This window comes from Pagrus pagrus, assembly GCF_965226575.1.
Source record: "Pagrus pagrus genome assembly, chromosome: 24".
Lineage (NCBI taxonomy): Eukaryota > Metazoa > Chordata > Actinopteri > Spariformes > Sparidae > Pagrus > Pagrus pagrus.
In genome coordinates, this window is record NC_140206.1 from 6,515,577 (window position 1) to 6,587,665 (window position 72,089).

Consider the following 72,089-nt stretch of genomic DNA (forward strand, 5'->3'; position numbering starts at 1 on the left):
ACCGGATAAGTTTACTCTGACTCTTGCAAACTTATGTTTTAGTGTAATTTAACTGTTAAAAACACAGCATTTCTCAGTTTATTCAGTATAAATCCCTTAAATCCTTTTGAAAATGTGGTGAGTACAATCGCTCTGTGCAACAAATGCATATTAAATCGACCCTCCGTCAAAACTTATCACTCATTACTGTTGAACAAATGCATAATAAAGAGCTCATCTGCGGTTCTTACTTAGATTTCGTGACCGGGGGCAAAACACAAAGGGCGGCGATGTAGCTAAGGATAAAAAAACGTGTGAAAGATGAGGAGGAAACATAAAAACGTGGGAGCCGAGCGATGTCAGGAGAGGTGGATTAAAATGGAACGGCCCCGGGCTTCACTCCTTTTCTGTCTGCTTAAAGGACAAAGTGAGAGTAAGCCCTCGCGTGTGTGTGTATGTGTGTGTGTGTGTATGTGTGTGTGTGTGTGTGTGTGTGTGAGCACAAATGAGGGTGTATTATCTGTCCTCATGTGTGTCAGTCGACAGAACCCCTGGTATTCTTGAAAGGCTCTTATTGACGGACCTAATGCCCTTATTGGACACGAGACACGTGGCCGACACGCTCCCTCGGTGCATGTGCGTCCGAGCAAATGCCAAAAGTGTGTGCGCGTCCGTAAGCGTGAATTCATGTGTGCGTGAGCCCCCTGCATCTGCCCTGCGTGGGCCCGTATCGATTCCCTCACCAGACGTCTCCTCTCTCTGCTGGTTGAGTTTTACCATCGCAGGGCGTCCGGTCGCTGCCCTCAGGACGTCTGATAACACCGAACGGGGAGAGAAAAAAATGATTCGACGAATAAAAGTTTAAAAAGCTTTGATGGACGCGGGAGCTGTGAAACTTTTATAACGTCAAATAATCTCTGAAATCTACATAAGTGCCTTTGATTGCGTCTTTGTAGTGGTCTCCTGCTAAAAAATCTTTAACCGGCGAGTCATTTTTTCAGCTTTGGTGTCTGACGATGTGACATTGTTTTAATGACTTCACACGCCTACTGAGCAAAAGCTTATCAGGTAGCATTAATCGAAAAGCACTGACTGCAACAAAAGATGCCAGGTGTCCTCGAAACATCATTTTCAATAAATTAATTTCTGTTTTTCTTTAAAGAACAGAGAAGTGAGTGAATAAATCCACTTCTGACAGCGACTATCCTTCATTAAAGGAAATCAGCAAGAGCAAGGGGGGCGCATAAAGCTCTTACAGGTATACAAGTATTACAAGTATACTCTAACCGTTTGTGCTAATTTAAAGTAAATTTAAATGTTCTTAAGAAGCGTTTGCCCATTCACTAACGCTTTACATTAAGAAATCCTTGTAATACGCGTTAGCTGATGGGTAAATATGCATTTATAAGTCCAAATAAGGTGCTTATATATCTTAATGAGACCATGTAAGCTCACGCTCATCATAAACACATGTGTTGTTAGATTATGAGACATTTGTCTCTATCTACAGTTTATAGACTGCTACATAACGTTAAATTGTTTATAGTAGCATTACAAACACATTCACTGAGTTTAACTAACTTACCTGTAATGTCATTGTTAAGCCTTTAATAAGCTATTTTGTTGCTTTATTAGATTTATTCTGCATTTATTAGTGTTTACCTAAGGGAAGGTTCAAGTTATGTGTTATATGTATACACTAACATTACCAACAACCTGCTTTTTTTCAATGTAATGAACAATATTTATATTTACATAAACACACACCATAGCCTCTTGTGAATGACTGTACTTCACCACCTAGCCACCGGGGGGTACGGCAGAATATCGCACAAACTACAGTATATGCCCGTTTTGCGCTCGTTAGCCGTTTCATGAACCGATTTGGAGGAAGACGCTAATTGTAAAACTAAATGTATTCAACACAAAGTACTAGCATGGACGAGCTACTATACCACTAAGAAAAGGCCGCTGCTAGCGCTGGTCGCTGACGTTCGTCTTTTCAGAGACCCCGACAAATCTCTGATTTCAACTTGAACCTTGCAAGACGTGACACGCAGGTAGGGCTCCAGTTGAACCTGAATTCAACCTAGTCTTACAAATGTTAATGAGCATCTTTATAAAGGCCCAATACGCCTTGTTTCATGGCCCTCATTACCAGCCACCGTCCTGTCACTGACCCTGCATCGTCTGTTGGTGAATCTTCTTCTCCGCTGGCCCAAAACGAAGCATAAACAAACACTCGGCTGCATGTAAGTACGTGAACCTTCCCACTCGGTGTTTTGACGAGGCATTATCACTTACCTGAAGCACCTCAATGCGCCACTGCTGCTGCGTTCACAGCTTATGCGATGTGGAGAAATTCGCCTCTATCACCTTCTTTTTATCCACGCCGTTTTATTGTCTCGTCTCACTCCGGCTCCCTCTCCTCGGCTCTTTCACCGCCTCCTTTTATTCCTCTCTCCCCTCCTCACCTCTCTTCCCTTCCCCTTTGTGCGATGAAAAAGTGCAGTCTTGGCGTTTCGGTCTCATATCAAATGCTTGTATGCGTAAAGGGAGACGGAGACAAAGATGCCAGCCAGTGTTGCACTCAGTGTGTGCGTGTGCGTGTGCCAGGAGTACATCGCATTGAAGCACCAGCGAACATCTGGCCTATGTGCCGATGATTGGTTGGGGAAGTTCCTCAGGATATAACACTTGAAAATGTCTTGGCATGTTCGCGACAACAGCAGTGCAGTTTGCGCGGCGAGCGTGTGTGTGTGTGTGTGGTGGAGAGTGATTATATTTGTGGTGCGTGTCGGTGAGGGATGGTTGTATTAAATGTGTGAGAAAACTATTATGTGCGAGTGAGTTTAAGATGATTGTAATCTTCTTTTTTTTTGTGTGTCTGTGCGCGAGTGGTGATTGCGCCGCGCTTGTGTGCGAAGCTGTATTCTTGTGTGTGTATGTGTTGGGAGCTTTTACTTCCCACCATTAGCTCTAAACCCCTTTTTGAGCAGGCGGCTGATTCTTCCCTTGATTACTATTTAGACTTCCACTCGTTTACCGAGCGCCGTTCCTCCTTTGTTTTATCTCTCCGTTTATACCTTCTGCTCGCTCGTTATTACTCTTTCTCTTGGATGATTTTATTTACTTTGCCCGTGGTTCCTAACGGTGCTCCTTAGGTTCAACGAGAGGCCAGTAGAAGTTTTCACAATTTCTCCTCCTTCACTCTTCTCCCAACACGCTCTCATAGGCCGCACATGAACGCCTCCCGAACGCCGCCTGATCGTCTGTGTTTCCGCGGCGGCCCTCGTCGAGCGACGTCCGCCCGGCGGTGGCGGCGGGCCGTGGAAGATGCGGCAGGGTTGTTAAAAGTGTTGTTAAGAGAGCGGCTGGCAGCTGTTCCTGACAGGTTGGGGATGGAAGGACAGATGGTGTTTGATTAGCGAACAGACCGCTGATGGAAGGAGGGATGGAGGGGAGGAACGAGGGAGGAGGAAATGGATACCAGTTAGGAGGGAGGGGGGAAAGAAGGCGGAAGGAATCTTTGAGGATTGTTAAATCACGATAAAGCATCACTTTTTTGACTAACTGATGGGCCTTTTTTTTAAGAAATGAGGGGTTGATGAAGGAGGCGACTGAGGAGAAAGACGCAGGATCGATACGAGGATAGAAAAAAGGAGCAAGACCTGACGGAGAAGGGAGAGGGATTGAGAGCATGCTGGGAGGAGGAAGTTAAAAACGCTGTCGGGGCAGCTGCTCCAAACAACAATTATCCTCGTTCACCTGGGTGCCATCTTAAAGAACTGATGCAAATAAACCTGCAGCGCTGGCTGATTAAAGTCTGTTCGACAAGTGAACAGTGATCGTTGCAGCCAGCGATGGTCCGATTCAATCAGCCGTTTATTTGAGTGATGTCTAAAAGTTGATGCGTTCAAACGAGTCATAATCGGAGCCGGATTTAGCTCTCGGGTCAGTCCGAGGTCAGACGGCGCACTGAGGTTTCTTCTGAAGCAGCTTGAAGTATGAATGAAAACTATTTATCAGACGGTGATGACAGAAGTAATGAAGTCTGTCTGTGTGCAGCAGACAAAGGAAAACACTCTGCGGCATCTTTGTCTTCTGTGACAGCAATGTTTAAAGTTAAAAAGATGCAAGATGTTGTTCTCCGTTCTCATGATTCATTTTCAGAGTTCACCAGACAAACAATTAGTTCGATTATGGTTTAATCTGGCCTATATTTTCTCAATAATCAACCAATATTTGAGGCTATAAAATGTCAGGAAATGGTGAAAAACGCCATTAAAATGTTTGTTTCGTCCGACCCCCAGTCCAAAACCCAAAGTATCTCACTAAAGACAAAAGGAAAGTGATAGATCCTCACTTTTAAGACGCTGGAATAGAGAATATTTGGTTTATAAAGTGACCAAATCAATTTAGTAGCTATCGCAGTGCTTTCAACACAGCTGTTCTATCAGCTCAGCTGTAGAAAAACTTTAATTTAAGCTTAAAATTTGTATCTTTAACTGGAAATGAACACTGAAATGAGGTTGAGCCAAAAGAGCAGCTGTCGGAAAAAAAACCTTCACATCTATAAAAATTAATTTAAAAATGAGTCTAACGAAAAGGTGGTTGATCAGTTTACACCCTCCGAACAACCAGCAACAATTTAACTGAGAAACGTCCACAGTTGTGTCAAATGTATTATCTTTATTACCCTCAAAACACGACATTGAGATAAATCCCACTTTCCGTAGCTTTCTCACAACTGATCATTGTTTCGTTCGGTCAAGACAGAAACTTCTGACTTAACTATGACTGAATATACGACTCTCACGCTGAGAAATGCTCAATCTCAAGTGTTTTCATGATGATGGAAAACAAATATCTGTATTTGTCTCTAATAAAACCCTTTAAAAACAATGTGAGGTGCAGTCGGAGTGTCATCAGACACAAACGTCCAGCCCTGACTGTCAACAATCATCAGTAATAATGTGGTTAGGATTAGGGATCAACCGGGGTTAACCCCTTACCCTGGTTGATCAAATGGGGGTAGTCTCTTTTAAACCTATTCTAATTTAGCTTATTTAGTTTATCATTGTTTTAATGCTTTGTTTCTTTATGTTTTCCTGTGTGTCTTTAAATGTAATTGTGTGGTTTCTTGATTGTCTGTCCAACTTTCTGGCATCCCCCCCCCCCCGGAAAATGTCTTTTTTTTTGTTTATTTGAGGTTGTGTATCTGCTGGTGGGTGAATACCAAGCTTTTTTCTCGTGTCTGAAATCCCCTTTTGTTGACAGGATATCGATGAGGATGGATGAGTGATACGTCCTTCGTGCTGTCCAGGTTCTTGTTTTCTTACTTGATTACCTGTAAAGGTATCGATAGACTCCTTGCGGTCATCCACAGTGTAATTGCGTCGCTTTGTCCTGTGTTCATTGGGGAAAAAAAGTCTAAAAGTGTCCGAAAAGTATTAAATCTTTTGGTCAAAGTTCGTCAGAAGTGAAGAATCTGATCTGGAAGCTGGGAACCGCCACGTCGAGTCTCAAAATCTCACAACAAACACAACTTAATACTTAATTTCTGCTTTCTGCAGAGTGAAGATGTGAACCAACGAGCTAAACACTGAATTATATCCTGAAAACATAGTCGCTGCGATTACTTCGGTGAATTTGGGCTGATTTTCTGATTATTCTCGAGCAGTATGGCAGCAGATATTGTAAAGTGACACACACACACACACACACACACACCGACAGTCCTCTTTGGCAGCAGTCGACGCAGAGAAGACAGTTACAGCTATTAGAATTATGTTGAGGAGACATTTTCCTCCATAATAAACTCTCTCCCTACTCCATTATAATGGCAGCCATTACCCAAGATGCATCCCTGTCATGCCATCTCTGCGGACAGTAAGTGTGTGTGTGTGTGTGTGTGTGTGTGTGTGTGTGTGTTTGTGCGAAATGACGGGCTGATTGAGAATGAAACAATCAGCAGGCCAACACAAACACAGCTGTTTTATTGTTGCGCTGCTCAGATGTGCTTTCACGGGCAGACGGTGTGTGTGTCAGTGTGTGTGTGTGTGTGTGTGTGTGTGTGTGTGTGTGTGTGTGTGTGATCATATAGAGCAGAGAGTGACCCCACCTCCTGTTCAGCCCCTCCTGTTCTAATGAAAAGCTCTGGCAGTATAAACCAATGCACAGGACACCCGTCATCTCGCTCCGTCTGTATTTTTGTTGTTGTTCTTGAAGCTGAAATCTGCAACAGTTTCACTTAATGTCTCGCTATTATATTAACCCGAGTGCCGCCTGACAAAAACACTGAGCAGACACAACTTAAACTAGCTGACCAGATGATGTGCAGAATGTTAATTTATGCTTTTCTTCAAATAACTCGCTGATAAATTTGCTGGAAACATTTTTAGACTCGCCGCCGAGGGTCTAATACTCCCTGAAGTACTTTAAAAAGGCACCCCAGCCATTTAGTATTGCTCTTGTGAGAGACGGATCATAAAACCAGTTGTTCTTCTTGTTATATATTGAAACGTACCGTATCACGTTCACATACAATCTTGTTACCTGACTTTCCTATCAGGAGGTGGAGGGGATGGTGCTGGAGGTACAGCTCGAGTCTGCGTTTCAACATTTGTAAGTGTCACACCGCTGGATATTTTTCAGGAAAGCTCAGGACAACTTCTCGTAATGTTTGTGTCGACCCAAACCGGACGCTTTTCGTGGGAAGCCGGGCCTCCTCCGGCCACGTTTGTGTTTGAGCCAAACCCTGATGTTTTCCTGACCAGAACCAAGTGGATTCTGTGCCCGACCTCTTTGTGCGAAAATGTTCTTAGCAAGCATTTGTTCTGGCGATTGCTGCACTTCTGCACTAAACTATTATGGCGAACATGGCAAACGCTAGCTAAACATCAGGAGATTAGCTTTCAGCATGCTTAGCATTTAGCCTCACGGAGCTGATAGCGTGGCTGTGGACTTTGTGTTGTTTTTTTCATGCTTTTATTTTGCGATTAACTTCCTTGTTTTTATTTTGATTTGACTTCTTTACAGACAAACTGCAGACCTATAAACACTTTACTGTGCTATCATCTTACCTGGAGTTCTGTCGGTATATGTGATACTGCATACAAATACTACACCTGTCAGAAGTTTGTGTACTCGTGTGTTTTCCCCCCCCCCCCGTCATATTTTCTATGTATGGACGAGAGAGAGTTCGGGGAGAAACAGGACGGCCACTTTATCAGGCACTGGCACTTTATCCCACGCTGGTGATGGTGGTTGGCACCGCGTGATGCCAGTTAGCGTTTGGCGCCAGCATACAGAGGGCATGTCGTGTGTGTGTGTGTGTGTGTGTGTGTGTGTGTGTGAGCGTCGGGGAGGTAAGTGGTGTGGGAGGAGGACAGAAATAATACCTACGAGGAAGGAAGCGAAGAGGAGGAGAGCGATGAAGGGGTGAGAGAGGACGAGCAGAGGAGGGACAGAGGAGCGAGAAGGATGGCAGGGCAACGAGGGCAGACGGGCCTTGTGCCTTTTGTGCGTGTGTGTGTGTGTGCGTGTGTGTGTGTGAGTCTGTACCTATGTCTTTTTGTGTGTGTCCCTGCGTCTTTGTACTGGCTAATCTAGGCGTCAGCAGCTTTTTGAGGCTTTTGTGCTGACAATAATCACACGGCGCTCCTCTTTTCAATTCATCAGCAACAACAACAAGGGATCACATGTCCCCTATACACAATCCAGAGAGCGAGGGAGAGAGTGGATGGATGGAGGGGCGGGGGGGTGTTTGCATGGTCGGAGTTAAAGTGGCCATCATGTTGCCTAGTTACTGCTCCGGGATGATGGCGACTTGGTGCGTGTGGGCAGGCGACGCTCGGTCAACGCCCTCCGAACCGCAAAGTACAACCACGCTCTTTTTTTTTTTTTTCAAAGAATAATTTATTTCATGTTGCAGTGTGATGGATAAACAATGAGTAAACCACTGGTCAAATCTGTAGCAAGCATTAATAATCATCATCATCAGAATAACATTAATAGGAATAATTATTTCAATTATAAATAATAACAATATCAGAGTGATCAGAGTAATTATTACATCTATACAAGCTACAAATATCAGCATTGTTGTCGTATGTCGTCTTTTTTTTTCTGCTGTTAAAACCTTAAACACTTCACACATGACCCGGCCGGTGCAGCCGCCCCCCTCGGCCGCCCGGAGCAAACGAGACAAAACGGCGGAGGTTCGGTTCACTTCAGGTTTGAGAGCGGCTGATTGTACCACCGTGTGTTTTCAAACAGAGTTGTATCCTCGGTGCGAGTCCGAGAGCACCGTGATGAATGATTCTTGTGTTTACATTGTGTGGGGACGACGTGCTGCCTGCAGAGTGAGCTCCGTGTGGCTTTGCAGTTAGCGATGATTCAATTCAATTTTCTATTTCAAACAACATCACTGTTGGATCACGAGTCTTGATTTGTAAAGATCAACAGTTTCAGTGCTTGTTTTCTGCTGTATCCACACACATCGCTGTCTTTTACTACAGTCATTCTGATGTTTTCTGTCATAAGATGTCGTCATATCAGTCTTTTTTATATTTTAATAAAAAAACATGTTCATTTTAAGTCCTCAGTGTTGTCAATTTTTTCACCTTTGTATTGAAAATGATATTTTTCAAGGTATTTCCTGTATCGTGACAACACTGATCACTACATTATTGGTTTCATGTATCACGTGCGATATAATCGACATGTATTCACGAGCCATATCGTCTTTTGCTCGGACGTGCACCAGATAAAAAATACTGCAAGAGTCACAAATCATTCGATAATTCAAACTGAATGCTCATTTCTGTTGATTTTTGATTTCGGGGTTGAATTTCTGACACGACTTACACACAGTAAATCCACTTTATAGCAACAGAGCTACATTTAGAAAATATCATAAATAAACCGAGAGTAGTTAAACATGATATCAGATTATAAAGTTGCTGATTTTTCTGCCAAAAAACGCCCTCGCGTAGTTTCTCTACCTGAAAGCACTGATACGGATGTTTGTCACAAATCCTACAGGAAAAATTTAGTAGATCCTCATGAAAAATGTATAAATATGACTATAGATGTGAGCATCGGATGTGTCGGTCAGGCTGTAGTCCTTTAGTTGACAGTTTGGCAGATCAGTCTGATTCACAAGGGCTTAAAAAAACAATTTTCCTAATATTGCAAAAGTGTGTGACCGTCAATGTGAAAAATGAAATAGCAAAGTGTTTCGTCTTCGATGCTCCGGGTGCCTGAATGCAACATGAACCAAGAGGGGCGGCCAGGGGAGGGTTGGGGCGGGGGAGAGCCACACAGTCAAAAAAACACCCAGTACGTCTCAGTACAGTAAGAAGAGGGGGGAGTAAAAAGAGGAGGGGAGAAAAGGAGGGAAATAAACAACAACTAAGTTTGTTTTACGCCCAGTTCGTCTGGGCTCGGGTGAGGATCTGGGAATGCTACTGTGCTTTCCTATTCAAGAGGTGTGTGTGTGTGTGTGTGTAAGTGTGCGTGCTTGTGTATCTATGTGAGTGACTGAGGGTTCATACGTAGAAGAGAGGCTGTAAGCTTTTACAAAGGAGAAAAAATACAGAAACATCACTTTTTTTTTCTTAAAAATGTCCATGTAACTTAAAAACATCCACAATAAAAAGATTTTTATATATTATCTTCTTTACTTTTAGTTCGCCCCGGACCCCCCGAGTCACGGTCTGAAGGTTGATCCGTCATCTTCCTCGTCTCGAGAGGGGATGAAGAGCGAGCTTGGACGAGGCGGCGGAGGGCAGCGAGGAGGAGCTTCTTCTGTAAGTGCAACGTTCAATTTCCACTGTTTTTTTTTGCTTTTAATTTATAAAAGCCTCGACGTAATTTGTTTAATTTGAGCGTCGGCTGACTCGCGAGCCCTCGTAGAAGTCGTTGAAGAGGAAAATCTTTTTTCTTTATAAAACGTTTCGAGGGCGGTTACGTCTTTTGAAAAGATGGACCAAAAACAACCACCAAAAAAAAAAACCTCTCCGGAAGTAGAATCACTTCAAGTCTCTGCATCGCGTCATGAACGTCAAACGTTTTGAAGACCTCGACCTAGTCTAACTGCGCCTCTGGAGGGCTCGGAGGTTCGTCTTCCTTGCTGTGTTTCCTCCCCCGTTTCAGTCAGTCATGGAGGAGTTCTTGTAGACAGTTGGGGGATTTGAAGACGTCAGGAACCTCGCTGTCCAGCTTGCAGATCACCTTGTAGATGGCCTTCTTCCAGGACGGGTCTGCGTCCTTTCCGGCCACGATGGCGTTGAAGAACTCGCGGAGGGTCACCTGGGCCACCTCCAGGAATCGATCGGGAACCTGCCGGAGATAAAAGGAAGTGGGAGAGAAAAGGGAAATCATGAGTGATATACGTGCCTCGATTGTTTGAACTGAAGAGGAACTTTCCTTCGATCACCTTCCCCTTTCTTGTGCTAAAGTTCAAGTCACGATCGAGTAGTTATGACTATAAAAAGCTAAAAATACAGAACTGCTTTACTTCTGTGTGACGTATTCGCATCTTGTAAGTAGAAAGTACATTGTGTGGGCCAACGTATGTGGACATCTGAGCGCTACAACCACCATACGTGATTGTTGTGCATCTCAATCCAGAAACATCCAAAGTTAGCATGGTTTGTTTGTGTACTTCTGCTTGAAATTGTAACCGATTTCCTTTCATAGTAAATTGTTTTATGTTGACGCAGCCAGATTATATACTGCCAAGTCTACTGACTGACAGGAGACGATGAAACTTTTGTTTTATCCTTTAGTTTGTTGCTTCTCTTTAAAATGCTATCACCAAACTTTGTTGTTTCGTTGTGTATAGCACAATAACCTCCGCTCAATCAATTTGAGTACATATGTGCATATAAATATATAATTTGCCACTGATGTAAGTTGATGAAACAGCTTGAAAATGCACATTTAAAATGCTTAAAGTGCCATTTACCTTATCATGTATTTTACAATTTGAGCGCCGATGAGAATCTCATTAAACTGAAGTAATAATTAGACAAACTGACCTGTTATCTTAAAGTTATTGCAGAATTTCAAAGCACAAAATTAAAATATTTACTTCATTAAGTTACCTGAAATGCTTTGGAAACATATAGAGTAGAACATAGAATAATATATCAACATTTTTAATGAATGTCTGTAAAATGCACCTGTGGAAATGTTCGTCCGTATGTGCAAAAACCTCAATAACTTGCGAAGATGTGCAGTCGACACGTGAGAACGGCCGACCGCGTGTGACATTTAGACTTTAATTTTAGAAAAGTGACTGAAAACGATGCAGAATTAGCTGCGCGTGTGTTTCAGGTGTCTATATGTTACTATTCCCGTAGCGAGTCCTTCCTCAGCGCTCCACTTCCTTAAATCTGCTTCCCCTTTCTCAACAGCTCTCAGCTGTGCGTGAGTGTGTGTTTGCTGTCAGAGTTCATACGCGCACACGCTCGCACGCCATGACACGCTCAGTCCTTGACAATGGCAGGTGAACAGTTGTCTGCGATCCGTCACCGTGTGTGTGTGTGTGTGTGTGTGTGTGTGTGTGTGGCAGAGTTTAAACAAGAGTGAAGGGATTGCAGCGATCCAATTGTCCTTTCCACATGCAGGCATAAATATACTGTCATCACAAGGCTTAGTGTGTGTGTGTGTGTGTGTGTGTGTGTGTGCGCACTCATAGCAGTGTTTGACAGTGGAACAATGGCACACACACACATGCACACACACACACGTGCGCACAAACACACACACATTTTTCATTCTTTCTTCTGCCCTTTCTCCCGGGGGCAAGATCATTCAAAGACACTAAACAACCTCTCTCCTCTTTCTCTTTTTTTTCTTCTTCTTTGTCTCTTTTTCTTGCATACAGATGCACCGACACACACGCACTTAATAACGCGCACGCACACACACACACACAGGAGACTGACTCTTCCAGACGAGGTACATGCACCTATACACCCCTAACAAACACACACCCCCACGCAGAGGACGACAGAGCGCCGTCTGGGTGTAACCCCGTCACGCGTGGCAGGACATGCCAAGGTTAGCCGCCACCAGAACGGATGAATCACCCCACACACACACACACACACACGCAGACACACACACACACACACACACACACACACACACCCTAAATGATTCCCTCGACTCTCATATACTCCGTCTACCCTCACCTACCCTCTCTCTCTTTTTAGCTGGCCCCTTGAGACCACAGTTATTTCAATGAGGCCCTCTGTCACTGTCTTGCTATAGACACTACTGTACACACACACACACACACAGACACACACACTCTTCCTCGTAGACACCCTCAGGAAAGATTAAACTTTACAGGTGATGTCTACAACGATGCAGACATGGTAGATTTTACACATTCGTGCACTTTGAAGGAAAAGTTCTGGTCTTATTTTTGTAGTTTCAGTCAGATCCAGTCACACTGACCTCACCGAAGTACTTGCTTGGATGTGGCAACACGACAAAATCGTTATAACAAAGTCAAACAAGGGAAGAAATAAGTGGTGAGACGATCAGGGGTACAGATACTTTGTTACTGTACTTTTTTTAGGTATTCAGGTTTTTTTAACGCCTTACATTTTAACAGAAATATCTGTACTTTCTCCTCCTCACATCTTCAAAACAGGCTTGTTAGTTCAGTTTGAATGCATTATCGCTTATTTTTATTTTGCGTCATTGCACATCAACATCACGAGACGGATTTCAGTCTATCGGCGCACATCGCTCGAGGCATACGAAGACTGAACCAGGTAAAAGGCGTAACAGAAAGTCGTGCAGCGACGTGGATGAATCTGAGCGGAGTTAGAGTTTCATAGTATCAAAATGATTACATGTTATAAAACACAGGATGTATATGTATTTATTTAGACATTAAGGATGATCGTTCTGATCGTTTCTGTCACTTGGGGTGAACAGAAGGAGAACAAAGACAGAGGAACCAACTTAGTGAGGAATGCGCTTTATTTATGACTCTTAATGGGTTCAAGACGTGAGGATGAGGACGCAAAGTCCTTGATGGGACATGGCATGTCCTCTCAGGTCTGCTCCTCGTCTTTCTTGACATCCTTCCTCCATAAGGTCAGAGGTCATCGGGTCTGTGTGTCTCTCTTTCTTTGTATATTCCTGCGCTCGGTCAGCTACACCACCCATGGCCTTGTTAAGTGTTGAAGCTGTTAGAAGTCGTTGGCTCCAAGAAACATTACTTTGTACTTTGAGTACACTTCAGACGAAATATCTGTACGTCTACGTGAGTGAAGAATGTTTGTACTTTTGCTTCGTCTGCCTGATTGTACCGAACTGCAATTATCCAATTTAGGAAAGAAAAGAAAAAGGGGGAAAAAAGCAAAACCCAAAATATTTCTGTTACTATAAAAGGCTAAACCTTCTGGTGCTACCTCTGCGAGCAAACGGAGAAAAAAGCCCCAAAGTCAAGCTGCTGTTTTTAATAGTTGCTGTGAAACGGCCCGCTGGGACAAATAAAAGTTGAAACCTGAGCTTGATCTTGAAGATGAATGTGCCTTTGAGGCGTCCTCTCCCTGCTGGATTACATCCCTTCATCCTGGAGCTGTTCAGAAAGACTCTTCTGAATATTTCTTTCCTTACTGATGTGAATATTGTTGATGTTTGAAGCTCAAATTGATCTTATCCTAGTCAGTTTCAACGTGGAAAATGCGTCTACACAGCCCGATTGATTATTCCTCCGCACATCTGCTCGCTCATTCGTCCTCTCTCGTGCTCGTTCGTCCGTTGTTTGATATCTCAATCGGAGACGGGAGCGAGTCGGTGACCTTGACCTCAGAGGGCCCTCGCTGGTTCAGCAAGATGATTGGTCGGCGTGCGTCATCGCCGCTCAAAGTGCTGAAACGCGACTACGACGGGGTGAGAAAGGGATGCCGCTGATTCACGGAGAGGTAGGAATACATGACACGTACACGAAGCGGGGAGGATGTTGTGCGTCTCGTTGGGTATCGGCTCAGCCGGACAAACACACACGCAGACACACACTTGGGTCCAGATGCCCAGATTTGTCTGGCCATCGTAAATCAGTCCAATAAAGAGATCTAAATTAGGCCATCATCAATACAGATGGGCCTGTTTCCCCTATGTGTGTGTGTGTGTGTGTGTGTGTGTGATTTCTCTGGCTTGGATCTTGATACTGCGTCTAGTTGCCAGGAGAGCGAGCGAGGAACGGGGTGGGAAGAGTGTGGAAGAGAAAGAGAAGATAAAGAGGAAGAAAAGACACTTGGTTCCCAGTAAACATAATTCGCATGATTGCTCCGGTTTGGTGGGTAAATATTGGATGAGGGGAGGCTCAATTACTCTCACACACACACACACACACACACACACACACACACACAGACGCACACACACACACACACACACACACACACACACACACACACACACACAGAAGGACAAGAGCCCGTAAATCTCTAAATCGCTGCCCAACAAAGAGGCCTGCTGGGACGCCCTCCCTCCCTCGTTCCTCCTCTTTCCTCTCATCCTCTCGCTCGCTCCTTCATCCTCCTCTGCTCGCCCCTCGGAGCTTCTTGGAAATACGAGGAATCACAAGCTCGCCGCAAACTCATCACAGGCGAGCTCATCGCGCTTATTTTAAGATACCTGATGTAAAAAAGTTCCCCCGACGTGCTGCTTTCAAAGACATGAGCATCCACTACGTCTGCTTTGCTTTTTCCTGATGCGTTCGCTGCCTCTCCTCAGACATTTTCCATTTTTGGTGCGTGCTATTGTTATTTGCATTTGCAAATAGATCGATCTTTGCCTTTTGGTTTCATCGTCTGGATCCCTGTCTCGCCGTCTCGTTTGCATCGCAGCAACGTTTTGTTATGGGTGGAAAGTTATGACCCATTTTTATCTTAGTACATGAAGGAAACATGCAAAAACATGCATCTGAAAACAGGAAGCTGCTCGAGTTAATTTCACAGCTCTGTCGTGATTGAACAGGATCTGCTGTTTCCAGTTGCAGCAGCGGCGAGCGCCACTTGCGCGAAGACCTGAAGTGCAGAAACTGCAGCACGGCAATAAGCACTTAGCAACAGTGACGTCCCGCTTTGCTAATTTAGTCATTTTTTACCGTGCTGCAGACCACGAGCACAAAAGGGCAGTGTTGCACTAAGACTTATTTTTAGAATAAAGGCGAGCCTTTTAGAAGTAGGTTACTTCTTTATGGATACGCTGCTCCATTTTAACACATACAAAAGGAAAAGCAAGTGTCACACTCATGTGGAGCAGCAACACGGACGGCATCAACGCCCGGAAACACACAGCGGATACGTAGAAATGATTGCAAAGCACCCTCTGATGAGATGTTCCAGATCATCCACTTTAAAACTAAGGCCTGCTCCTCAGACCCAGACACAGACACTCACACTGACGGAGAGGTCTTTGAATATGTGTGTGTTTGGTTTTTACATAATCTCTAATGTGATATTGATGCTGGCAGTGTTGGTAAAAGTATCCAAAAGTCATTCAAAATTTGGAGAGCAGGCGGGGCCTTTCTGTGCCGAGTTTGCATGTTTCTCCCCGTTCCTGCGTGGGTTGGTTTTCTCCGGGTGCACCGGTTTCCTCCCACAATCCAAAGACATGCAAAACTCGACTTGAGCGTCTACTCTAAAGTGTCCGTAGGTGTGATTGTGAGCGTGAACGGTTGTTTGTCCCTTTATGTCAGCCCTGTGATGAACTATCCAGGGTGCACCCCGCCATCGCCCAGTGTCGGCTGGGATCGGCTCCAGCACCCCCAAGACCCTGAGGAGGATAAGCGGCTTCAGATAATGGATGGGTGTTAAAATATTACTGTGAATATTAAGATTGAGCAAGAGTCTTACAGTTTCTAATATTAAATGCACTTAAGTATCGAATGTAATTTTCTTGAAATAAATGTACTTAAGTCCCAAAAGTAACTTATATTTACAGGTATGTATGTACTGTATATTCATGGGTTTGTGCATGTTTGACACTACTGCTGCTGCCGTTTCATCCTACTTCCTCTCCTCTCCTCCTCTCCTCTCCTCTCCTCTCCTCTCCTCTCCTCTCCTCCTCTCTCCTCTCCTCTCCTCTCCTCCTCTCCTCCTCTCCTCTCCTCTCCTCCTCTCCTCTCCTCCTCTCCTCTCCTCTCCTCTCCTCCTCTCCTCTCCTCTCCTCTCCTCTCCTCCTCTCTCCTGAAGAATTAATGACTGTTTCTCTTCATGCTGTCACCATGAGACCAATTGAGACGTCTGGTGTTTGTGTGTCCTCAGCTGACTCTACTCATTCACCTCCCCATACGTCTTTCCACCTGCCTCCCCACCTATCTCTCTCTGTTACACACACACACACACACACACACACACACACACACACACACACTGGGCTCTTAAGACATCACTGTGCAAACACCATATGTTTGATTCTCAAGGTATGCAAACAGGAGGAGACTGTATTTGCGTGTGTCCACCGCCTCCCTTTAGCGTAGCAGGCTATGACGATGTTTACTCAAGTGTGTGTGTGTGTGTGTGTGTGTGTGTGTGTGTGTGTGTACACGTGTGAGCTCACGTTTCCACGCATCACTTGATCATTGATCATTTCTCAGCTCGCTCGTCCCTTTCAGATCTTTCTTTTTGTGGTCTCGACGCAAGGTGCTACTCTTTTCAATTTCAGATGACCCTCGCACACACACACACACACACACACACACACACCCTCCCACACACACACACACACACACACACAAACCTCGACACTCTCCATTTTGTTGCCATTCACTCGCGCTGTGGCCTTGAGGTCCACTGTGCCGTTGGTCAGCGGAGTATTTTTCTATCATCGAGACAATACTGGAACTCTTTCATGTGCTGCTCCTTCTGTGGACTGAGCAAATGCCTCGTGCACGTGTGTGTGTGCGTGTGTGTGTGGGACTGAGTGGACATATCATTTTTGTGCCAACACATAAGCATCTGCTTCCTTTTTCCTCCTCCTCCTCTCTCGCACTCTCCCTCTCTTTCCCTGCTATCAGGCCTGGCTTTAGTCACACACACACACACACACACACATGCACACACGCTGGCAGGAAAATACGACCACGCACACACACACACACACACACACACACACACACACACACACACACACAGGCATCCAGAGTTGGGACTCTTCCTCTTCTTGGGCTCTGGTTAGCTCATGGTGACCGAACACCTTATGTTGGTTTTTCCATCTTTGCCTGCGCTCCTGTTTTTCCTCTCGGACTGAGCATGCTCCGGCCTCACGCTCACACCAATTCATACAATAAAAGCACACTACTGATTAAACTGCACATACACACACACCCCTCGTGCATGCAAACGAGTCCTCTCTCTACAACCTCCGGGACCATCAGCCTCCATTTCCTCCCCTAATGTTAGTGTGGCAGGCAAAATATCTCAAACACTCAGGAGCACCTTATAAAACTGTGAGCTGGAGCGTTTAGAGGCGCTATAAGACAGAATAAATGATTTGACTTGACGCCAAAACAAAAACCTTCAAGTCTCCGATGCTGTAAAAATTTGGGTACACTAAAAGAAAGAAAGATGAATATGACGATGAAAGGCAGGCCTTCCACGGCCACGAACCTTGAATATTTAATCACGAGGCCAATGAAAGGAGTTTGTTCCTGCTTTTCTTCTGAAAAGAAAACGCAAATACAAATTTAGCATCTTTTTGTCGCATTCAGAAATCTGAAAGCCCTCAAGGACTTGAGACTCGACGTAAACGTTGCATCGGCAAGACCCGATTCGATCCGTGCTTTAAAGGAGCACTGCGTTGTTTTCAATTTTTTTTGTTATGCCTAAAGAAACTAAACAAACAAACTCTTTGTGTTCATGATTGAATAAACTGAATAAACAAACTGACCTTAAAGGACAACACAATCGCACTGTTTCACTTTGTTTACATGTGGCGGATTGGATAAATCGGATTGTTTCGGTGCCGAGGACTGTCTTGACGAACTGAGCACCACAAGCCGTCTTGTTCTTTTTTATTTAAGAGGGCGAGAAGATCTCGAAAACTTTACCCACACCAAAACAATTGAGGTGAACAAACGACGCTACAGGGAAGAGGAATAATACGTGTTTTTGATTTTGTTGTGAACTGCCCCTTTAACTCTCGCTGTTCGTTTTATTTCGTGTCAGCCGGGGAATTCTTGTGTTCCTGCTGCATCACATAAATAGCACAGACAAGCAGCCTGCTGCTGAGGTGCTGTTTGACACAGTCACCCATATTTCGCAGCAGACAGATAGCAGCCATTTTCAAAGAGGAGCGGGGTCGCACGTCAGCAGGACGGCGAAATAAGTCAAAACGGTTTCGCCGGTGGCCTCGGGGTCACCGATCCGCCGCGAGAAGTGCGAAAACGAAGGTAAAAGTGGAGACTGGGGGTTCCTCCAGGACATCGGCAATATGTTTCCTTTCTCTGCTGCTCTTTTGTCAATCAGTCACTGATCTCACTGTCACCAGGACAATGGCAATAAAGTTTCTCTTTGTTCAGACGGCATGTGACCGAGAGGAAGGGTCTGCGTCCTGAGATTGCGTCTGTGTGCTCGAGCGTCTGTTCCCGCTATCTCACGAGTGTGTGCGTCTCCTCGTCGCGCGCGCGCGTCTTCGCAGATCGCACGCCGTTTTAGTGCGTTCGTCGTACACGTGCTGCGCTTCCTTGGACTGGTGTGTGTTTGTGTTCTGTGCTTCCTTGTGTGTGTGTGCAAGTGTGTGTCAGCCATAGAGGACAATAGCCCGGGTCATCTGACTGAGAGGCTGCAGACCACTAGTATCACATGACGGAGGCTGAAGGCCACGTCTTTGTTACCAGGCCTATTGTTAAAGCTAAGGAGACAGCTGGGGCAGGGGAAGGGAATCACTGCGCACACACACACACACACTCACACATTCATATTCACACACACACACATACAGGAAGACCATACACAGGCACACACGCATGCACACACACACATACGCCGCCCCCTCGTGACTCCAATCAGGCTCAGTGACAAAGATGATGCCTTCTTCTTCTCGACTGGCATACTAAGACACACACACACACACGCACACACACGCACACACACACACTGCAAGCAGATAGCTATAATTATCGTGACAGAAGCTGGCAGGTGGCATTGTCTGTACCATACCGCTCTCTGTAAGGCAGCGAACAGAGCCAAGGAGACGCTGAGGAAGACTTACTGACTTACTCAGAGCTCAGACTCGCTCCATGACACTGAGTGACAGCGACAAAGAGTGTGTGATCGCATAGATTAAGTGCTTGTGTGTGTGTGTGTGTATGCGACAACTCATTTGGTATCCACTCCTGGCAACTACGAATCAAAAACTTTATCAGTCGAGGCCTATCGAAGCTCGTAGGTTCGGGTTAAGGAAAGACTGACGTCCCGGTTTGAAGCAACAATGTGTAACTTCCTGGAGAAACGCGGTTGGTTGTCGAGTCTCATCCTCAGGTCCTCGGATCCGTCGCCAAACCCAAAGCGTCCTCCGGATGAAACTTGCGGTTGCTTTAAATACAGTAGCCAACAGATAACAATCGTCTCTAGTGTCACAAGCTTTGTTCGCCCTTCCATCTGCCCCTGACCTACCCAGAAATATAGACGGCGAAGCAAATCGGTACCACATAAACATATTTTGTACGAGACCTAGTTCTGTACTGGTTGTTCAGGATAATCCCTAAAACTTCAAACTACGGTTAAAACTTAAGAAGAGGCCACTGTCAGCCCAACAACCAGTGGTTGGTGATATATTCGCTTGCTGTTTTGCGCCTGCTGCCTTCCTCTGTTGTTGCTGGCCTGCGTTCACTTGGTGAGTCACACTCTTTCTTCCGAGGCAGACAATTAAACTTGATAAAAAATTGCACAAAAATCCCCTAAAAAACCAACCGGATATATCGGTCCAGTCGCCCAACCCTAGTTTAAACCACTTAGTTTAAACTAGACTTAATACTAAATCCTTTTACACTTCATCAAATAAAGATTACAGAGCACGGGTGCCCAAACTAAAACTTAATGGTGGGAAAGAGGCCAAAAACAAACACCTATTGTGTTGTAAAGGATCCCAAGTTTGCTCGATTGACTGACTTCCTGTGCAAAGTGTCGCTCTGCCTGCCGCGATCAGATAATGGAAAAACAAATAATGATAATAATAGTTAGGAATCCTACAGACTGGTGTCTCCTTCGAATCATGAACTCCAGTGTGTAAGATTTAGTAACTGCCCAAAGCTTCTAGGCTCAGAAAGAGGGAGGAGAGAGAAAAGAAAGCAGGACAGGTGTAGTCGTGTGTGCGCCTTCTGGGTAGGTTACAAATAGACGACCAAAAAAAAAAAAGAAGTGTGAGGACAAAGAAAGACGAAGGAGACTTGATAAAGTTAAGGCTAATGGGCTGAGACGGATGAATCCTTAATATTTGAGCTCGCGTAAAAAAAAAAATGATGAAAAGCGCCGCGGACAATACGAGAGTGAAACCCAAACTTCAGCACCAAGGCGAGCGATTTTCTATGAGATGAGACGATCTGATAGAAATCCCACTTTGAGAATCGATTCCTGAGAGGCGGAAAAAGATGAGTGAGCGGGTGAATAAGGAGGGACAAAGGGTGACAAAGAATCTAAAACGGCGGAGAAAGACACGAGGAGTCGAGCCTTTCATGAAGAGCACAGCTTATGAAACCGGATAGCCCTGAAATGTGAGTGTGTGACCACTCTGTGGCCTCCAGGTGTGTGTGTGTGTGTGTGTGTGTGTGTGTGTCAAAGTCAAAGGGCAGATTTTGGTAGCAGCCACACCCACCCTTCATGGGAGGGTATCTCTGCTCATTCAGACGGACACAAATGAGGATCTGTGTGTGTGTGTGTGTGTGTGTTAGTGTATGAACATGTGTGTGTGTGTGTGTGTGTGTGTGTGTGTGTGTGTGTGTGTGTGAGGCGCAGCTGTGCCGTCGTTTGGTGCTGACAGAGCCAGCGAGGATCCTTGAACTGGAAAGATGAGAACGTCCTCTAGAAGGCTTCATAAAAACGTCTCATTGTCCCTCTTCGGCCGACACACACACACATACACACACACACACACACACGAACACACACATACAAAAATATGACAACTTCATCCCTTTATAAGCTCTCGGCCTCTATTCCTGGCGTGTTCAACCGGCGGACCGTGGGCCACGTCCACAAATCACCGTTCTCTCATGTGACGCACTTAAAAAAACACACTTAGTATTTGCTTATTAGATATTGACACATATCTGACACCCCCTTTCAACCAACGCAAACCGAGTGCTGGTTCTGGGCTGGTGCTGCTTCGGAGTTCGGAGTCTTTTAATAACTAGTTTGCCTTTCCACGGGCATGAGAGCCACCGTAGAGTCGCATCATCGTGACTGTTGTTGCTTCAATTCGGCGTCCGAATCTTTTGTTTATTCTCCCGCGGAGAAGTCAGAACACATTACACTGGCTCTGTTAAAATGTCAGTCATAAGCAGTTTAAGTGGGTCATGATAACCCCGCCCCCAGCCCCTGACGTAAGCGGTTCTTTGTTCTAGACCAGCAAAGAACTGGTTCCAGAGTAGGCACCGGCTCTGACCCAGCACTCGAACAGCCTTGGTGTGTCTGTACGCTCTGTTCTGGTGCCTGTCTCTTTAAGCCCCTCTCCTAAAAAGTCTGCTCTGATTGGTCAGCCCTCGCAGGCCTGAGCAAGCACCACCCACTGTATTTCCGCATCAGCTCCGTCAATGTTTTTGTAACCTCGGGGGCGACGACTGTATAATGGTGACATCACAACGGTACAGATGTCCTGCCAGCTCGTTTGAAGGCTCAGTTTTTCCGTGGACCGAGCGATTTGATATTTTCACAATATTTATATACACCTCGACCTGCTTCATAGTCAAAACAGACAGGAAATCTCCCTTTCTAGAACATGGGACCTTTAAACACTGATGTTTTTTACTTCATTAATTTACTTTTGTTCAAAATGAGTCATCATGAAAAGCTAAAATATTGTTTTAAATGGGTGAAAATCCTGAAAAAGCACCTGCATTTCCTGGGTTTGTAATCGGGTCCACACAGACTTTTCTCTACTCACTTCACATTCACATTCGCCAAAGCATAGGTGTGCTTCAAAAATCGTACCAAAACTTTAACACTCAGAAGTTACAAGTGCCATGCCCAATGCTGCTGGCAGTCCAAACCAACCACTCGTCAATCTGTTCTCAATACAAAAAAAAAAAAGAAGAAGAAGAAAAAGAGGAAGCGTTTCTCTTCCTCTTGGCAGAAGGTAGAAGCTGACACCTTTCCCTGAGCGTCCTGGCAAAGAAAACCTCTTTTTGTTTTCGCTTTTATTATTTGAAGATGAGTCTACTCCTTTCCCTTTCTCCGGCGTCGTTCCTTTCTTTGCCTTCCTCATTAGTAAGTGGGCAGCGCTGCAATTAGGACAAAATTGTTTCAGAGACGAGGGGGGAGGAGGAGGAGGAGGCGAGAGGAGCCGGGCGAGTATGGAGATGGAGCGAGGGAGAGGTAAACAAGAAAGAAGAGTTGAAAGAATGTGGCTGGAGAGGGGAGGAGGAGGTAATTAATGAAGCCGCTATAATTACCGGGGCCTGTTTACGCCAACTTTGGAAGACGACGCACACGCTCGACACACGAACACGCGGCAAATTACACTCACCTTTCGGCGGCGGTAATCTACGATGACTATTTAAAATGCTGCCGGTGTGCGTCGACTAATGACACGAGCTTTTTTTTTTTTTTACAGCCCATCAAAACCAAAGAACACAGCGTTGACCAAGATTAACTTCTTTTTTTTTTTTTTTTTGAAGCAGAAAAAACACAACAAATGCAAATTATTTAACCTTGCGAGGCCTTCTTTGAGTATTTAATTTGACAAAAAGCTGATTTTTTTATGGAAGGGAATAAAAGCTGCCGGGGCGTGAAGATGAACATAGATAAAAAAAAAAAGAAATGACGGAAAGAGAGACAAGAGACGGGAGGAGTGAAGGGTGGGATGAAGGAGAAAAGGAAAAAGGCAGCAGGGGGATAGAGAGGACGAACGAAAGAGGGATAAGAGAGGAAGAAGAGGATGAGGAGACATCGGCAGAGGACAGAATCAGCAGGAAGGGAGGGAGGAAGCAAGGAAAAGAGCAGAGGAAGGAGAGGAGGGGAGGCGAGGAGGTGGGTGTGATGGGGGACAAACCAAGGTGGAACTCTGATGATGCTAAATTTGGCAAAAGGAGAAGACTTCAGTGTGTGTGTGTGTGTGTGTGTGTGTGTGTACGTCGGGAGACTTGCTGAATCGGCCGCGGTTCCAGTTTCACGCCTCTGAGTTTGACAGAGGAGGGGGGAGAGAAAGGGAGAGAGAGAGAGAGAGAGAGAGAGAGAGAGAGAAAAAGGGTCCCTAGCCGGTAATGTTCCCTCAGGGCGGACGGACGAAAAGGATGGAGGGATGGAAGGAGGGAGGTGAAGGGAGAGACGGAGGCAGGCGGGGACAGGGGACAAAGTACGGGGAAGAAAATTTATACCTACCTTTGCAAACACATAAAGGACGCACTTGTTCTTCCACTGAGCGGTTGAAAACTCTGAACCCTTTTCAACACGGTTTTTATTTAAATTTCTTATTGTTCGTTCAGCTATCGGTTTGCGTTTTTCTTCGGACATGTGCAAAGACTCTTAGTAGAGGTCTTCACGAGTCAACGTCGGCACGGTTTGGCCTCCCAGATGTTTCTTGTGGGAAAATAAAAGATGATATATATCAGTGTTTGTGCTCTTTAGCAGGTTTACCTTCCAGGTGATTGTGTCTTATATTAGGTGTAACGAGATATGTTGAGTACAAATTAGACGAATATACTTGGTAAGATTAAGTTTTACAGTAGTGGTAAGTCTTCAAAATGTCCGACCCTAAAATGAATCCTTAAACTGTTTTGACAAGTCGTTTTTCAAGTGTGAAAACCAAAATTTCCTGAGTTACAGCTTCCAAATTGTAAGAGTCTTCTCTGTAAGTCAAACTGTCTCCACACACGTGAACTGGAGCAGACGATGCGAAACGCTGACTCGACTCCCAGAGTTCGGAGTTCATGCGAATGCACCGCCGAGGAAGAGTTTTTCCAAAACAGTCGCTGCTCGTAAAACCAGAATATTCAAACTAAATGATCACTGTCGTGTTTTGCCTATCTCAGTTTACTGGTATCGAGTGTCTTCGATTTGATTTTCATATTGCGTGAAATGAGCTGAGGCTAATGGACGCAGCGAGGGTGGCAGATCAATTTAAAGACCCTGTCGCTGATGTGTGACCTGAAGGCTCGAATACGCAAAGCCACAGTCACGGCGCTCAAACTCCTCACCCGGCCTGAACCTTCACCCCCCGTCCCCCTAAAAATAACCCCAGTGAGGATGAGCTCGAATAAACACACACACGGGTTATTTGCATGTGTGTGTTTGTTTCCTGTGCAGCTTCTTTACATACACACCTGTGAAAAGCTACCTGACTCTTGCTATGCAAAGCAGCGCCTTCAAAACAGAATACCTCAAAGTCTGCGTGTGCGTGTGTCCGACTAAGCTTCGACATTTCTCTCCCTAAGCAAAAAAAGGGAAAGTGTGTGTGTGCCAGCGGCGAGGTGTGTGTGTGCTAATGGACATCTAAATGCTGCTGATGTTACGTTGAATAGTTTAAGGGCCCTCAGGTCCCCTTAGACCAATATTGGGAGAGAAAAAGTGAGGGAGGGAATGTGACTTCTGCAAATCGCTTTGACAAGGACACCCGCGCCTCGAGCGGCGTCCTCTTTCGCCTCATCGAACACACACACACACACATACATAAACACACACACACACACACACGTACTGCGACATCCACACCTCAGCAGAAATCGTGAGGTGACTGTTGCGCTCCGAACAGCTGACTTGGTAGAGGACGTTTGTGCGAGTTGTGCTGAATCCAGTTTCTGATTCAGTTTTTAGAAGAGAGAGCTGAGGAGATGTTGGTTAATGATGTGCGTCTTTAGGTCTTTTTTAAAATATTGTGCATTAAACTGTCAAAAAGAGGGGTACAGTAGGAGTCCATGTCTGCACCCCAAGGCACAATCTACACTAATATACCCACTCGGGCTTAATATTAAACGATGTGTATCCTTTATCTCCTGCCAAACTCCGACCTAGTCATGATCTACCTCACATCAACCGAACTCACGCATCCGAAAAGCTCATCTTACCTCGAAGTCGTTGGCCTTGTTGTAGTGCATGTTGAGCGCCCTGAAGAGCTCGGACTCGCGGCCCACCGCCAGGTCCTCGACACCGGTCACGCCCTCGTTGATGGCCTGCCGGGCGAACTTCTCCATCTGGATGTAGTAGAACTCCCGGAAGTTGCTGAACCACTTGATCAGCTGGGAGGTGATGCAGCGGTTGAACTGAAAAGAAAATCAAATAACATTTCATCAGATAAATGAATTAAAGGTGCAAAAACGTCAGAATAGGCCACCTTGAATCGCAGTCCTGACTTTAGCTACTGTTAGCTCAGTTAGCCGTGCAGCTAGCCGGACCACCAGGGCAGTGTCGGTGTTGGTGAAAGAGGCTTTCAGGTCTGGGGCTAGCTAGTTAGCATGCATCCGTTGACAATTTTAACTATTTTTTTAATGTTTTGAACTAAAATTCTCACATATTGCATTGTTTTTTGTAAATTTGAAGGATTGTATCAGATTTTAAACATATTTTTTTTAGGTTTTAACAGATTTCAGTGTCATGGTGAGCAGATTTTACACTGGAAGTTGCTTCCTGTTTGCTGCTGCTGTAGATTTATTACAGCATGGCGTCTTGTTTGCTTTTCATACTTATTTGCATTGTGATATGTCATCAAATTTGACTGGAACTGGTGCTTACTTTGGATCATGGAAAATCATCTACATATAATTTGTTTTGAGTGCATATCTCATGCAGTTGCAGCTCATCGCTTTTTAAATGTACTCGTGTCATTGGAGAAGCTGCAAATGTCTGACTACGAACAGAAAAATGAAAAGAAATGTTTTTACACATGAGCTCTTTGTGTACTTCAAAATTAATCAACCAGGCAGCTTTTTAAACACTGAAATGCAAAAAAGAGAATTTCTGCTTTTCCTGTTTCTTTTTTAATATTATTTGGTCAATGTCAAACGTGTTAATTTGAAATCAGGAAACCTTTATTTTGGTTTGTTTACAGCAGCTTCAGTCTCGCTCGAGTAGACGTTGCTTACCGCTGGGATGAATCCGTCAGCAGCCAGAACAATAAATGTGATATACTGGCATTTTCTCGTGCGCGTGTCCCTGTTTGTGCACAATGCATGCGTGTGAACACACTCCAATTAACTTTGACTAAAAAAATCTGTAAAACATTTCTTTTTATCCGCCTCATTAGCCACTGAAACACTGTCTACACCTTGAGGGTCCTTGCTAGAAAAAAAGGAGGAATAATCGGCCCCTAGAAACCGTCCTAATCAAACAAGAATGACCCAAATATTATCTTATTGTTATGCCATCGTGGGCTTTCGGCCTGAGCCAAACCAACATTAAACAACCGTCTTCAAACAGTGTTCCTGCCCTGCAGGCCTGAACGGCACGCTGCAAAAAATGTCTACTACAGTAGGACGTTTAGAGATTACACAGCTTGTGTTTAACTCCAAGAATCTTAAATAATGGAAAATATTTAACCCACATGTAAAAATGTTACCATTGATTATGTTTGAAAAGCCAAATTTCTTGTATTTAGTCAACTCATGAGTGCTGTTTTAACGAGTAACAGACGAGGAGTGAAGGAGGTGATGACAAAGGAATAGACACAACTACAAAAAACACAGGAAAAGACGTCATTGTGTTGACAAAATATTAATTTAACACACATTTTGCAGTGATAAAAATGTTAAGTGATTTTTTTTGTACTTCCCACGTTTGAAAAGCTCATTTCTTGTGTTTAATCTACTCTTAAGTGCTGAATAAATTCAGAGTGATCTGAACTTCCTCTGTGTATTTTTATCTCTTCCTCATAAGAAGCTAAACACACACACACATAAACAAAAAACATGGCGACAGCTTAATAAAGACAGTGATGTGAAACACCACAAGTACAAAAATAACAGGAGAAGACGTCATGCTGGTGACACAATATTAATTTAACACACATATTGCACTGATAAGACTGTTACGGTTGATTTGTTTTTCTACTTCCGACATTTAAAAAGCTAATTTCTTCTGTTTAATCGACTCATGAGTGCCGTATTATTGACTTAAAGATGAGCAACGAAGGGGAGAATCAAAATAAATCTACTTGCTCTTTGCGTTTTCCTCGTACGAAACGAAACACGTAGGGGAAAAAAGAAAAAAAGCCACACGGTGACAGCTGAGTGAAAGTGTATGCGTGTTTGTGCGTGTGTTCGGTGAAGGGGAAAAACGGCTTTGATACGGAGATTAAGCTCGGTATTGTTACAAGACATTGTCTCGCGGGAACGAGGGATGAGCGAGAGAGACGGAGGGGAAGAAAGAAAAGAAAGAAAGAGAGAGAGAGCTGAATGGAGGGAGGCAGCATGGAAAAGGGAATGCAGAGCGCAGAGGATGACAGAGGGGGAAAGAGATATTTTTTCAGGAGCTGTCAGAGGGGGTGACATAATGGAGCATAATTGGGAGGGTGTGTGTGTGTGTGTGTGTGTGTGTGTGTGTGTCTGCAGCAGAAGGAAAGGGAGTTGGTTTTTATAAAGCAGAGTGACGGGAGGGGAAAGTGTGTGTGTGTGTGTGTGTGTGTGTGGTGGCGGGGTGTTTTTGACCCACAAAGGAGTTACGTGATAACTCAGCAATTAACACGCGGTTACACGAGCAAGACGATGTCGTCTGTCCGTTTTCGGAGCAGCCGTCGCGTCGCAAACGACATGCGTACGTAAGATAATACGCTCAGAAGATCAAAAACACGACCCTCGAATTACTACAAGTTTATACATGTAGAGATCATGAAACATATTTGGGTGAAGACATCCAAAGATTCTCCATCATATGAGTTAAATGGAGTCAATCCAAGGCTGCAGTATCGTGGAAATAATTGCATTTTTCAATATGAAATAAGTCTCATAGGAAAGGTGATTAAAGAGACGCGTGGAAATGTGATAACAGTTTCATCTTGCAGAGTGCTTTTCTGTCGTCTCTGCCCTCAGAGTCTACGCCGGTAAGAAAAGCGAACAATAACGTTTCACACGTTGAGGTTGCACACTGTAAAAATCAAGTCCGTGGATGTATTATGAGATCTGAAGGACCTGCAGACTCATCCATAGACGGTGAAAGGTTTCGATAATCCACACAAAAAAGAAATTCCCTGCTTCCAGCTTCTCAAATGTGAATGTTTGCTGGTGTTCTCAGTCTTCGGTATGAAAAGACCTCTAGAAATAGACGTTTACAAAGTGTCACCTTGACTTTCTGTAGGGTTTTTCACTACTTTTGCATTTTATAATCCAAACAAATCGACCACTTCAACAGTTTGCAACCCTAATTAAGATGATGTGCTTAAAATGAGTTCTCCTAGGTTTATATTGAACCTCCCTTTTTAAACTCCCCACGTCTCTTAAACAGTTTTACGTACTCTGTCTTTTTGATGGCGGTCTTTGGAGAAAAGTCTTCTCCTGGCAGTGCCGTGGTTGACCACCGGGACATAAAGCTGCGAGCCTGACTTTGTGTTTTCAAAGATCTTTACCTTAATTTGATAAAGGTAAACACAATACAATAAGATTAGTTAAGTGCAACCATTGACATGATCTCATATAAAGTCTTGTCAGATCATAAGTCCAGCAAGTCCAGACTTCCTGTGCTCTATAAGTCCATCAGTAGATGCTGCTCTGTCTCATCATTGTGACTTTGCCACACGGTGAACTGTAGATGACCTTCTTATCAGGAAGAGGACGATATGATGGTGGTGTGAGGGCTAGATGAGACAGCTGAAGAGCGAGAGACCAATGTACTAGCCATGTTTGTGGTCACTAAACTGAGTATTTTCGGCCAAAACATGATCTTCTCCTGACCCTAACCAAGTGGTGTTTGTGCCTAAACCTAACTAGACCTCAAGAAAACTGCATTGTGACAACATGAAATTGAGTTAGGGTTAGGGATTCATTGCCAAAATGCTTTTCGGTGACTGAGTTGGATGGACCACAGTTGTTGGACGCTTCAAAATGTGACTCTGAGTTCAGGCGTAGCTTAAAATCTGCGACTGTCGACCTGATAATTTCCCTTTTCAGAGGGAAGATAATCCAGGAATGACTTCACATGTAGACGGGACACAAACATGCATACACTCAGCCGTCCCACCACCTGCCCTCCCACCCGCCCACGGTCCCGTCCAGCTCATCACAATCAGCACAAACCAAAAAAACAAGAGACAAAAGACAGAATGGAGGTGGTGGTGGTGGTGGTGGGGGAGACGAGGGGGGGGGGCAAAATGCTGAGGCCGAGGAATGCCATTTTCTGTTTACAACGAAAAGGGGGAAAGAGAGAGTGTCAGAGAAAGTGTCAGGGTGCCTCACCCCCCCTCCCTCCCTCGCTCTCCTTCCCTTGATGGCGGGTGTTGTCAGCCCCCCCAGGCCATGTTGGAAGGGCAAACACACACATCCTTTAAGGATCTGCCCGCTTCAACTGGATTCGTCGCAGCTCGGCACATTTTATAGAGGACAGTGTGAAAGTGCACGATCGACATAAAAACGCACTGAAGGTTTCCTGTGGATCCTGGAAGAATAGCTGTTGTGGTAACTTTTAAATGATGTTTTAAGGCAGTTTTGCTTTAATAGACAGTATACACTGCAGGGGGGTTGTTTATGTGTGTGACGGTTACAATTCAGTCGCAGGCATCGTGTCTAAAAACCTTTATTCATTGTCATTTGAAGTTGTTATTGGTGATCGGAAGAAGTCTTGTTTCAACCAGCGTGGGATCATGGGAGTTGTTGTCTTCACTGTTAAACAACCACCAATGCCAGTTAAAATCTATCTGTGTAACTCGGGCAGGAAAGTTAACAGACGGCAGTGGCGGACTCAGGATGTTTGAGGGTCAGGGGCGATAAAAAATAAAAAGGGCACCAGCTTATGCGCGGTGGGGCACCAGTAGGCAGAAAGTCGTGATATTTATAGCGAAGATTTATACGTTTTGTCCCCTGGAAGGCCGCCTTATTACGCGATCGAACGAGGAAATGTTACGTTGGGTCACTCTTTCCGACTTCCTTCCTCTCTGTATCATGTGGCGTTCACCCAGACGTTATTGCAACAGGCGACCGAATGATACGTTACCTTAAATAAAAGTACAGATTTCTTTTTTCTTTTCCTTTTTTTAAAGACATTTAAATGTGGAAATGTTGCATATTATATCTTTAAGTTAGGCCCGTTTAGACCCCCCAAAATTGGTATTTACCCAAATGTATTTTAAAGTACAGAACCAACGAGGTGGTTGTGTTTTCAGTCTCATTTCTTAACTTGCAGGATATTTCTTAAATTATACAAAATTTTAATGGAGTTTGGTGGAAACTGAGGCCAGTTAAATATTGTTTTTTATAAAGGCTGAGACTTATTTCACACAGATCATTTTACCAGCACACTATAGTAACCTTAGACCCTATTGCTCACAAAACAGTAGCTGTTTGCTATATTGAAAATAGCGAGCTATTAAGAAAGCTTTGTTTTAACATTCTCCAGTTAAAGACAGCCTAAATAATTAACAATATGTTCTGATAGTTTCATGCTGAACATCTGAGTGGATATTGTGCCTCCGCAGTCTTCACAGTTCATAAAAAGACAGCTTTAAAAGCCTTATCATCTCGAGGATTCAAACACTTAACTGTGGTAATTAGTCAAGTTCAGATCTATCTGTATCGATAGACGAGCTGTTGCTGTTTCATATCCTGACGTTGCCAAATTGGCTGTGTAGCTCTAATTGACAAGACGGGTGAGAGGCGGGTTGGACGCTAATTGATTCCTGCTGAGACGGCGGCAATCGAGACGTCGCCGCCGCCTCTCAAGGCGAGAGTCTTCAGGGCTCTCGCTGATGGATGTGTCGCCGTGTTCGTGCTCGCTGTGTGTGTGCGTGCGTGTCCAAGCTGGCAGGGAAGTTGCGAGCGAGAGTTGGAAGGAGCTCCCTGAGCCGGCGAGCGTCTAATTAATCCTAACTCCTCCAGTCTTAACGAGGTCTTAATTACTCCGGCTGACTCTCTCTCAAGACGAGACGGCAGGGACCTCGGCGTCTCGTGCTAACATATATGATTGTCTGGTCAGAAGGCAAGAGCTTTCGCTGCGCAATTAAGATCCCGTGTGTGTGTTCGTGTTCGTGTGTGCTCGCTCATCTGTGCCTAAAACAGTCGTCAGCTCAACCCACTTCCCACACGGAGCGAGGCGGCCATTGTGCGTAAGAGGCTCATCTTTAAGAACCAGTTTTCCCATAGACAAAGTCCATTCAAGTCCAATTAGGGGAAGCCATTCAGGGCCCTAATTCCCTTACAGTGAATCTGCCTGATCCTCCTAACACATGCTACTTATTGTTCCCGGGGAAGGAGGGGGGAGGGAGGAGGAGTAAGGGAAGAGGGTGAGAGAAAGGAAAAGAGAAAGGGACACTGACCCGGATTCTGGAAATATGGTAATAATGAGGGTAATGAATGCAGTGGGGCAACGAAACAGGACACACACATGCACAGACAGACAGCAACAGGGTGCTAACACACACACACACACACACTCACACACACACTGCTTCGAAAAGCCTTGAAAAGAACAGCCTCGCTCATCACAAATAGGATTATCCATGATTCATTTTCAATAATATCTGCGGAGTTCCTCCCACTGATAAATATGATGGATTAAGTGGGATTACGACTCAATTAAAACTAAATTTGACTGTAAAGCATTATTTGCATGAAATGTGAATAATAAGAAACAGTTTCCTTGAAGGGCGAGACTGTAGATACACTCGTCTTATTGTCAACAACGATGAGTTGCAAGTACCGTCTCCGTTCCTCTGTGGCATGAGCGTCATTGTCGTCCACAGACTATTAAAAAAACATCAGTGAGTCGAACCGTCACACCGGGTGACATGTTTCTTTATTACAACAACCACACACATTGTAGTTTATTGTAAGTCAGTCCCACATACAGCCTCCTGGTGCTGGGAATACTCACTAAAACCCCAAATGTGTGTTCTTCCGCATCTGAAAGTAGTCCCTCCAAAAAATGCACTATTTTCTCGTGTTTTTAAAAAATCTTTTTTGAAAATAAACTTTCCATCTGTGACCCATTTTGACAACTTCACTAGGAAGAAGTGGCCCTGGGGCAAAGGAAGTCTTTTTGCCTCTGCCACAGAGGTTTGGTTCTCGTTCCTGTGTCCGTTTGTTGGTGGTCGGTTGGTTTGTGGCGAGGGTTACACGAAAACTACAAAACGGATTTCCAGGAAACTTGGATGGAGGATGGTCCTCCACCCAGAATAGATCACAATAACTTTTGGTGAATAGCCAACAATATTTTCTTACTTTCTTTAACACTGCAATAGAGGCCGTTTTCGATAATGTTTGTCAATTTCTCAGGATATAATGCATGGATCTAGATGAAAATAATCAGGCATATTTGGGTGGCTGGTATCTGAGTGAGTACAATTTGATGCTGACATTTTGTATAGAATATATACTTTAGGTAATTACGTCTCTATTTAGTAGTTTTAATTGTTAGCGGCGGGGTCTGCCATTCCCTCGCAGGGCTCAAACTGATTATTTAAGTCAAATTTTTCTGTTTTAAGTTTCTGTTCATTCAAAATCTCAGGGATTATAATATAAATATAAATTTCCTCTGCAAATTTGAAGAAGAAAGAAGAAGAAAAACAAGTAAAACTAATGGAAACTATCTGGTTTTGATAGTTTTCAAAATAAAAGCCTCATTCTTGGCTGTTATTCCTCAGAGCTCACACAATACATTCCTATAGAAACATGTTTCCATTCCGATAAATCCCAGTTTGTTTGTTTGTTTGTTTGTTTGTGGTTCTGATTCAGTTACAGATCGGGCTCGTAATGCCGTCCATCTGCTGAGCGAAGTGGCCGAGCCAAAGCACTGCAAATATCTTCTAATCTAAATCCATGTTTGTTGAGATGAAGAGATTAATTGAATATCAGTTTGGAGATAAACCCACAGATTGGGAGACTAGATTAGTTTTAAAAGCCAATATCAATTTTCAAAAAGATAAATTCATACTCTGAGCCCGTGCATTAACTCATCAGTCCTTAATTATTCATTGTCCAAATTAAAGCCCAAAGCCTCGTAAATATTAAGCATCTTTACTCGGATAATTGAAAGTACGACTTAGACATGATAAGTAAGCTGATTACGGGAAATGATCGATGTCAGCACATGACAGTTTTAAATTGTTTTCCCCAAAGTGAAGGTTGACGGGACCCTTTAAAATTCTGGCGACGTACAGTTATGTTAAATCTGAAGGTAGCATTAGCGTTAGCTCACATAGCTCGTCACTGTTAATGTTTGGAAATATATGTAACGTGTTTACAGTTTCTTAAGTTTGAAAGGACTGACAGTTTATACAACCACTTCATTCATTTGTTCATAATTTTCTGCTTATATTGTCAGAGACAGAAATATAACTGGACACCTGCTCACACCTGGCATTAACATCCATCTGGAGTGATCCGATCATAAGCAGAGGGCTGTAAGTATCGGTGTGATGCACCCAAGAAACATTGAGGACGCATTGAGTTCAAATCAACCAGACGTAGGGCTACAACGAACAATTATTTTCATTATCGATTAATCGCTTCGTCAATAAAATGTGAAAAAAAGCTCATCACAATTCCCCAGAACCAAAAATCACATCTTCAAATTGCTTCTTTTGTCCAGTTAACGGTCCGAAACCGAAAGACTCTTCAATAACTGTCACGAATGACGAAGAAAAGCAGCAAATCTTCACTTTTAGGAAGCTGAGACTAGCAGAAAAGTCATTTTATTCACTCAGAAAAGCCGAAGTGGACGCTCATATGTGTCGAACAACAAGAAGAAGCCACAAAAACCGGCAAAATGGATTCTCGTGGATGACGCACATATGAAACACAGTCTGATCGAACCATTAAAACTAAGTTGCACGAGCTAAAAAGTTCCAACAACGTTAAAATTATAAGTCTACGTAATCGGTTTCCTCAAAGTCAACAACACACATTTGTGTTACAGAAGTGACGTTGGTGTTTAATCGAATACAAAGCAGGGGAAGTGAGCCCTGACCACAAATGCTCACTTGAGACTCATGTGAGACCTGAAGTCAGTGGATCCGTCCGCTCATGATCGGATCACCGGGGACACGTGTTGACACCAGGTGTAAACAGCCTCCATGACACCCGCCTTTTATCACCTAATGGACTCCCAGTTAATGACAGATCACACATACTGGGAGCAGGTAGGCTTAGCAACCTTGTGTTTGCCTAGCAACCCGGTGTCCACAGCGACCCTTGTTGCCATGGCAGCCGATGAGGATGTGGCACTGCCACGAGGAAGTGGTCACCGCAGATATGAGCCAGCTGGTGTGTGTGTGTGTGTGTGTGCGTGCGTGTGTGTGTGTGTGTGGCTGCTCATTTGAATACAGCGTCCTGAATCCATGGAGGAGCCGTATGCTCCTTTTGCAAAACACGCAGCAGCCTGTAAACACGAAACAATCAGCGCCTTTGTTTTAAAGCTGTTGTTCTGTTGTCATCCCTTTCATTTGTTGTTTGTCCCCCCCCACCCCCAACCCACCCTCCCCTCGCTCCCTCTGTCGCTTTCTCAAACACACCCTTAACACACACACACACTGACACACACTTACTTTCCATCATCTCCCTTTTCCTTTCCAACTCATTTTCCTCGTCTTGGCGCTGATTTTATTCCCTTTCTCTTCCTTTTTTCTACTCTCTCTCTTCTACCTGTGCGTCTTTAAAATCACAACTCGTACTGCGATTGTTTCCGCTTTGAATGAAAAGTTCAACTTCTCGTTTCATGTAAGCGAGAGCGAGAGTGAAAGTGTCGTATGTGTGTTTTGGGTGAGCGGGACATAGAGGTTGAGGTCAGTGTGTGTGTGTGTGTGTGTGTGTGTTGGGGGGGGGGTTACAGTATGTGTGTGTGAGAGGGAAAGTGGGCGTTAACACTCCCCCCCTCCTCAAACCCCAGGCCGATTAAGGCCAGGAACTCTAATTATGCTACAAAGACGTGACAGACTGGAGCTCCCATCTGCGCTATAGGTTCTCACACACACACACACACACACAGAGTAACGGAAATACGCACAAAAACAACAAAACCGAATAAAATCAGACAAGAAAATGCACAAAAGTCACAAACACATGAGTGTGAGAGAAGTTGGTGGGGAGATGAGAGCGATCGTGATGAAGATAAAGGCCTGAGCGCCTCACAAAAAAAGACTCGCACCTGTTTACAACAGCTCATCCGACCCATCTGTCACCGAAAAATACGCTGACGTGATTCTTGAGATCTGATTCGAACCGTTGAATTTTGTGTTCACACTCGTGTCACAAGTCAGGATACGAGTCACTTTTTCCTGTCTCCAAAGATCCAAAATTGGCCTTTTTCTTTATGTAGTTTTGAATGAAACAGAGCAACTTGTGCTAAATCTTAAACTTCTGATCTCTTAATGTGTCTTTATATGATCAAATGATGAATGTCCACTGAAAAACTATATAATATTACCTTTGCACATTAAATACAAATCAGAGCAGACAAGAGACGACTTCACACTCCATATTTTCACCTGTTTGCTCCCTGAAACATTTAATCATTCATTAATTTGCTGCTTTTCAGTTCGGTGCATGTATGTCAAGTTTAAGCTCTCTTCCACTGCTTGAAACTTCTTTATCTCCTCCAGTCTCCAGAGACACAAATACACCATTCAGGGTGGAAACAAAAGATCAGTGAAGTCAGATGGAAAGAGATTTGAATATGTCGGGCGGTGAAGCCGTGAGAAGAGAGAAGAGAATAAAAAAAGTCTTACCTTGACGTCGGAGAAGAACATTTTGAGCATGTTGGAGGAAGGGTAGCGGGTGTAGAAGAACATCAGCTTGGCCTTCTTCAGGTGGTTTGGAGACAAGCCCTCCTGAATCTGAGTGATAACGTGTCAAGGAGGCAGCAAGTTGTTGTGGAGGAAAGTTTCAGCAGGAGTCATCATCTTAAAATGTTATGCTAACGCGACTGCTACCTCGCTTGTTTTTATGTGCACAGGAAAGCTTAATTTCTCGCTTACTTTATCAGTCTTTTGCCTCTTTTTCGGCGCAGTTGTCGTAATGTTTCCTTTCTTTGAACACTTTGGGTCCGCCCTACTAGCTGCCTGTGCCAGGGTGAACCCTGCCTCTCATCGGGGGCCGGGGAGCCATCTTGGAAACTAGAAAATGGTGTCTCATTCTCTCACATTAATGCCTTCAAACCTGGAAAGACCAGATTGATAATTCATTCGTTTTTAAAAAAGTAATCCATAGCAGCCAGTGCTACTGATACAAGAGGGATGTTGACCGCACCACCGCGAAAACACAACTACAGAAAATTCGGCGCTACAGTAAGAGGAAACCAGCTCTCTCTGCGAAAGCAAACGCGAGCACCTGCTGGCTTTTGGACCAAACCCCACATTCACCCCTGCATCTCGCCGCCCTCCGCAGCCCCGGTGTCGATCCCACCGTCTCAACAAGGAAAAATAATAATTGTGGAGGCCCCCGGTTGCAGGGGCACGAAGCGAGTGTGTGTGTGTGTGACAACAGCTGTGCCCCACCACGCTGCCATTTCCCCACCACATTAACAGCCCTATAATCTATCAGAGAAGATGAGGCAATCAATGGAGCCCCCTGCAAGGTCAATTAGCACACAGACAAACACAACCACACACACACATAGAGAAACCCCAGGGGCCCTATATGGCTGGAGAGAGGCAGAGAGGAGCATCAGCCAGCAGGGGAAAAGGATGTCCCGACGAAAAGAAATCAAACTTATCGCGAAAGTAATCCGACTACACGTTCGCGAATGATAACACGACGTCCATCATTCATCGAGCGGCGGATACGTCAACAACACCATCACCTGGTTAACATTCATACCAAGCTGTCACTGTGTGTGTTTACAGCAGGTCACACACACACACACACACCGAACCTCACGCGCATGACTCAGAGTAAACAGTCCGGAGCAATATCATCACAAAAAGCGAATGACGCGCGCGTGTGTGTTTGTGTGTAATAGTAGCTAAAGTGAGTCAGTGAATAAACAATGCAGCTCCTTCTTCTTTCCCCGTCGGTGTGCCGCTCGTCCTCGTCCACATCTGCGAGTGTGTCTGTGTTTTTGTGCAGCGCTCACTGTATCAGCTGTAACTTGACCTTGCTGCCAGGTGTGTGTGTGTGTGTGTGTGTGTGTGTGTGTGTGTGTGTGTGTGTGTGTGAATGGGGGGTTGGGGTGGATTGGGAGGAGGAGAGGAAGGAGGGGGGGATAAATTCATAAATGAATGGGGGACATCTGCTCAGTTCTGTGCAAAGGATTAAAGATACACAGACCTGAGTGTGTGTGTGTGTGTGTGTGTGTGTGTGTGTGTGTGTGTGTGTGTGTGTGCTGATCAATGTGAAACACCTGAAGCTAACTGCCAGGTTTTTCTTGAAGCCTTAAATCCACAAATGATGAGTTAGAACAAAGAGAAGTTCAAAAAGAAATCACAAAAAATTTTTACTTTCTGCTCCACACAGCTCATCCAGCGTCGTCCAAGTGTACTGAAGATCCAGAATCGATTCAAAAAGATGCCAAAGTCTAAACTGTAGCTCCCAAGCTAAACGCGTTAGCGCGCACTACATCTGAAGTGGGTGGATGAGCTTGACATCGAGGGTGTAAAAAAACGTCTTTTCAAATCGATTCCTGATCTCAGGGCTTTCGGAGACTTGGATTACGCCGGATGAGCTGTGTGGAGCCATTTTATGTTTCTTTTTCAGTCGTTTCTTAGGTTTTTAAAACAAGTCCCCATCTACTTCAATTGTTTAGCTGTTTAGCTGTTTTGCTGTGAAGCTCCAGAAATGTTTTGTGGACTACGAAAACCTTCACCTCACTTTCCATCAGCATGAGGCTGAGTAGATAATGAGTGATTTTTCATTTTTGGTTGAATTGATCCTTTAAGCCACGTGTAAGACATGATCGATGCCCGGACGGCTTTAGAGAGTTTGTATTGTACAATACAACCACAAAATGTGGTAAATGTCTTAGTCTTTAGCATATTGACACAATGAATGTACAGCACGTTCACTTGGCAGTGAAGCTATTTGTTAATTGTACATTTTGACCGAGGACGACAAACAAAACGTGGCTCCAAATCGTCCAATCCATCAGACTCATAAGCCTCCAAGCTTTTTCTACTCCTTCTTCCTTGTCCTTCCATTTTTTATCGATGCCAGCGTGTTGATTGCAAAACAATAACGTCAAACTCAACAAGAAGGACTCACGGCTGAGAGGGAGAGACAATCCAAAGCGTGGCTAGTCGTAAAGCCTTGAATTGTAATACGATCACGCGCATTGCCTTTTTCTCTTCTACACTGTGTTCAGACTCAGAGACGACAAAACAGTTGCCCGAACAATTAAATCCATTTTAACGACATCCTTTGCTCGATGAGTGCTTTCTATTTCTAATAAAACAGTTGTGTTGACGCTGAAATCTGTGTAGGCACAGAAAATAAGTCGGGAATCAATAAGCAATCGATAAAGGATCGTACACATAGTGACAACGGTATCTTATCTTATCAATTCCCATCCCTAATTGTGACATAAATAATTTAAATAATCTTCAGAATTGTTTAAAATATGGAACCAGATGATTAAAATCGCAGATAAATGTAAGATACCCAACAATCTTTTCATCATCTTTTCAATTAGGAGTAACCATTTAGTCCAGAAAGAAAAGTAAAAGCTGGTCACACTTTCAAAAACTAATTAAATAATATAAATAAAATTAATTTTCTTGGACCACCAGTATAAAAGTCAAAGATATTCCATTTGCAAGGATAGAGAGGCAACAAATCCTCACATCGGAGAAGCCTGATGAATAAATTGTCAATTAATTTTCTCTCCATCCAAAGTAACAATTCATCGACATCATTTCAGGACTCGCCGGCATCGTTGTAATTTGCTCAGGAGAAGAAAAGATGCATTTCTTATAAAAGTTAAATTAACTCATTGTGAAAGATTGCAGTTATTAAAATGAAATCGCCAAACAATTTCAGATTCTTTTACCTCCCAGAATAAAAAAAAAACGCGCGGGTTGAAGGGTGGTCAATATCTTTGAAATACTAATGTCCAATTTCAAAGACTGTGTTTCTTTTTTTCTTCCAAATGAATGGAAAAGCATTTTGGAATGAAACGGCTCAGCGGGATCAAGAGACGTGTCAAATATTTCTTTTTTTTTTTTTTTTTTTTTAATTAAAGCAACATCTAAATTGGCTTTGAAGACGACACTGTGATCACATCCCCCCCATCGCAGCTGCAAGGAGTTCCTATTTGTCGGGTTCAAAGTCTTATTTTTCTTTTCGCTTTGTTCTCCGCTGTGTGTGTGACTCAGAGTGCAGTTCGCCGGGAGAAGCCCTCTTCATATGAAAGGTTAGAAAACGAAAAAAAAGATAAACAGCTACCTGCGAACACCTGTCCTCGTGCACGCGCCGTGAAAAGGGGAGTGTGTGTTTTGCACGTGTGTGTGTGTGTGCGGAAGCGGCAAAACACACACAGCTGCCGAGCAACTGCGAGCGAAGGCCAACAAATGAAAGCGAGGAGGAGACGGATCGAGAGGGACAGCTAGCTTAGAAGCCATAAAGAGGAGATGAACGTGTGAATTTTTAGATATTACGCTTCTTCTCATGTGCGCCCACACACACACAAACCCCCCGAAACACACACATTTAGACAGCTTCCATCAATAAAGCCAAGCGTTCACCTGTTCCTCTTTGAAATATGATTAACTTTGAGCTCCTATGTACAAGGTCTTACCCCACACCCACCCGCACACACACACACACACACACGCATGCAGACAGACTGAAATATGATTTGCTTTGAGCGTTTATGTACAAAGTCTTTGTGATGAAAGAGAAGCTAACAGCACAAGAGTGTCTCAGACGGTGTGTGTGTGTGTGTGTGTGAGGAGGAGGCTCACTAGCCTTTCTCAGCACCTTTAAACACCACAACCTGCTGCACAGACTTAAAAGAGCTTGAGAGAGCAGCGTGCGACCTGTTTAATCTTCCCCCTCTTGCAAGACCCGTCGCGCCCCGTTTCATCTTCCCCCCGCTCGGCGAGGAAACAAGAGGGTCAGGAACCAATTAATGCAGATTAATTGATATTAAAGACTTTCTTTGACGGCTGCCCGCTGCTGCTGCCTCTTAAGTGGGTCTCGGCGTGTTTGACGGCGTTGGAAATGTGACTCTTGAGGAGCAAGACATACAAATTTAATTTAGTTATTTACATAAACAAAAAAAAGGGAAGTAAGTTGTCTTTATCTTTAGCGTGCTCAACATAAGACATACTTAATAAATGATAAGATCAAATTAATTAAAATTACATACTTAATAGTTTAGGTCACATAGTCGAGCTTGAATAGCGTGTACTATGTACTTAATTTTACTATGTACGTAGTTTTAGCTTTAAATGTGCACAACAGGACAAAAGATTTAAATACTTTCAAGTGTTTTATGTTTTATATTGAGCCTGCTCAACCTTGTCCTCAATTTATTGGTTATTTTGAACCTTTGAGCCGCCTCTATATCTTTTTTGCGCTGCATGTGGGATTGTAGGGTCCATCAACAACACGCTTGATAGATTTGAGTGGATATGGCGTGCATAAAAACAACTTTGCGTACGCTGAGTCTTGTCAGTGTTAATGCACTGGATGGTGAATGAGTACGTGTTTTGGAGGGACACCTTAACCCGAACCCTGACCCTCTTAATTCTAATTTTACTTCTAAAAACAGACCTAACGTGACACTAAAAGCTTGATACGGTGAGGATTACTTTCATTCTGATGGTTTAAAGCACTTTTTGATGCAAGAAAAAACACACTCGCACACGGACAGGTACGAAACCTTAGTATGAAGGATACGGTGCTGCCTGAGTACGGCGATATGTCGGACATGTCTTGCAGGTCCCCACACTCAGACTTGATGAGGGACAGGGACAGACCCTCTGGCCCGTGCTGACTCGGCGAGCTCTGCCTGTGGTGGTGGTGGTGGTGGTGGTGGTGACTGAGATGGCCTCCTCCGAGGGATGCCATTTTGGTTCTGAGGCTGACAGTTTCCCGGGTCATGTCCATTGAATCTGGGGAGGAACGATGGTGGTCCTTGGGCCCTGGGGGATAGCCGTCACCACCACCGTGTGACCCCAGGGGGTTCTGAAAGGGGTAACCCATGAGGGGAAGAGGGAACGGGTGGCGAAACGATGGAGGGCTAAACCCGAGTGAGGCCGTGAGGGGAGAAGGGTGGAGGGAGGGATGGTGAGGAGGAGGAGGAAGGGAGGAAGAGAGGTTGGCATTCTCTCCTCCACCTCCTCCACCGCTCTTGCGCACCACCAGCGGCAGCGCCTCCGTTTGGTCGTTGGGCGTTGGCACGCCGCTCAGTCTGCCGCTCAAGCCACCGAACGAATCCAGCGGGCTCGGGACGATCACATCGCCGAAGCAGTGCAGCCTCTGGTTGGAGGAGTGGTAGTTTGGAGTGGGACTGCCGTCGCCGTTCAAACTGAGTGCCAGGGCGCCACCGCCAAAGCGTGAGTCCGGGGTGAGGGAGGGGAGGGGACCGAAAGGTGGAGGACAAGAGGAGGACGAGTTGGAGGAAGAGGAGGGTGCAGCCGGTGTGCTGCTGTGGCAGCCATGATGGTGGCCGACGGCCTGCTTGGGCGAGGAGAAGCCCTTGACGACTGTGTCGACAACCTGCGACACGGCACAGTTCAGCTCCTGCTTCAGCGTCTCTGCCAGCTGCCTTCCTCCTCCGGCCGTTCCTCCTCTCCTCTTCATCACACGTTCTCCGTTCCTTTCCTCCTCCTCCCTGCCGTCCACGTCCTCCTCGATGTCTCCGTCTATCAGGGCCTGTTCTCGGAGGAGGGCTCGGGCCCGGTCCAGGAACAGACCCGGGTCCAGCTCGGACAGGTCGTCATGGCTGTTCCGCCCTCTGTCTCTGTGCCTCTCCTCCAGGCCGTCCGAGCGGATACTGTCCTCGGACAAGTTGCCATCTTCCTCTCTTTCTCTTCCTCGGTCGGCCTCTCCGCTCTCGCCGTTCTCTTCCTCTTCCTCCGTCTCCGAGTCGTAGATCTGGTAGAACTTCTCCTGGAGTTGACGCAGCTGTTTCTGAACAACAGAGGAGAAAGGATGTTAATGAAGACGTCTTTTGAACCCTGAAAGTCGCCTGTTACCCTAAATAAACTAAAGGAGAAATTAACATAGTACAGCCTCAGATTATAAGTAACCCACTTGGTTCTGCTGTACTTGAAACTCCAGCTCAATGATTTTCTATCACAGCTTTTTCTTCTCTCTCGGTACAGATTGAAGGATTACGATATCATGTACATATTCCTTGAATCTGAGCCACTTTCAAAGGTTGGCCTTCCTTTAGACCCTGACATTCAAGACTCTGCTACCAACCTGCATGTCCTCCAGCTGCAGTTTGAGCTGCCGCCTCTCTTCCTGTCTCTGCTCCTGCCTTGAACACACCAGCTGGGTGAAGCTGTGTTGCTGCTGTGGCAGGCGCTGCTTTCTCTTATTCTCCCTGTAAACCTCACCAACGCTGACCGCGCCGCCCCTCGAACCCGGCGAGCTCAGGAGGGAGGAAGGGCCGTCGCTCCGCCTGTGATCGTGGCCGCTGATGTTGTGGCTGTTGCCGTCTCCTCGGTGGTCATTGCTGCTGTTGCTGTTGTTGCTGCTGTTCTCGTTCTCGCGGTTGCTCTCTTGGTTGTGGTCGCCGGGGTTGGGTCGGACCAGCGGCGAGTGACTCATGCCGCGGATGATGTTCTCCACGCGGGCGCGCTTGGCGCGAAGGTGCTCGTCCGACAGCCTGTCCAAGTCGAAGGAGGAGAGGGAGAGGGGCTGAGAGGGAGTGTGGGAGTTATGGCTCGAAGGCGGTGGCGGCCGCCCGAAGGAGGTGGAGGAAGGTGGAGGGGGAAGAGGAGGCCCAGGAGAGAGGCAGTCGGAGGGGCTGTCCCGGTCACGAGAGGAGTTGCTGCAGGCGTCCTCGGCCTGGATCTCTGAGCCACCACTGGACAGAGCTCCACTCCCCTGTGATGGAGGACAGGAGAACTGAATTAAAAAGAAATTAACAAAGTAAATTAATGATTTAACCGATCAGAGGATTCAAGATCCTTTAGTGGCTTGATTGTTTGGTTGACTGGAAGGGTAGGAACAGCTAAACGGTGACTAAAGCCAATGATTTAAGAAAAGGAACTGAAACCAGTTAATCTGTTATATGACCTGGATGTTTACCTGGAAGCCTGAGTCACTTCCTCCGTTCTTCCCCATGTTATTCTTCAGTAGCTGAGAGATGATGGTAGCACCTGGGAACGGCATTATGGAGTCTTCATACGAGTTGGCCCTCTTCAGCAACTTCCTCAAAACATTCGACTTCTCTCCGTCCCCGTTGGTGCCCCCGTGGCCGTGGCCGACCAACGAGCAGTCTCCGTCCTGTTCGATGCCGTGCGATTGGTTCATGCTGTCGAGCAGGGTCTCTCTGGCGCGGGAGAATATCGCGCTACCCACAGTCCTTTTCACCCCAATGTCGACACGTCGGCGCTTTGTCTGTCTGGTTAGGAGGGTGGTGCTGTCATGATCAGGCATCACGCAGGGGAGCTAAGCGGACATGACCAGGGGTCCTCGCAGACACGCAGGGTGAGAGGAGTTACCTGGACAAACACATGAAAACAACCATTTCTGTGATTTTAATCTTTATCATTCGGCAAAACTGTGCTCAAAGTGATCATTCGTCACTCAAAAGGAAGCCCAGACATTCAAATCGGCAGCTTTATTTAATGTAAATGTTGCTCGTCTTCGAAGAAAGAAAAGTTACGGATAATATTTTAAAATTGTGAGATATATCAGCGCTAAAATAAAAAAAACATTTAACTAAAATCAGCCTTTTTGAGGCTTTAATTTACAAGGAAAGATCTATTTGATTTGATCCAGAATTAACTCTCCGCAGTTAAAAGACACAAAAATAAATATAGAAATCTCATGCAGGAAACTGTCTTCAGTGTTTTTGACCGGGGGTCAGGGTTACTCAAACCAAACAAGACGACATATAACAGATATAAATATCAACAAATTTCAAACAAACTCAGAGCAACACACACGGACGTGGCAGCCACGTTTCATCGATCGAACCCCCCCGAGCCAAATTCACAAAAAAAACCACTCGTATTACGTTTCCTGACCACGAGCCAGGGGAACCACTGTGAGAGAAAAACACACTCTTTAAAATAGTTCAAGGATGTATTCCCACAGAGAAGTAACACCTGCCTCTAATGACCAAAAATCATTTCCCATTTCCTCCTTCTCTCCTGAGGTCCAACCTTGATTTCTGCATCTTGTGAGGAGCTGTGAAGCATTGACAAGCTCTCTCTTATTGTCAGAGGGGAGAAAAAAAAAAGTGTTTCCTTCACACTAGAAAGAAACGGGCACTTATCTTACATTTTTATAAGCAGTGCATTTGGCTGTTATTGAAGAATTTTATTTTGACGAGGTACATTCTTATAAACGCTTCCACTTGACGTTTTAACAAGTTCTTCACGTACGGCACACTTAACGCTAGGTTTTCCTTTTTCTGTCACGAGTGGATGTATCTTATCTTTTGTACGGCAAAGCGTAGAGAGGGACACCTGTGGTGGCGGTGAGAGCACCTCGTGAAGGTTAAGTTTCTCTCTTGACGCACTGGAAACACCTTAAACCATCCCCAGGGGGAGGGAAACGCTGAAGAGGCTGGCGTCGTCTGTATCCGCGAGTGTTGCCTTTTGAGTGGATTATGTTGCAAAGAAGGCAGAAAATCTCCAGATATTCTCACCAGAAACAAAAATCTGAACCTTTTCAGGATTTATGGGTCAAATTAAACAGAGGACGGCAAAAAAAAATCTATAAAAAGCATCTCCAGGAATAAGTCCGGCTATTTTAAAACAGGTGAATGTGTACGTGATGTTCCTGCACTTGCAGCGTTTGCCACGTTACGTGTTTGCATCTGTTTTGCGAGCGATTTCAGGGTCAAGTCCAGGCAAATATTTCACAAATTAAAACCTGCTTTTCCTGCGACAGTTCGCTCGAGCCGTGCCTGCAAACGCACCAGTTGAGCGAGGAGAATTTAAAGGAAAAAAAAGGACGTGAAATTTGAACTTTCTCCGACTCGATCAGGGACACGATTGGGATGTTTTTGCGACCGCCGGCCGAGCCGTTGTGTCCCCGCAGGGCCGTTTAGCAGATGAAATACATTCCAGGCAGGGTTAGTGTGTGAATGTGACTCCGAGTTGCAGACGAGAGGCGTTCAGGGGAAAAAAAAAAACGCTCAGCCCCTCAACACAGTGCCCGGCAGTGACCCAGATACACACACTTGCACAGACACATACAGAACATGCATACACACATTGCTGGCTGTTTGCATTATTTGCTCCACACACACACACACACACACACACACACACACAGAGAGAGAGAGTGAGAGACAAACAGTTTAGATTAGGAGGTCCAAAGAGCTCTGGAACTTTTGAAATTTAGGTCTGAGGTCAAACCGAGGAGGAGAAAAAACCTTCATGGCCTTTCCTGCGACTTGAAAATCCAACTTGGACACGTTCGTGCCGCAATATGACGCGTTTTCTAAATACACAAGAAGTGTGAAAGACCTTTTACATTAGTGTTTCGAGGTGACTGTGAAAGGTGAGCAGCGAAAGGAGATGTGAGAGTGTGTGGCTTCTGTGACAAAACAGAAACTTCACGTTTTTAATCTGAATTGGACGAGCAGGAATAACTCGCTCTGTAATCGAGAACTGAAATGGGAAGTAGCTGATGAATGACTGTAACTGCTGTGTTTCCAGTTTAAAGGCGTGATGGTTTAATTTCAGCATGTTAGTGTGGACGTGTCAGACTTTTTATTTAAAAACTAAAATTACAGAGGTGGACATGATTTAAAAAGTGAAAGGTTTGGGTCATTATCAGCACAGCTTCTGCTTCCTGAGGAGCCAAACATCGTGGTTATTATTGGTGGAATAAGTGTGAAGTGGATCCTTTACTTCTCGCTGTGCGCTCTGAGCGCAGAGCACCGCTGTCCACACAGAAAACACCAGCTTTTACTTTTTACGCACGGTCGGCAGATTATGGAGAGATTTAACAACGATGAGTCCAGGACGTTTCAAACATTTCCATCTTTTCATGACGCGTTTTCTTTTATTTCAAAGCTTGTAAAGTTTTCTTAAAGTTGGGGGAATGGAAGGAGATAAATCCACTTGTTTTCAAAGGAAGTTTGGTCGCGAAACATCGATGAAATTGACTTTTATTTGATTTTGGACTCGGGAGGATTCTGTTTATTTGCTTTAATTCGAGGAAACGCAATAAAGGAAATCTGACTCATCTGTTTGTTGATTAAAAACTGAAATCCAAAAGTGGACGGCCGGTGCGTAAATCCAAAACAAGACGGATTCCGCGGCGATGCCCAACAAAATCGGTGGTGAAAGAGCCTTTTTATTTCACAAACACACTTCAGACGGTCAGATTTGAGGGACACCGACGCGCGTAAAGAGTTTCGCGAAACGGTCCAAAAATTCATCTAAAAACCATCTGGAGCCGCGACCGGGATGAACCAACAAGCGCCGAAGTTAAGTTCCGAGGACGATGCGGACACACACACACACACACACTCTCTCTCTCTCTCACACACACACATCCAACATATAAAAAACCCACGAGTCGTGTTATAATAACGGTGGTAAATAATCGGCGCTTCTACTCACTTCTCTGTCGAGCCGGGTTCCTCCAAGTCGCTCCGTCGAAGAAAGGGCGAACACAAGAGACAGATCCGCGCTCGCCTGTTAAGATCAATGCCGTAATTTACTACGGACGAAGTGGAGACGTATGCGGGGCGTGCGTGCGCGCGGGCGTGCGTGTGTGTGCGCGAGGCAGAGAGAGAGAGAGAGGGGGAGAGAGAGTGAGCGAGACACAGAGAAAGAAAGAGAGAGAGAGGTTGCTCTTGTGCGCCGCTCTCCTCCCGGGATGGGAAGTGTTTAGTATCGAGCGCACCCGCGTCCGTCCGCCACTCTCCAGCTCGCTCGTCCAGAATCCTCCGCTTTCTCCCCTCCGAGCGCCGGCAAGACTCTCAACTAAGAAACAAGAAGAGACGCGCATCATGAAGGATACGTGAAGACGTTGCGTCACCGGCCCCGGAGTGAGGTAACGGCTCCACCTGACCAATAAGGAAGAGGGACCAGGGGGGGACGGTGGATTTTTTTTTTTTATTTATAAGGAGCCCCCACGAAAAGAGCGGAGAGGGAGGAGAGAGGAGCGGAGGATGATGGAGGGTAAACTGAGAGTCAGGTTCAGCGACGGTTTTTAAAAAAGAAACCCACGTTTATCGCTTAAATTAAATCCGACTTCAGCCGCTGCTGTTGTCCTTTTTATGAAGTGTTTGAACACGATTTGTTCCAAAGTTTCATTTCTTTTTAACTGTTAACAGAAAAAGAGTTTGTGAAAATCACTCCAACAGATCAAATCAGCAAATTGAACACGCGTAATTTCTTCTGACTTGTTCCATCCAATAAAAATAACTTTAAAATGTCAGTTTTTCGTGTTTTCACTCAGCTTTATGATTATTAACCTCTTTAATAAAAACATTTATCTGATTCTTTTCTCTGCACTGATGCTCTTTAAAAGTCAGAAACTCATTTTATGCGTTTTTGCAGCTGTAGTCGCGTGTGCGTAATTGGGAACAACCGTGCGCCTCCGCGCGCAGCTTCTTATCGATCAAAGAAAGTTCAACCAAAAAAATAAATAAAAATAATTGTAGGAAATGATTCTTCTGATGGGGGACCTCCTCTCTTCTGCTCTTCTTCAGGGGTCAGGTAAACCCCGGAGCTGATGGGGGAGGCAGTGTTTTGCTCGCGGACAATCCTGGAGAGCTGCAAATAAAACACACTCACAGGGAAATGCGAGTATTTCCAGAAAGGCAACACGATGAGGCCTGCAGTGAAATTAAATGTATTTCTCAGTAAAATCAGCGTTTCCTTCTGTAAAACACATTTAAACACAGTCGGGCCTAATTAAATAAAACTACAGGTTGTGTCGACGCGTTCCTCCAGGATCAGGACTCACCGGTCAGGACCGAGTTACGTCCCAGGCTGCTCCTGCGGGACGCACGGCGGGTGAATCCCGCAGGAATAAAATCAAAATCACACACAGAATAAAAAAAAATGTATGAAGAGAAAAGAGTTGTTGATGAGAATAATCTAAACGCAGAAAAGAAAGGGGTCAAATTCTGCCTGTGCGCACAGAAAAGGTGAGAAACTGACAGAGTTCCTGGAGGATTCTCAAAGGAATTTGAGGAAATATGTGAGAAAAGTGTGAATACATTTTTTTATTTGATTTTTAAAAACATTTCCAGGCGGATTTAGATCGTAAACTCGCTGGATTTAAGCAAAAATGTGGATTTCTGCGGTGCGTATTTGTGCAGAGGAATGCCACACCGTGAACAAAAACCCCGCTTCCTTCCACAAATAAACGCGCACCTGCACTCCAAACTTATTTAGATCGGATGCAACAATTTTCTCTGCGCGTTGTGTTTCCTCCTGGTTCAAAAAAAAAAAAAAAAAAAACGAGGTCGCACAAAAGTGGATCGCGGTGTTTCTCCTCCAACATTCCTCATTATCAAATATGACAAAACAGCGTCAGAGCCGCGGAGGGCATCTCTCCTCTTAACTTAATTACGCGCGGGGATAATCGGCCAAGTTATACAGTAATTATCACGCACTCTGCGGATGTTTCGTGCGCTTGAATATGTAGGAAAAAAAATACAAATATTAAAAAACCCAGATAAATATTCCCCCCCCCAGGAGACAGATGTGCGTTCTCGTGCCACGCAGGTTGTCCTCGCATGCAGGCCCCAGTTTTTCTAACGATCCCATCGCCAATTATTTGGCACAGACAACTTCACTCCAGCACAACGCAGCACACAAACTTTTTTTTTTCTCCTCTCTCTCTCTCCGCTTAATAGAAGCTGTGACCCATTTGAAACAACTGCGCCCAGGGTGATGAAAGCTTATAGAAAAATAATATATTTGGAGGGGGGGGGGGAGAAGAAAAAAATGCAGTTGCAATGTCCGTGTAAGCAGAAGAGGAGGAGGGGGGTGGAGGTGTGCGTGCATATGGATTATCTCTGTAAAGAGGAGGGGACAGTGTTGGATCTGCGTTATGAGACAGTTTAAAGCTGGACACGGTGAGAATGAGACGGTCTGAGGAGAGGAAATTATGGCAATTTACACAATAAAAGGCAAAAAAAAAAGAGGAGAGGGTGGCTTCTATTTTAAACACTACAAAATAAGAGCAACGCAGGATGGAAAATGATCTCAAAATATGGATTTTTGCCTCATAATTATGTGCTTTTATTTTCTTGAATCTCCTGGAAAGTCCTGGAAAAATCTGCAGGAGTTATTATCAAAATGATCGTATTAATGTTTAACTGGTTGACCTCATGGTGTTTGCCTGCCTGCTGTGGCGATGACCCCCCAGTAGTGTGTGTGTGTGAGAGTGAGTCATGCATGCACACACACACACACACACACACACACACACACACACACACACACACACACACACAGAGGAATCAGTGTGAGAAAGAGAAAGTGTGTGTTTCGGTCACGGTCAGTCACCCTGAACTCTCCCCACAGTTTACACAGGGTTACCTTTCACCCACCTGCCGCTAATGTGACAGGATTTAACCCAAAGAGTGAAGCCGAGAGTCCAAACGAGCACGATCCGCTCCTCGTCCATCGCCACTGAGCAGTTTTCCAGCATGAGAAAAAGGACAGAAATTCAAAAGCTATTCCAAAAAACTTCTTCCTTTTGAATGTGACGCTTTCCAGGGAGCCAGGAGAGGGTTTTCCCCCCACAGCGCCCACACCGTTCTGGGCGCCACCTAAGCCGAACGACTGTAAAATCAACGTGGGGAGCATGAAAAGTAACCAAATGACAGATCTAATGGTTGTAGTTTGTCCCCACTGGGCTTCCTTGGCAAGGTTTATCATTAAGCTTTTTGTGTGTTGTTTGTTTATTACCTGCTCGAGCTTTTTCAGTTTTTTTTTTGGGTCCAAAATGATGTGAAATCACATGTTTTTAAAAAAAATCAAAAACCAGAAATTTTCTCAGGAGAGGTTCCCCAAATCCACGGCCAAATACATGCACATACATCTTCCACGAATCTGAGGACAACACAGGAGAAGTCTGTCGTTACTTTATTTCACATCTTTGGTTTGACACTTTTACTTGAGTTGATTAACAATTTAAAAAAAAAACAGTATGAATCTCGCCCAAGCCACTTTTTTAAAGAACAGATCTGAAACACTCGAGAGCGAATCGTCTTCTCACGTGCAGCTCAAAGGTGCGACATGTGTTTCCTTTTAAAGAACGAGTGTTGCACACGAGACGAAAGTCTGAGAAGATCGTCTGTTGCAGCTTCACATCTGCAAGATTTCTTTGCCGCACGAAACAGGAACCGGTTCTTTCTTGCGAGTCTTAAAAGGTTTTATTCCAGTTCCACTTTTCTGTTTCAACCATAGACCGAAGAAGACACGCACGTTGTGAGGACTGTTTTAGTGCAGAGGGGTTCATTTTTGCTCGGTCTCACCAGCGTCTGTATCAGCTGGAGAAACCTGAAGTCCGAGCAACCACCACGAACTTTACTTCTCTTATACCGTTTAAAAATTGAACCCGAGACACATTACAAGAAACAAAATAAAATACTGACATCTAAAATGTGTGAAACCTCAAATTTGAAAAATTTTTCTGGACTTAAAGTTGCAAAATGTCTGAATTTTAGTTGAAAAAAGTTTAAAAATCAGATAAAATTATCAACAGAATGTGAAGAAATAAAAGTTGTGACGTCACGACGTCTTTGTATTGTGTTCGCCGAAGTTAGCATGCTAACCAGCTAGCCCCTTAACGCTCCTGTGCTCGCAGTGTAATCACCAACGCGCCCCTGGTTTTCCGAAATCTTTGAACTCCCAGTCCGGACCGCTAGCTGCGCGGCTAACTGAGCTAACTGGCTAACGTATGAGTAGGAATTCAACAGTTTCCTACATGCTGCACCTTCCAAATAAAGTTTTCGTTGGAGCCAACAACTAGCGGCCATTAGCGACGCTACATCTCACGGGACTTGCTCGTCTAATGTTTCCAAAAAACGGCACGGTCCCCTTTTCTTCCTCGTAATACCTCGGTGGCATCAAAAGTTCATTTTGCTAAAAGGCTGGCGCGCACGTCTTTTTGCAAGAGCAAGTAAAATCTCTGCGGATCATCATGATGCTGAGAGAACGAGACAAAAAGGGAATAATGAAAATAGAAAGGCAGAGAGAGGGAATAATGATAGGCCTGCTGCTGATGGAGGTCTGGAGGTAGAGACAGATGGATGCAGAGGTTTTCTCTCTCTGTCTCTTTCTCCACCCCTCTCGCTCCACTCTTTCTCTCTCTCTCCGTCTCTTTTTCTCCCCCCTTTCTCCTCTTTCTCTGTTTCCTCCACTCTCTCTCCATCAAGATACCATTATTCAGGACATTAGCGAAGAAGAGCTAAAAGCTCTCACTGTCGAGGAGGGTCCCAGGGTCCTTTCTGAGAGCTGTGACGCAAGCACACACACATGCACGCACGCACACACACACACACACGTTGACTACTAGAAGTACCATATAGTATAGGTGAAGAGGTAAGAGGTGGTAAAAAGGTCTTATTGCAGACATTACCAGGTATCTGGGCTCCTCTCCTCTCCTCTGTGGCCAAAAACATGGACATTAGCTGACACAAAGAAAGACGAACGCTGCTCAATAAAGCGGCACACCAGCCAGCCACCGTGTCCTTGTTGGATTATTTATACTTTGTGAACTTTGATACACATCATCTTCTCTCTTTGCTCGCTTTTCTCAGCTCTCCCGACGCTCCCGATGCCTTGAATAATGTGTAAAAATATCCTGAAAATTGATGCATAATGTGTGAATAGATGAGGTTATTGACTGGCAAGGCTTCTTATAAAATGAGATCATTCTCAAATTTGGGCTTACATTTATACGGGAATGGACCACGGATGCGTTTAGTGTGTATGTGAGACCAGAGACCACTGTTCAAGACTGTGTTTCAACATTCGTAAGCGTGAAACCGCTGGATATTTTAACGGCGGTGTTGGGATGTTTATAAGCCGTGTTTGTGGAAAACAAAATCCTATATTTTTGACAAGACGTCAGGACAGTTTGGAGGCAAAAAAACAGGTGCTTGCAACAAGAAGTTTGGGGTTGAGTTGTGTCTAAACCCAACCAGACCATGTGCAAAGGTATTGTAAAAACATGAAAATGAAAATTGAACCTGAAGAAATGGAAAGTTTCAACGTAAAGAAATGGAAAGTCTCAACACATCTGTCGTTTGCAGCAACGTACATTGCTCGACTTTGGGTTGAAGTTATTCTAGTCTCCCCAACAACAAGGCTGAAAATGTTCTTTAGAGCAGATGTGTTATCGTAAAAATAAACTTTGCACCACTCACAGTTTAGACTCCTGCATTCTGCTTAATTCTGACGCACAGTTTTGTTTTAAAGGTTTTATGTTATGTTTCCACTTCCTTCCTCACTCTCTGATTTACCATGATGTTTCCCTGGAAGTTACAGCGACAGGCGAATTGAGAATTGAGTCTGAACAATGTTAGAAACATTCGGGATAATGTAAGAACACAGCTAATGTGAAAATGTTAAATATGATGTAACATATTCAAATAAACCTCAATGCTGCAGTGTTTCTCACCTCAGACATGAGCAGGAAGCGGATTGTGTTTACATGAAACTACTGTGTTTTGTAGCCAGTCTGTGTTTGATATTGAATGATTTGTTTTAATTCGGTTCGACATCTTTCAATCACTAAAAAAGGTCATTATCTGCCATTGCGCCGGTTCAACCTGGCCACTCCTGTCACGTCTCTCTTGCCGTGAACCTGATACTACTTGCACATTAACTCGCAGGCCTCTGAAAGTTCATCTCTGACATTATTTTCCAAACTTGGCTCTTTAACTTCTCCTAATTATTCCATTTCCTGAGCTCAGGGACTTGGAGGATTTTCATAATTCATCAGCCTCCTTTTCCCTTTTCTTTTTTTTTTTTTTTTCTCTCCCACCACAATTACTGTAGTACAAAACCATCAAAATTATTCATCTGTTCCCTTTTTTTCAATTTACCATTCTTTCTTTCAGTCGCTGTAATTCATGTGTGTTTTTCTTTCTTTTTATCAGTCCTATGGAGCTCTACACTGCTCATGTATTTATTCATGCTTTTCTGCCTCTGATGGGCGACATGGACGGAGCTGAATAGAGCCAGTGTGTATGTGCGCACGCCTGTGTGTGTGTGTGCGTGTAGACCTCCTCCATTGTGCTTATTCTAAGAGAAGGTCTTAATCTAGCCACTGCCATTACCGCTGCTGAGACCTCCAGCCTCCATCTCCCCTCTTGCCCTGATGTTGTGCCCAGCCACGGAGGCCCTTTAGTGGGCCGGCTGGCAAGCCAGATCAGGGTCTTGGGTCTGGGGCTTGGCCTGGATCCCTGGTCCTCATCCTCTAGCACCGACGACCGCCCCCTGCATCCCCACAATGAAGCCTCCGTCCTGGCCCGACTTGGCCCCGAAGCCGCCTTCCTGGCTCGGGGCCTGGGATGGATGGAGGGGGTGGAGGCGGGGGGAAGAAAGCCTGTAGCTGGGTGTGCAGTGGAGTGAGGAGAGGTGGAGAGGCTAACAATGCTATCAGAGAGCTGGCGTCCGTCTGTCGAACGCGCACACACACAAACAAACACGTACGAGCACGTTTGTCTTTATTTATCACAGCTCTTCACACATAGACGACAACAAAGGAAGAAAGGCAGCGAGCAGAATGGAGAGGGTCAGAAACAGAAAGGGAAAGAGGAGAAAAGAGAGAAAAGTGGCGGACAGAAAAAGAGAAACGGAGCTGAAGGGGCTGCTTAAAGACACGGATAAGGGAAAACAAAAAAAGACAGAAGAGCGTGAGCGGAGTGAGAGAAATCTGAAGAAACATAAAGCGATGCGACGGAGACGGAGAGCTGAGGAGGGATAGAGGGACACAATGTGAATAAAAGAGGAGAAAAAGGCAGCAGTGTTTTCCACCAGTCTGTTGGCCGGAGCCTCTGTGACATTGTCAGGCCTTTCTGGATCCCCATGGAAACAAAAAAATCAACATGTTTGCTTGAAATGCTTTCATTAACGCCTTGTAGCCGAGCCAAAATTGTTTAAAAAAAAAGCCCGACGAGGGACGAGGAGATGCAGAATAAAAATCCCAGCACAAATAATGCAAACAAACAAAGGATGAAAAGAGCAAAAACAAACTTAAAAAGCAGTTCTCTTCCTCTTTTTTTCTTTTTTCTCATCTACTCATTGACCCGTGTCGTTTTGTACACAATGCGACAGGCAGACTTTCAGGACGTTTTTTTTTTTTTTTCCCCGAGTCGCCATCACTTTGGGGATCAAACTGTGCTCGGTGTAATAATGCGGCCGTATTTGCAGGGGGTATTATAATGATAGCCTCTGGCACGTTAGAATAAGCTCCGGACGGGCAAAGTAGCTTAAACAAACAGAGCGATTGAGTTTGCCGACTTGTTTAATTTCATAAAAAATCACAAAAGATAAAAATGATTAACCTCTGAGCGCATTTTTATCTCATGCGCACCCTTGTTTACGACCAACTTTTTGTAAAATATCCAAAAAAAATCTAAATTAGCTCAATGTAATTAACATTTCTGCAGTTATTATGTATAATAATATCATAAATACAATACAGCACTGACCCCCTCCCCGTGCTAGACTGCTGGAACAAGCCGAGTATAATCAAGCAAGGAGAAAGTAGGACATCTGTGTGTGTGTCCGCGGTCGCACACACACACACAGCTCGGGCATAACGACAATCAATTAAAGCTTCCTCCTCTCCTCTCCTTTAATTGAAATTGAATTACAGAGTTTTACCTCCCGCCCCTTCAACTCGGCACGTAAGGAAACGCCCCGGGGGGCCGATCCGAAGCCGAGCCGCGCTCCCATTTAACCGCCGAAGAAGTTTAAGGTAGAAACATGGCAAGTAATAAGGCTGTTAGGGTATAAAGCACGGACACACGCACGCACGAGCCAAAGTAACGGGGTAATTAAATGGCGATGCTCAGTCTAGCTGAAGTAAACATGTCTAGAAGGAACGTATTTAAGATCGTGACTCCGGCAAACACATAATCGCCAACGTCAGGATACAGCGTTTTATTTTACTGCAAAGAAAATCATCTCTTCATGATGTTTCAACGCACTGTCATTCAGTCACACTCTAAATTTTTTGTTATCGTTGTAAAATTGCTCATAATTAGCGGCATCGCTGACGCCACCGTCGTTGTTTCGCTGTCGTGAGTCACTGTGTCGAGTAGCAGCAAACACTGCGACCGTCATTACAACCGTCTCTGATGGAAGACGTTCATTGTCGCTAAGCCTCGCGGTAAATTTGCTCCATTAAGCGCCAAATTAGTTGTGATAGGTCTGAAGAAAAAGCCAGCTGACGGTTTTGTTTCTCTCCGTGTGATCTGGCAGATGTTTGGATGAATTTTCTCGACGAAGACAAATATGGAAATATTGGCAATTTCTCCATATTACCAAGTTTGGATTATCCTCATCCAAATACTTCCTGTAGTGTCCTGATTGGTCGGCTGCATACAGTGAATCTAACTGGGCTGCATCCAGAATAAGGCTAAAGATGCTTTGATCATGTTTTGCCCTCTGCAGATGTCATTAAAATTTAGTCAGTCCATTATTGCAATTATTCACTCATGTGGAACGCTGATTTAAAGTCCAGCGTGTAGGATCTAGCGGCATCTAGTGGTGCGATTGCAGATTGCAACCAACCGAACACTGGTGCTGTCCTGATTACCGTTTTTTTTTTGAGAGAGGAAGCAACTCAGTGAGGATTGTGGTCTATTTATGACTCTTGGTTGGTTTAAGACACAAGGATGAGGATGCAAAGTCTATGGTTGGTTGGACAATGAATGTCTTCTCAGGTCTGTTCCTTGTCTTTTCTTGACATCCTTCCTCCTTAAGGTCAGAGGTCATCGGGTCTCTGTGTGTCTTTTTGATTGCAACCATCAACATGTTAATGACAGAATGTAGTTTCTTTGTATATTCCTGTGTCCGGTCCGCTACACGAGTTTGGTTAAACAAGGTACAATAATAACTATTTTGTAGTTCGCCTTTATTGATAAAAAGCAAAAATACAAAAACCCAAATCCCAAAGTTGAAAAGCGAACACCTACCCATCGTACAAATATCCCAATTGTTGAAAATTTGGGTCCAGCCCTGCTTATTGAATAATTGGATTGAATAATAAATCACAAAGGATAAAAATAAATTAACCTTGGGGCACATTTTATGATTTATTCATTCATTTATCAATGGCTTTGGCCAACTTTTAGTGAAACAGGAAACAAAACTCAATTAAAAGCTGATTTAAAGGTCCAGAGCGTAAAGGTTAGTGGCACCTAGCAGTGAGGTCGAAGACTGACTCAACACCCCTTGTCTCACCCTCTCCTGCTGTGGCATTTAAAAACAAAAACTGTGAAAGGCCCTCCGTAGAGCCAGTGTTAAGTTTGTCTATTCTGGGCTACTGTAGAGTTGGAAGTGGACCTGCTCCCTGCACATTTTTCAGGTAGTTATACACTAATGAAAACGTAATTCTGATTATTTCATTTCTGCCAAAAGATCTTCCAAAATCTAAGAATCTAAGACTCACCGGTGCGCCCCTGAATGAGTACCGTACCCAATCTTGATTTAATTATAAATAAGTGAGGCCACAGTCGAAAAGATTCAGGATTTCCCGTGAAGTTATACCTGTTGGCACACAAAGTACGATGTGTGAAGACCTGCTGATCCTCCCTTTCATCGCTGTTTCATCACTGACATCACACTCTGCATATTTAATGGAAAAAAGTTCAGACTAAAGGCAAGGCCACACAGTGAAGAGCTGTCAGCGCATCTTTCTTTCTCACCAATATAATCTCTCTTCTTCTGTCCCTTTTTTTTTTCTCACCACAGTCACCGTCCAAAGTGTCTGTGGAGAAATCGCTCCGGCAATGCTTTTGTGTGTGTTTGTTAGGTATTACCATCGAGGCGTCAGTGGACATGCCACTTGTTTCAGCAGGACTTTAAAGCGTCGACGCGATGAGGAGGAACACCGGGGGGGACGCAGACAAGGAAAAGTGGACGGATGGATGGAAGGCAGTGGATAGGTCACATGGAGGGTACTCGGGATAAAGGTATAGACGAAAACTTGTCGATTTAAAGCTAAAAACACGCATAACGAGTCAGAAATAAACAGGTAACATTAGGAAAAGAGAGCGAGGAAAATAAAATGTTGAGACTGAGGGTGAGGAAGAGGAATAAAAGGGGAGTGAATGCAAACAAATGAAAGACAGAGACCTGTGCCAAGCTGTGATTTCCCAGTAAGAGTTAGCTCTTCATCCGCCGCTGAACCCAGCCCTCCAGGAGAACAAAGCCACTCGTCTACCCTCCATTTTTCATCTCTCCTTTTTTTTCCTACATGCAAGAGAGCTCCCTCCCTCTTTTTTTTCCCTCTTTCTCTCTGACGCAGTGGGATAACCCTCACCCTCGCAACCTCGCACCTCCCCTACCGCTTCACACACATGCACGGATGGCACGCGCACACGGTTTTTTGCCAGATACTGATGGACGTACAGCAAAGACACACGCACTGTGGCCATCGTCTGCTCGCTTATCAGGATACTTCTGAGAAATGTTCAGACTTAAGTTCGGTGAGCGCCACCCCGTCACTCACACCTTCCGCCTCGACCTCAGTCCACCCCTCTCCCCATGCGCGGGTCAGGAGGCGGTGTGCCGACTCCGCCACCTGCTGTCTGATAGCACATAAACAAACCAAACACTTATTTCCTCCTGAGCCGTACCCCGCAATCACGGCACCAGTAAAACCTCACACTCCATTTACCTTCAGTGCAGGTGACTGCCTGGGCACCGTGTGTTTGTGTGCGCGTAGATGTGTGTGGAGAAAGAGTTACAGTAAAGGATAGAGGACTTTGGGACTTTTGAAGGAAGTGAAAAAAGGAGAGAAATGGATGATACCACCTAAAAAACAAAATTAGCACGTGTATGCTGGTTTTATAAGTGTCAGATAGCTTAAATAGGTGACGCAAGAAAGCATTTTAATCAACTATGATCCTTCTTGACTTGCTCAGTTGGATAATTTCTGTAACTTTGTGTGCTATCTTGGCCATGTCTCCCTCGAAAAAAAGATTTGAATCACAAGGGACTTCCATCAAATTAAGGTTAAATCAAATAAAATAAGAAAATAAATACGCGCCAACGTCTGGAGCTTCAATGCATGTCATAGATGAGTTAGTGTGTCTACCTGGGTGCCATTTAGATTTCAGTGGACATTCCTCTGGCTCCATCAGGACTTTAAAGCATCAACATGGAGGGACGAGATGCAGCTGGGTAAGGGGCGTAAATTAGCATGTCCACCTAGGTGATTGGAGCTCCAGCCAATTAACCCCAGTGACTGCTGCAGAGTCATTTGGCCCGGGAATAAATGCTGATGGTTCCCTTTCCCACTGAAGACAAAGCGTCAGTTTCTCCAGCATGAAAGAGGTCCACGTGAGAGAGTGGATGGATGGAAAAAAGGGACAGTTAATGGCCAAAAGTATACGGACACCCCTCACTCTGGGTCGATGTTCAATGTTGTGGGTCATCTCGTTCTGGAAATCTTAATGCCTTTAAGATAATAGTGTGCTTCCAACTTGTTTAATGTCAATGTGTCTAATGTTTCTTAACTTGATAAGTTATAGACGACGTTCATTTAAGATAACGAAGATTGTTTTTGAGCAAAAGCAAGCAAACATAATACATCAAGAAAATTATCTCAAGCAGGTTGGAATAAATATTTTGACATTTTGTCACAATGCACCACAAACTTTGATCTTAACACTACCTGTATGGCACAAGACAGCCCCACACGTGCACACGGGCGTGGAGACGGGTTAATGTTCTGAGTTTTACAAGCAGCACCTCTCTGGGCTGCAGAGTCCGCGTGGGTTCTGCTTATCGCCCGACATAAGTGGCCAATTTCATGAATGCTCTTTCGGCTGAATGGAGGCGAATCCCTGCGGCCGTGCTCCAAAACATGTTGGAAAGGCTTCCCAAAAAAAGTAAAGACGGCAGACGAACCCCTGTAGTTTTGGACCGAGATGCTCGTCGGTGGCGTGGATGCATCGTGACGGTGGAGGCGTCCACAAACTTACGTCCGTGCAGAGCAGAAAGGAGAAAGTGACGGAGCGCGGATCCAGATACGGGAGATGGCGCCGTATTACAGCATCATCGCGGAGATGGCTTGACCCGCCACTCACCCCTCCATCTTGTTTGTGTACTGGTTTATTTGTTGGAAACAACAACAACAACAACAGCAACCAGCCTCTGTAATTATTCCTTAGTGCTGCTTCACTCACTGTAATTATACACCCGTACGGTGTGTGTGTGTGTCTCGCGCACATACGCGCCTGCGATGGTGGATGTGAATGTGAAATACGTGTGTTGATCTGTGTATGGCGTGCCCGTGTGTGTGCGTGTGCGTGTGTGTGTGTGTCAGATGAAGAGAGAGAGGGAGAGAGAGGGGGATGAAGGGACAACAAGCTGAGGTCTTTGTTGCTAAATGACAGTGATTCACCATCAGGCCACCCATTTAGTTTAAGTGTGCTGCTCATTTGCCTGTGTGTGTGTGTGTGTGTGTGTGTGTGTGTGTGTGTTGGTGTGTGTAGTTCAAAATAGAGGGAGTGAGTGTGTGAAATAAAGATGAGAGGATGTAACAGACATAGAGGAAGAGAGGGAGCAGGACAATGCGGTGGAAAGTGTGTGTGTGTGTGTGTGTGTCCCTCTCAGTGTCATCAAGAACTGGCAGTGCACCAAACTCTGTGTGTTAATTTGTGTGTTTTAGCGTGTGTGTCTCTCTGCAACTGTGCATAAATATGTGTGGAAGCATCTGTATTTTTTGTCTCACACGTGTGTGTGTGTGTGTGTGTGTGCGTGTGTGTGTGTGCGCACAAGGGCCTCTGTAAGTGATAGTTAGCTCGCGCCCTCTCCTTGTCGCTCCTCTCATGCAGAAATTTTTGAATTTTTGGTTCGTCTGATTTTCAATCTGGCATGTGCGCCGCTCTCGTTGGGAATGTTTAAACTCAACCTCGGGGCTCTTTCAGGAAATGTTTTGGTGTTTTTCTGTAATTTCGGCTCGAATTGAAGGTTTACCTTGTCCTTTTTAAGGGTAACTACACGTCTCTGAAAACAACTTTTCTCACAGCTCATTTAACATCACACTCAGTAGGGGATTCAAAATGATTATCATTTCAAGCATCTGATGGGAATGGCCAGCAATCTTATTTAGATTTTGGTTATTTTGCAGTGAATGCTCCGGCTGTTTTTTTTGTTTGTTTGTTTATAAAATAGTTTCAGATGAAGCCAGCTGATATTTAACTGCTGTAATGCAAAATGTTTTAAGAAGTTATTTCCTGTCAGGGACTTCCATTTCTTCCTGTGGGGGTCAGATGTTTTCCAGGAAATGGAGGGTAACAAAATCTGGCAGGAGCATGAAAACACTCATAACAAAAACCTTTGACCAAAACAAACCACAAGCTGATATATTATGTAACGCTTAAGCATTTAAGAGTCACACCAATGGATATTTTTAAGGAGACCTGGTGACATTTCCAGCCAAACCATGATGTTTTTGTGCCTAGCAGAGCAAAACACGGCGATATGTTTCGGCTTATCTGTGGTTTTGCAGAAATGTAGCTAGCTAACATTCATTGTGACGATTGGGTCGCATCAGAAGTACTTTTTATGAAGTCGTCCAAAAAACTCACATTTTGGATCTTGTTCACCTGCAGTTTCACAACCGCAGGTGATGCGGAGGCAGCCTATCAGGACGTTAGAAACCAACGTGGTGCCGAGCGTTGTGCACTCAGTTGGGTCAATGTGAAAGTCAGTCGTCAAAAATAGCTTTTGGCGGCCGTCAATACACTTGGGCGCCAACCCAAGTAAAGTCTATGTGTGGGAAACCCTGTACATTACCTTGTCTGTGAATATTTCTGCCTGAGTCTCATTAGAAATGTTGGTCGTTTAAGAATGAAGACAACAATGCCACTTGCTAAAAGTTTACCGATTTCTAAAGGAGCATCATCCGAGTACTTTCTTCTCGTCTGCTGAGGTGTTTCCTTGCCCCCTCCAGCTGAGTCTTATCCATTATTAATGTCTGAACATGGTCCCTGAGGACCTGCCATCCATTATTCATGCCCGACAATTTCTCTCGTTCTCTCCAAGGATCTCCTTCTGTCTCATCCTCCTCCTCATCGTCCCTCCTTCGATCTGTCCATCCCGACTTCCATGAGATCAGCCGTCTGGAGCAAAACTAATAACAGGTGCTTCTTCCTCGCTCTTCATGTTGTCTCCTCCTCCTCCTCCTCCTCCTGCTGCCCCGTCTTCATCTGTCTGTGATTTCTTCTGGGTCACCAGGGGTTTTTACAAGGTGTTTAGCGCGCCAAATGTGTGTGTGCGCACGAGTGTGCGTGCCACCTGGGAAAGGTGGCAACCTGCTAAACATGTGTGTCTTTGTATTAATGATGTATGAAGGCTTGTCTTACTCCTTGAGACAATTAAGTTGCTCACAGAAACACACACCGCCGACTCACACATCGTCTGTCGTGTGTGTTTACTCACACCTGCTAACGGCAGTGCTTTTAGTCCACATCTGTCTGAGACATAAAACATCAACAACTGTATTTGATTAGACACATCGTTCAAATGTTGCATGTATCATTTAACCTTCTATACCCCATAGACATATCAAAACACAAAGAATAAAGTCCTGATTTAGTGTAGTCGATACTTTGAGTTGTCATCAATTACCAGAACCGGAAATAAACATCGATTTGAGTTCTTTGAGCCGGTTCCCACCTGGTTTCCACTTGTAAAAATCTAAAAACACCTGATTTTATCCTTTGCTGCTCCATGTGTTCACGACTCAGAACTAGGAAAGAGCAGCATTCTGCACAAAGTGAGCTTTAAACCCATCACTCGCTCACTGCGGCAGATGGTACAGCGTCTTTATCCTCAAGACAGAGGAGGAAAAGATCAGCTTTGTGACAGGAAGCTGGCGGCATTGTGATGAATGTGCTCTTAATTTTTCGAAAAAATACACGAGACTGCAGGAGTTTGAAATTGAGTCAAGTCAACCATAGTCTGTGGTAGGGTGGGGCGATATGTGGTTCCTATATGGTTTTAAAGGCTTGTTTTTACCCACTTCGTCAATATATCCACATTATTGATGATTATTTATTAAATTTGTCATTGTGTTATTATTTCTCAAGATGGTAATCCCAACAATATAGTCGCAATATCGTCATCCGTACAAAATATTGATTATGTCGCCCAGTCCTAGCATTTATGAAGTGCTTCAGAGGAGATTTCAAAACATCCAGATATATATCATGTGTTGCTGTATAATCTTAAAATATCGTCATGTTATTTTAAGGCCATATCACCGAACTCTGGTCTGTTGCATAATGCTATGACATTTAACATTAACCCCTTTAGATCAGGCTCATCCGCCACAGCTGTGGAGTCTTTTTCAACTACAGAACACATTTCTGATGCAAATGAAATGCTGCGTGTCCAGCTGCTGGACTTGTTTTTTAAGCTCGGCGAACCACACTGTAGATGGGTCAGAACATTACAGCAGGTTCTTGCTCGCACAGGCCGGTATATTGGAAAATCTGGTGGGAAAATCGACAAATGAAAATGTATGGTGCAAATAAACACAGACAGACACAGCACAGTAACAAATCTGAGAATCAAATTAAAAGGAAAATGAAGTGTTAAGAAGAGAGACTGTGTGTGTGTGTGTGTGTGTGTGTGTGTGTGTGTGTGTGTGTGTGTGTGTGTGGCAGGAACAGACGGTGCTGTGGCCTTTTGCTGGCACGTGAGTGTACTCAGGTGCAAGGAGTGTGTGTGTGTGTGTGTGTGTGTGTGTGTGGTGACAGTCATTCTTTCCTCAGGTGCATCTAGGAGGGGAGTGCTGGGTGTTGTCTTTTGGCAGGAGACGTGTGTGTGTGTGTGTGTGTGTGTGTGTGTGTGTGTGTGTGTGTGTGCTCCTGGATCATCTTCCAGAGAGGCTACAGTCTGTAATTACTGTTGTAGGAAGACTCTTGCCAGCCACAGAAGAATCAGACATTCATCTTATAACACAAACTCTCTCTCTCACACACACACACACACACACACACACACACACACACACACACACTCTCACAATTATCTACCTGTGAAGTATAAACCCTCCTTTCCATTTTTAGACTCTCCCCTGCCTATTAAACACAACTACAACAAAACCCACCTGCAGCATCAGCATCTTTACATACAAAGACCCATTAAATAACCTCTGTGTTTTACTCATTTATTCTAATATTAAAGGCAATGTTTATAAAGACGTCAGTCTGGCCTGCATTTTTCAAGATTTTTGACATTTTATAGACTGAACTGAAGTGATTAATCATGAAAACAATCAGCAGATGAACTGATAATGAAAATAATCATTGAGTTGCAGCCTTCTTTATTCTACATATCTAAAAGGTTGCTCAGAACTGGCACCATAAGTTTAATTAGTTTTTCTGATAAAGCTCAAAAGCAAAGTAATAATTTGAATCATGGCATTTTGCAGCTTTTGCAAAGTGAAGAATCAGAAGAATCAGTACCAGGACCATCTACAGCTACAAACTATTTTTAATTGCTCAACCTTTGGGGTGAACCTGGATTATTGGATTTTTACCTGGATTATTTTTGCGACAAGGCAATTTTTTGATTAACTTTTTGATGAACAAATAGGCAAATGTGTCGAAACATGTTCGTAATCATGTAACTTTTCATAGCACAACATCCCTGCCAGCCTGGACCCTCACCAGTATGCATTCAGAACCAGCGCACTCAAGAGGATGCCATATCCACTGCCCTCCGCTCAGTCTTCGCACATCTGGAGGACACGAACGGCAACATCAGAACGCTGTTAGTTGACTTCGGCTTTGCACAGATGAAGCTGATCGGAAAGATAAACACTCTGGGCTTGAGTGACACGATCTGCAATTGGGTACTGGACCCAGACAGTTCGGACTGGCAGTCACACCTCTTCCACTATAGTGTTCAACACCACCCGACCTTTACCTTCACTAAAACAGTCTATGAACAGGTTACATCATGAAAGACTCCTAACAGTTTCACAGGAAATTAAACTCAAATTCACAAGTCAACTCTAAAACTTTTTCTTCAATAACACTGTGCTCACTCAGTCTCTTCTCACATGTCCCTCTCATTTGTTCTGAACCGCCGCTGCACATGCTCTCGCTTCTTAACAGATTCTTGTAATAAAACGCGGTTCTTGAGTTTTAATTAGTCCTCAATCTGCTTTTGTGTTCCTGTGAACTTCATAAATGCCACGTATTCAACAAATAACAATTAGGCTTAATTAAGATGATTAAAAACTCCCATCTAATCCGTCAACACACCGCGTTCATATCTTACACTGTACTGAGTGTGTATGTGTTCGCTCCTTTTCACGCTTGACAAATCAAGAAGATCACCGTATAATGACTGCATAACGAGCGCGTCCTTAAGATACACAGACACGCACCCCACACACACTTTTGCATATTCACAAACAAACATGTCCTTAAGACAGACGAAGCTTATCAATAGCCGTTAATTAAATTCTTGTGCGTATTAATGAAAGACTTAGAATTGCTGTTTATGGTGCTCTCTAAGTGTGCGTGTGTTCTCCGCTTGTTTGTTTGCTTTAATGAAAAGATTTCACCTTGCAACTGTGTTGCTTGTGGGAACTGTTTGTGTGGCCAAGTGTGTGTGTGTCGCCTGTATATACAGTATTTTGTGTGTTTACTACCTCAAAGTAAATGACAAGCGGACAAATCTGACAAGAGGTAAAGAAAATCAGAGTTTAGGGTACATGAAAGAGGAATTACAGTCTGACTAGCGGCATCTCTCCATGCAGTTTCAGTGTAATGAGGCAATTTTCTGAAATTTCTGCCGCCATAGTTTTTACTATGGAGTTGGATGAAATTGTTAGTGTAGGTGCTCACATTGCTGAAAAATGACGTTGTAAAAACTCTGTTAGAGGTCTGTTTTCAGAGTAATGAGGATGTTGTTGCTGAAAAGTGTAACACCGTGTCTTAAAAGCAAAGGAGCGTCCGACTATCATGTTATCATACCACCCTAAATACATCAAAAAAGTACTTCGGAGGCATCGTCTAAACACACTACTGACCTATGAGTTGTGTGCTCAAGATCAGACTGGAGATATATCCACTCAAGTAAAAGATAGGCGAGTACTTGCTATCTCCTTGCATTTTGACCTTTATTCGATGTTCGTAGTTAAATTAAGAGGTACTGTATAGATACGTCCTCATTCATCTTAGTGAATACGCTGCTCCTTTGTCTGTAATGAAGTGCTATCGAGGCGAGTGACAGGGATCAATAGAAACAGGGCGTGCAACAGAAGTTCAGCTTAAAATGGTGCCCCGTGTGCGCTCAGGACACTCGAATGGAAAAGTCAATCGTCAGATATTTGTGCAGCTATTCGATGGCTTTCCATGATGTTCTGTATAAACATTAATGGTCCCAATAGATGAAATCCTGTTTTGCTTAACACACAGTACACAGCCTCGTTCTGTTAAGCTTTTATTAAAAGTCCTACATCTTAAGCCCTCAATGTTGTGTTAGGGTTTTCCGGTTTTGCTAAAACACACAACTAAAATGGTAACCGCTTTAAAAATCAGCTGCTTAGCATTGTTATTATGAGCATGCTCCCATGTTTGCTTTAGCAGCTTGCATGGCTCTTAGTCTTGTTTAACTCTGTGAGCATCAAACATGCGATTCAAACAATCATTGTACTGAAACAGCAGCAAAAATCTCACAAATGACTATATTCTACCAGAGCTAAGTAAGAAAGTATGTTGTTTTTGTAACTTTGGTGACCCAATCATTGAAATCAAACATATATAAATATGGTTATTACGTCGTCTTCTTTCTTTGTAACACCAAGGCCAGTTTACTGTGAAGTCTTTGAAAAGAGCCACTGATGAAAATTTACGGTTGTGAATACTGATCACGACCCTTCATCTCGCGTACATTCCTCGTCCCTTGAAAATATGCAAATCAATTAAAAGTGGCCGTTGATATCCATTTTTGTTGTCCATTTCTCACAAAATACCACCGCCAATACCCTTCAGACCGCTGAAGCAAGTCGTAACCTGAGTAATGTTTCCAATTTATTTGACTGCCTAAAAACCATAATGTCTGTAAAATTAGTTTTTTTTCTGTAATGGAGTTTGGTCACCTCAAGAGATGGAAAGAGAAGCAGCGACGATTCGGATACAAATGTGGCAACTCTTTCTTGAAATCCCCTCATCCCTCTCTCTCTTGCCTCTCATCCTGTCTCATCCCTCCGTATCTCCACTTTTACACCCAGCACCATCTGTTCATCTTTAGCCGAGAAGGAGCTCGCTTTCCTCTCTGGCTCTTTTCTGCCCTCTCTTTTTAAAATCTCTGACATTGGCCCAGTGCCCCCTTGGCTCTAATTTATTAGAAAGTGAGAGCTTTTAGTTAAATCCTTAATGGCCTCAAAAGGGCTTCGCCATGACACGCTAACAGTCATGACTCTGAAGAATAGTGACACAATTTCCTTTGAATTAAGATTTTGAAATTAAAGATGTGAATTTTGAACAAATGTATGACGTAGACCAACTTGAGAATCCTCATTAGATCCCTCGACTTCCATCTGTCTTGTCATATCCTCATTTCTCTGCTTGCTCCTTGCTCTTCCAGATTAACACCCTCCTTCTCCGCCCCCTCGTACATCCCCTGCCTTCCCCTCCAATTCCCATCCACCCTGCTCATCTCGGGGGCATATGTCAAGAGGAAGCAAGCATCTGCTCCTTGAGAGGGATTTTGTGTCCGCCGCGCTGCCATTCTGTGCCAGAAGTCCGTCAGTCGCACGGCGGCAGTATGGCCATGTACTGCTTGGCGAGGAAATGGGACATGGACCCGGGAGGAAAGCGCTGCTTGATTTCATTTGGGTGTCTGTGTCTTGGTGCGAGTTTCTCAGTAGATTTCTGTGTAGCACCGAACTACATAAGAGGCTGTCGGAGCTGCACCTGGTGGTGAAAGGAATCGGTGTGAAGGACGGCGGAAGACAAGAAGTGAAAATGAAACAAGGAATAAAGGCAGGGGGAACAAAAGGCGCAAGTGCAAGTGGCTGTGGCGAAGGGTGAATTGTAAACCGGCACGTGAAGATGAACTCTTAAAACGCGAAGGCCAAGTGAAGCATTGTGTTGAAGAGCCAGGTGAAGCAGGTGGGAGGGCTTGAAACATGTAAAGGTAGCAGGTAGCTAAAGTAGTGAAAGTTGTCTTTGTTTTTTCTCGCAGATATCTGATCCAAACAAGTTGCTCTTCTTCCAACATCAGCATGTCATCACCACAGCAGCAATACATTAGATCTTACAAATGAAAGTACTTCTTCACATCTCAGGCAATTGCTTTGGTTTGCTCTAATGAAGACGTACTTCATGTCAAATGTATTTCTTTGCTCCAGATGTCGTCTGTCGGCGCAAGAGTTTGAGCTTCGACTCGGCAGACGTGGAGGGATTCCTTCATCTTTAAACTGTTTACTTTCATCACCAAACATCACCTCTGACTGCATTTCTTCATTGCAAATGAATTGCAACCCATTTTCTCAGTACAGTTCTGAGGATGGGGTAGTTAGAAAGTACTGTACAGAGTCTAGAGCAGGGGCTTCGTCAGCACTTTTACTAAAATATCCCATAACTTTCAGTCCAAGGAACTACTTATCTTCTCTACTTCCATTTCGCAACCGTCCAAAGCCGGGTGTTTGTAGGGAGACCTCGAGACATTTCCAGCGGTTTATAATAACCAAAAGCAGTATTTATCAGTTGAACTAGGGCCATCACCAGCCACGTTTGTGGTGACCAAAACCGAATTCTTTCCAAAGGAAGTCGAGATATCTCCAGCCGTGTTTGTGGCGATAAAACTGAGTGTTTGGTCCAGGAAATAAATTGGGACCTGTTAAGCAAACAAATCCAGTCTTGAGCTCGTCAGAATGAGATAAAATTTCCCTAAATCTTGTTTCTTTCTCAAATACTGTCCATTAAAGCAGAGACTAGCATGTGTACTGTATGTGTGTTGACCTTGACATGTGGTTCAGTGTCCTCACCAGCTAACTGTGAAACACACACTGACTGGGGCCATGAACACCTGCAGGACTGCCAATACTTGCACACCAACACCAAGAGAGGGGAGCATGCACGCATCGATAAATATGCACATGTAGGTTCTGTATGTACATGCATAGTAGCCGTGATCGAGGCAAAAAACGGCTTTGAAAGACTGAAGTTCGTACATTTGTTTGTTTAAAATTTAATGTTGTTTTTTTCCTTTTTTTCCTTCCAGTCTCGATGCATCGTCCGTCTGTTGCTAACGTTTTTTAGTAGGACGGAGGTATCCAAAGGCAAAATAAAAATATAGACATTTCTTACCATCTTTAACTTTTTACCGATGTTGATCTGGTCAATACTCAAACTCTAACCAGACCCAACCTGTGACCAACAAATAGTCCTTATATCCTCTACACAAGAATGTGTAAGCGAACACACCTAGAGAATAAGTGGGGCATTATTAAGTAGTGAGTCAGCCTGTTTAGGCCGACAGAATCAACAGATCACAGAACAGTGTTTCTGCTCGCACACACACACACACACACTACTCTGGTCCCATCTGCTAATATACTACATGTGTCAGTGTGTTTAGCCCTGCATTTTGATCCCCGTTAGTGCAACTGTGCTACTGTATAATAAATGGATATATAGAATAAAGCATATTAAACGACTAATTTTGTTGTTTCTTTCTCTCAGCTGCAGCTCAGTTGGAGTCGAATTGAAAAATCAACTGTGATGTTATCCGTTACAAATGTGTTGGCATGTCAAAGTGACACACACACAGCGACACATTCACATTCAGAGGCTAACACTAGGTTTTCCCACATGTGCCGACTCCAGATGGCCTCAAAGAGACGACGGGTAATGCCAACATCACACACACGCACATAAGCGCGCGCACACGTACAAAGTAATGACCCACCCCCGAGACCCCTTTAACCAGGTTTCATGCAGGGATCAAAAGCAAAGTATGAAAAAAGAAGGCGAAATCAAAAACGGATGGTGGTGAGGGCTTAACAGAGAGGGAGAGACGGGATCACCTCCCTGACAATAAGAGGAGGAATGGAACGATCTTTGTGACGGCATCAAAGCGACGCCGAGAGCGCCTGCATGTGTGGCTCACACACACACACACACACACACACACACACTAGAAAGACAATGAAAAAAATGAACATTTATTTAAATAAAGGTCTTCAAAATGTTGGTCAAAGTATCCAACCTGAGGAGGAGGTTCACTCCTGAAAAGGGGAATTCACCTTTTTAATTAAGGTTTAATTAAAACAATTCATCAGCAATGTGGTTGTTTAATGATGTCTTGACCAGCAGCGAGGCGAGTTTGACCATGGTTGACCGCCATTTTTGCCCCCAAAGCCAGATAAGTTTACTGTTCATTAGACTTAAGCTGACACTCCCAAGCAACGCCGCACACCAATGGAGCGTAACAAAAACACCCGACAAAGGATGTCATGCCCGTTGAACGCTGCTGCAGTCAGGTTGATAAACAGGAGTGAGGATAAATCCAGCACAAGGGCAGACCGATGTGAGTCTGGGTGTTTATTCATCCAAAAGTTTAGCTTACAATCACGTTTCAGCCGTACACGCCAATACCACAATAACTGTGATAAGTCAATATCGGACGATTATTATTCGCCAACCAATATATTGGTAGGACTCCCAACACTACAAGACAAAACATGAGTTTATTCATATTAAGTCTATAACGGAGACGTGAAAGCAGATAGAAATGGATTTTTTTTGGTGCATTTACTTCAACAATTGTAAGTTTAAGAGGACAGAACTGAGACAAGACCATCTTGATTTTCAGCATCGAACATTTAGTAATGAAGTAGTGCATTATGAATTGTATGTAAGTGTACAACAGGATGTTCCTCCTCCGCTCCCATTCTTGACGATGAGAAAGTGCATCTTCTTCAGCAGAGTTATAAACGTCTGTAGCCGAATAAAAGAAATCTAACCCTTGACTGAACTCACCGGGCTTTTACCATCTTCCTGATCAGCCCTCTGAGAGAAAAACACTTCAAGAAATGTTGTCCCTCACTAGACCCCGTAGGAAAATGACTTCTCCTTTTTGTAGGAGTGCTCTGACCTCTCTGAGCTGGTAAAGCAGAGCAAACATTAAATGACAGAGCTAATTGTTTCACCCCAGAGTCCATTCTGTCTCTCTCGCTCCTCTTTACTTCAACCGGTCCCTTCCATCATTTCTTCTAATTTCTCTCAATTACCGTCTCCTTCTGCTCTCTCCCCCGTGTGTGTGTTTGTGTGTGCGTGGGTGACCTTCCTGAACTGTACGGCCATTTATGGAGATTAGATAAAGTTGCCTCTTGCGTGACTCATTGGCATGCATTAAGCGCAGAACAACAATAACATACACACTCGCGGAAACACACGAAGACCATCTTAAATCGGGGATATAGGGCCAAATTAAAGGTAAAAGCGCCCTTGGTTTTTCTTCTTTTGTGAGACATCCTCTGTTTTTCAAAAAAAGCCACGTTCAGTGTCCTTTCCTCCCTCTCTAATGGATTTTTGATTTTTCCAGAGCATGCAACACAATTAGCTCGTCTTCCTTTTTTATTAATGACACATTTACTCTTTTCTTTTCCCCTCGCTGTTGTTTATTCTTGCGCTAAATTGGAGAGTGAAGAGGTCTTAAAAGGTGCACGCCGTGTGTGTGCGTGAGCGGCGGCGCGTGTGATTTCAACAAGCTTCCAGCTCATTATTTTTGTCTTTTTGATTTTTTATGAAAACGTATAAATGTATTCTTGTTTATGTTAAATAATAAAAACAGACGGAAATCTAATAAAGAGAAAAACAATGGCGCAAAAAATGAAGGTGAAATCATAGTTTTAAAATACCATTTGCAGTCAAGACACTTTGGTTTAAGCATTTATTGTTTTTAATAACTCGGAGGCCGTGGTGCATAATCAGCTGCTTATTAGCATCTCCTCCCCATTTTTCTTTTCGCCATTATTATAAGCACTTACTGTTTAAGCACTACTTATGTGGTGTAAGCTGAGGTGAACAGTCTTAGTGCAGCAGCAACCACGAGACGAAATCCAGGTAAAAATCAGAGTATTTTTCAGAGAAAAATGGTATAAATGTAAAACTGTAAGCATTCAAAAGAGGTCTTGTGGGTCGTTAGGGTTGTCTATATGTCTACGTACATAGATAAATGTGCCGTAAAAGGAAAAAAAGATTAGATTGACGTTAAAGTGTTTTTTTCTCCTTTTTTTTTTTTGAATTTGCAACAGCTGAGCTTCAACGTGAGATCTTGACCCACCACACTTTCCATCTAGAGCGCCCTTCAAAGCCAGTTGAGTAACAAGGTGCTTCACAATGTACAGTACCGTACAATATAGAGCTGGGTTGTATGGTCTTTGAATGTCACGTTATTTTTAGGCCATATATTTTGAAAATCTTCTCAAAAGCACTATATTAAATCAAATA

General features: G+C 44.3%; 1 protein-coding gene across 2 annotated transcripts; it reads right to left on the reverse strand.

Moving 5' to 3' along the window:
• Positions 1 to 7,886: 7,886 nt before the first annotated feature.
• On the reverse strand, positions 7,887 to 47,765 carry LOC311253285 (prospero homeobox protein 1-like). Of its 2 annotated transcripts, none has more exons than XM_084347136.1 (7): positions 47,008 to 47,765; positions 43,508 to 43,923; positions 42,674 to 43,324; positions 41,144 to 42,379; positions 36,037 to 36,144; positions 25,244 to 25,438; positions 7,887 to 10,326 (listed from the first exon to the last, which is right to left on the reverse strand). In XM_084347136.1, the coding sequence occupies exons 2-7, from the start codon at positions 43,856 to 43,858 to the stop codon at positions 10,141 to 10,143; spliced, it is 2,727 nt and encodes a 908-aa protein (XP_084203262.1). In that variant the 5' UTR covers positions 43,859 to 43,923; positions 47,008 to 47,765; the 3' UTR covers positions 7,887 to 10,140. The 2 variants fall into 2 exon arrangements, with proteins under 2 accessions (XP_084203262.1, XP_084203263.1); XM_084347137.1 differs by having other exon boundaries at positions 42,674 to 43,303; positions 47,008 to 47,764.
• Between the last annotated feature and the right edge of the window lie 24,324 nt (positions 47,766 to 72,089).

Bases quoted from the DNA above. Each gene is read 5' to 3' on its own strand.
- LOC311253285 (XM_084347136.1), bottom strand. From the start codon at position 43,858: ATGCCTGATCATGACAGCACCACCCTCCTAACCAGACAGACAAAGCGC. The intron at 42,380-42,673 runs GTTGGTAGCAGA...TCTGTTGTTCAG, and splicing joins TGCAGCTGGAGGACATGCAG to AAACAGCTGCGTCAACTCCA. The intron at 25,439-36,036 runs GTAAGACTTTTT...TTTTCTTTTCAG, and splicing joins TGTTCTTCTCCGACGTCAAG to TTCAACCGCTGCATCACCTC.